The sequence below is a fragment of the Coturnix japonica genome, chromosome 26 (assembly GCF_054131305.1).
Source record: "Coturnix japonica strain WE chromosome 26, WE-NBRP24, whole genome shotgun sequence".
In the NCBI taxonomy this organism is placed as follows: domain Eukaryota; kingdom Metazoa; phylum Chordata; class Aves; order Galliformes; family Phasianidae; genus Coturnix; species Coturnix japonica.
Window position 1 is genome coordinate 6,296,699 of NC_140688.1, and position 70,847 is coordinate 6,367,545.

General features: G+C 44.2%; 1 protein-coding gene across 3 annotated transcripts; it reads right to left on the reverse strand.

The window, feature by feature from the left end:
* Positions 1–36,058: 36,058 nt before the first annotated feature.
* On the reverse strand, positions 36,059–59,860 carry LOC146756795 (ankyrin repeat domain-containing protein 26-like). Of its 3 annotated transcripts, XM_085524205.1 has the most exons (18): positions 59,780–59,860; positions 59,615–59,678; positions 59,491–59,526; positions 56,586–56,671; positions 53,358–53,575; positions 51,591–51,774; positions 49,859–50,005; positions 48,318–49,274; positions 47,926–48,078; positions 46,525–46,700; positions 46,263–46,329; positions 43,684–43,796; positions 43,135–43,276; positions 42,083–42,376; positions 41,163–41,395; positions 40,529–40,775; positions 38,562–38,607; positions 36,059–37,050 (listed from the first exon to the last, which is right to left on the reverse strand). In XM_085524205.1, exons 2-18 carry the CDS (start codon positions 59,652–59,654, stop codon positions 36,908–36,910), a joined length of 3,282 nt encoding a protein of 1,093 aa, XP_085380331.1. In that variant the 5' UTR covers positions 59,655–59,678; positions 59,780–59,860; the 3' UTR covers positions 36,059–36,907. The 3 variants fall into 3 exon arrangements, with proteins under 3 accessions (XP_085380331.1, XP_085380332.1, XP_085380333.1); XM_085524206.1 differs by lacking the exon at positions 59,491–59,526; XM_085524207.1 differs by lacking the exon at positions 49,859–50,005.
* Positions 59,861–70,847: the final 10,987 nt, after the last annotated feature.

Sequence of the window (70,847 nt, forward strand, 5' to 3'; positions counted from 1 at the left end):
GGGCCAGGCAGCCCAGCATGCTCAGCACCACAGCCAGGTGAGGCTGGCAGTTCAGTTACAGGTGTGTGTGCAGCTGGTCACCACTCAGCCTCCCCCATTGCAGCTCCCCGTGTCCCACAGTTCCCCCATCCCCGTTCTCCCGCTGTCCCATTGTCACCCTGCCACACCACTGCTGTGTGCACTAAACCTTTATTGCCCCCCGAAGAGGTCCTCATTGTACACCACCTGCGCCCGCTTGTCGCGGTGTGAGCCCTTGGCACTGTTCTTTACGGCTGTTGGGGCACAGGATGGGGGCAGGGACTCAGCACTGCTGGCACCCCCACACCGTCCCTGTGCCCCCCCAGTGCCCCCCAGCTCACCCAGGGATCCCCAGAGCCTGGTCAGCTGATTCCATCTTCTTGTAGGTGACAAAGGCACAGCTGTGGGGGGGTGAGGTCAGCACAGCTTCCACCCCATTCAGCACCACCCCACAACAGATTCACCCATACATCACTGAATCACCCACAGCTTTGACCACGCCCCCTGCCCCTCTGCCCATCCTGCTCTCGCCTCCCCCGCTCCTCAGGCTCCGGCTCCTGCTCCCAGTCCAAGTGGCTGTCGCGCTCTCCCCTCTCAGGGGGGTCCCCACGTCCCCCACCAGCTTCAGAATCCCGCAGGTGCTTGCTGGTGCAGACGAAGCTGGTTTGAAAAAATTGCGGGGGTGGAGGGGGGGTGAGCAAAATAAACACAGAGTGAGGGCACAAATATGGGGGAGAGAACAAAATAAAGGGATAGGAACCACAAATAATGAGGTGGGGGCAATTAAGGAATGAGGGGGGTGGGGGATGGCACTCACCCCTCATCGGGGTACCATCCCGTTCTCTGCCATCCACGATGTTGTGGGAAGCTGTGGAGGAACTGCTCAAATGTATTCTCTCTAAGATAGGGGAGCAGGTATCTTCTAAATGCATATCCGAGCTGGTAAAATGGGCTCATATGAATGGACACCTTCAGGAGGTGGCACTGATGTTCACTGTAGCCGAATGTCGAGAAATAGTCGACCATATGTAGGACTTTGTTATCTCCAAAAATAAGGAATACAAAATAAATACACTGAAGAATATGCAAGCCGAGCAGCAGATTACTGCTGCTTTGTTACAAGCTCTATCCGGACCTAGTGCTCAGTCAAGGTCAGAGCTTGACTCCCTGTTACCAGGAGGTTCGTACTCCGTTTGCTCGTCAGCCTCACAAGTCAGGGCTGCCGCAGAAGCCCCGAATAATCCCCCGTCCTCGACCTCTTCAACGTCTCTGGCAGATCCGGTTTTGGCTGGTGAGGAAGGTGCGGTGGGGGGGGGCTGAGGGGTGTGCAGAGCAGCAAGAAGCTCCTGAGAGTGAAAGCGACTCGGATAATGGTGGGAATGAGAAAGCGTTGGAGGAACATAATAAAACATTAACTGAGGAGCTGCAGGACTTAGAACTGCGTACGAAGGAGGCATCAGTCTCTTTGAGCGTTTCACCGATGTCTTTACAGCCCCTGTCTATGCGATTCCCCCCCACACGTAGCGATCCTCCACCTTTGCGTTGGTCTGGAGTCATTAGAGACATGATATTGGAGGGACTGTGTCAAGCTGTGTTTCAGCTCGCTTGCCCGCTGATAGACGATCAGCAGGGAGCTGCTTGGTGGGAAGTGCATCATTGGAAATTGTTACAGCAGGCTGGTAAGACTGTGACTGACTATGGGATACAATCTGAAGCTTCTAAGCAAATCATTCAATGGATTTTCACTGAGGATACTCATATGACACTAGACACTTCTAATCTTGTGCGGTTGTTACTAACACCACCAGAATACGTTGTTGGTCTCATCTCAAGGCAGAAAATAGCATCCAGCCTTTATAGTAACTGTGTTGTGTGTTTCTTTCCTAGTGGAATTGCTTTGTAACTTGCGGTGTTATAAATAATATTAGTAATGGTTTGACATAGTGTGTGATTTTCAGTGTTACCAATGCAGTCTCAAGAATTAGAATTTTAGGCATTATCCATAGATCAAATGTGTGTTAAAGAAAGGATTTGATGTAATCAGTGCTGTAATCTATGGGAATAGCTCTTTTAGTATGTTAGTACTGCTCACTCATGATGTTATTAGCCTATTAATTAGCTTTTCTTAATTTGCAAAGACAAAACCTGGAAAGGAATCCCAGGCAAAGGGATGACCCTGTATTGTAGAATGGATACGTCTCTTACACCCAACTAATTGGGATTTTAAAAATATGACCATGCATCACTTGAGACAAAAGTGCATACTAATAGAAATAAATTTGGTAGTTTATTCTGTTTTCCAGGCAGCTGTTCCACTTGGGCTCTGTATCACGCACTGGCCATGCGGATATGGTGTACAACTGGAAGAAATCCTTCAGACCCTGAATGCAGGAGAGAATCTGTGATGGGTGAGAGAGGAAAGCAGGGAAGGCCCTGCTGGCACTTTGAAGCAGGGAAGGCCCTGCTGGCACCGCCTGTCGCAGCCACCACCAACACGGTTTGCTGTTTCTCAAGGGTCAATAAGTAATAATGCCCCTAGTGATACTCCAGCACATTTGTCCTCTAAAACTGGTTCTATCTGACATGCAACTTCATAAAGTTCAATTATCAATTATTAGCTCAAAGGCATGGTTATGAGCATCCTAAAAGCATTTGTTGCACAATAGTTAGTGGCCATTAAAAATCAACATATCAGAGTATATGAAAGTTGAAGACTTTTCCTAACTAGTGACATGTGAACACAATGGGACCCTCATGGATTTATTTCCAGGTTGCAGAAACTTAGGTTGCAGAGCAAACGAGTTTGTTCTTTTTAGTAGGTTTAACAGTAATGTTGTTATGCTGTGTTTGACTTGTCTCTTTTTTCACTTCTAGAGGATTGTCAATCGAGGTCTTGATTGAGTTATAATGGTTATGTTATTAATATAAGTAGTGTTGTTATTCTATAGGCAGTAGCTTGCTAATTAATAAAAAAGGAAGGGTCGCCGCGCTCCGACCCCGCAGAGCTCCACTCCATGCGGTACTTTGAAATAGGGATGACGGAATCCGGCCCCGAGCAGCCCTGGTTCTTTGAAGTGGGGTACGTGGATGGCGAAATCTTCGTGCACTACAACAGCTCCGGTCGGAGGTACGTGCCCCGCACGGGGACAAGTACCAGTGCTGCGTGGAGCACGCCAGCCTGCCCCAGCCCAGCCTCTACTCATGAGGTGAGTGAGGGGATGTGGGGCTGGGGGGCTCTGGGCTGCCCCTTCCCCTGCTGACAGCCCTGCCTTCCCCCAGAGCAGTCACAGTCCAGCCTGGTGCCCAACGTGGTGGGGGTGGTTGTCGCCGTTGTGGCCATTGCCATCATGGCTGGCGTTGGATTCATCATCTACAGACGCCATGCAGGTAAAGGTGGAGGGGTGTAGGAGGACAGTGGGGGCTGTGGGGGGATTTGAGGCTCCCTCAGGAGCCCTCAGCCTGGCTGTGATGTGAACCTGTGCTGATGCATCTCTCTGTCTGCAGGGAAGAAGGAGAAAGGCTACAACACGGCGCCCAATGAGTGATGAGGGCAGCGCTGTCCCCCACCTCTGCCCAGTGCCAGGGCAGCATTGGGGTCCCCGCTTTCTCCCAGGGTTCCCCTTCCTGGTGCTCAAAGCTGCTCCATGCCCCACAGCAAGAACAGGGCTGGGGGTCATGGCTTTGAGAGTCCTTCCTTGTTTTCTGGCTCCAAGCTTGCTTCCTGAGGTGTTTCTTGTGAGAAGACTCTCAATGATTTATTGAAGTGGCAAGTAATGGGTGCTACCGTGTGACAATCAATATCACTTTTTGGGTATTTGAATATTTGAAAGCACCTTCCTTCAGAGCTGTTTGCCTCCAGAAGAGTGCTCAGGACTGTTTATGAGCGGAAGATCTGGCCCGGGACTAAATAGCTCCAGCTTGGTGTGGGAAATCTGGGTAATGAAGCCATCGTGCCCTGTGAAAAACAGGATGCGGATGGGTATCCCTGCTCCCTCTTATCTGCTGGCAAGGCTCAGAAGATGGGAACAAAGGAATTTCTGCTAAGATCCCAGAGCCAGAAGCTTCCATTCCAAGGAGTGCTGACTCAACTACTTTGGATTCGAGCTGTCACTCCAAAGAGAGCTGACTTGACCACTTTGGACATATAAATAAGTTGGTGCTACCATTGGAAATTGTCATCGTGGTCACCATTAACAGAACAACGCCTGACGACCCACCACGACTGAAGACCAATGACTGAACTACAAACCTCGATGGATCCATGGTGGTGAATATCTCCCTCTTGCTTCCTACAGAGACTCCTTGCTTCTATTTCATATTTTTACTGCATTCCCTTCCCCATCACCCTACACCATAATAGCGTCCGTCCTCCCCTTCCCCATCTCCCTGATAAAGTCTTGTAATAAACTGGTCGGACCAATGTTTGAACCGTTGTTTCTTACTCCCGCACCAGGTATATGTATATCAAAGAACCTTGCCTCCCTCCTACAAACTGGGCTGAGACAATGGCTCTTCTTACCTTACAGGCCAGGAAGGTGGAACCAGCAACTCAAGCACAGCTGCGGTGTGGGGCTGGGGGTTGGAAGGGGTCCCTGTGCTCCTTGTGCTCCTTGTGGTGCTGCACCAGGGCTGGGCTGGGACTCTGCAGGGAGCTGAGGGTTGGGATGTGAACGTGGCCCTATGGGACACCATCTCTTCTTCTTCACACAGGAAGTAACCAAACCGTCTGAGTGCTGTGCTTCAGCCTGCAAGGGGCCAACTGGCCACACGAGCATTTGGGGCCGGTGATGAACACAGCCCCATCCCCTCTACCTCTCACATCTCCCTCTGCTTCCTATGCTGTTATGCTTTTCCTGTGCTGCTTCTTGTGAAATAAAGTGTTGGGCTGTTCTGTGCTCAGCCTGCCTGCATTCTGCTCTGTGCCGTGCTCAGGGTTGGGGTGGATGAGGGGACCTCTCCTCATCCCTCCTCCCCCCACCCCACACTCTTTGCCCATTGCTCCATTTCACACTGCTGCTCTCCTCCTCCCCCTTGCACTCCCTGTGCTATCTGCACCGCTTTGGCATGAAGACATGACTGGAAAGTTCATCTAGTATTGGGCTGAGCTGTGCTTCCCCCCCATAACCCACAGTGCTGCCACAGCCACATTCTGAGGGCAGACACCCAGCTTCCATAACCAACCATGCACTGAGGCTGAGCTGCCCACACCCCACATCCCAACCTGCTCCTCTACAAAACATCTCCGCTTTATTCCATACAAATCCCAGAGCATCCCACTCTTCCCATCCTGCAGCGGGGAGCGGAGACAGCCACAGCTCCCCATGTCCCATCGCATCCCACTCCAGCTGCCCTGTGGTCCTCAGTGCTGCAGCAGCCGGCTGTAGGGTTGTCTCGCTTCAATTTAGGAGTGAGGCAAAGGTTCTTTTGATATGTTATGCCCGGGTGAGATTAAGAAGAAGAACATTCAAATGTTGATCCGTTTATTGGAAATAAATTCCAGTTTATTGGAAATAATAGACAGTTGATTCCAGTTTATTGGAAATAATAGACAGTTGAGGAGATGGGGAAGGGAGAGGGACAAATGCCAAAATTAGGGTGATGGGGAAGGGAAAGTAGGCGATAGAAAAAGGTAGAAAAGAGCAAGAATTACGTTAAAGCAGGGAATAGTCACCTCCTGAATGCAGCAGCGTCCCATAGCACGTTGTTAACGTTGGTCCAGGGCAAAATAAGTGTAGGGGAGAGCAGCAGCGAAGTAGCAGGCCACAGATCGATGAAACGCAGAGAAGATGGTCAGAATAGCGAGGTCTCAGGAAGTGGAGTCTTGGGCAGCGAGGTCCCTCAGAGCAGAGTCTCGAGCAGCAATCCCAGAAGAGATAATAGGCAGCAGTAGGACAACGGTGGAGGAATCTGAGGTCAGATACCTAGATGCCCACAAAGGTCCTTCAGCATGCAGGCATCTTCTTCAGCATGCAGGCGCTCGCGTAGAGAGGCATCTGATGACAGAAAACATCCTTGTTTCCATAGTGAGGCATCTGGTGTCAAAAAACCTCAAATTTGGGGTTTGTCCGTGCCCTTTTTATCCTTCTTTCCAGCCTTCGAGACATTTCGGGACCGCTCAGGTCAGAGTCCTGTGATTTCCTCAGAGTTGTCAATCTTCCTTGAGATGGGCCAACATGGAAGACCACTTGAGGGACATTAGTCCTCAGAGATGGCCATCTTCCTTGAGATAGGCCAACACAAAAGACCACTTAAGGGCCATTAATCAGTATCTTATCTCCCTTTGGTAGCTCCCCGACTTGTCCATCTCCTAAACAAAGGGATTTCTCGAACCTTGGTTCCTGTGTGTCTCAGTCCTGGAACCTTGGTCAGGACTTGCCTGAACTTGTCCATTTCAGCAAACTTTGAGACAGTAATGTAAAAAGCATGGCCTCTTACAAGGGTCCATTGCGGGTCCTCAGTTCGGTGGGTGTCCCCATCTCAGCCATGGTGTAATGCTCCGGCACCACAACATGGTCTGCCTTCTCCAGCATCTGGGGTTGATGGCTGATGAGCAGCATTGACTGGTCCCCCCTGTTGGGTATTGGGTAGGTTTGTGGCGTGGCATTAAACTGGAACATTCGGTGTTACACACTGTGTGTGAGTCCCGTCTGTTCCCATGTGCGGAGGCACGGTACTTTCACACAGCAGCCTTGATTTGTCGCCGGATCGGGAGACGACAGCCTTCATGTCAGAAATGTGGACAAATGCTTCTGTTGTCTGAACCGTCTCTTGGCCCTCAGCACAATGATGCGCTGCCTTTCCAACCCTTCACAGCACTGCTAGGTGCCAAGTGCTGTGCTTTAAGTCTGTTGTACGATGAGTGGCAGCAGAGACTTTCCAAGTGAAATGCTTCATGCTGTAGATAAACAACAACAACAAATACAGCTGGGTTAATGTGGTTGTCTTCCTGTGGCATATTAGTTGAAGCAAAAAAGAAAATCCCCATCCCTTCTTGCTGAAGCTCTTGGCCACCCCCAGGAAGGGCTGAAAACCACTTCCAGGTCCTTTCCTTAGAGCCTTTGATGCAGAGGATCCCCACAGATTCCATTCCAAGATCTCCCTAAGCCTCCCTGTTTCCTACAGCTGTAGGCACTGATCCTAAAACAGCTGGGCTCTGTTTCCAGCCTGTGGGACCCCAGGAGTTCCTCACACCATCTTCTGCAAAGCCAGAGCTGCCCACAGTCCCCCACAGCCACTCTTCCCACTACATACGTCAGGGTGCAGATGCAGTGCGCTGAGTCCCGGATATCCCACACTTTGATGTACGACGTGGACACGGTGAACACCAACCCCGTGTGGCTGCAGTACTTGATGGAAACGACATTATTTGGGTGACCCTTGAGGGAAGCAATTTCCTGACCCGTCACCAAGTTCCACATCTTACAGCTCCGGTCTGTAGGAAGAAGAACGTGCCTGAGAGAGTTGGGCTGGGGAGTTCCTCCGTGGCGTGGAGGCACCGACTCCTTCCCAAGCGCTGCCTCCCACCACCCACAGCTCCACTCCAGGGCAATGGAGCCAGCCTGCTCCAGCACCTGGACATCAGAAGGCAGGGACAGGGGAGCAGCCCAGAAGGAGCCATCCCTGCCATGCACCCCAATTCCCCATGCCAGCCTGGGGAGATCTATGAGAATAGCACATAAAAAGCCAGCAGCCCCCACACCTGTTCTGTCCAACAAATACCTTTTTAGGCAGTGAAAAGCAGTTCATCAGTGGCATCCAGGCAGAGCACAGGCTTGGTGTGTCCTTCTGCCACAGAGACGCACTGCAGTGGGGCTGTCCGGGCATTCTTGGTGCCACCCACTGGATTAATGATGCCCCCTGCATGGGTAAGAAAGAAGGTGGGGTAGGTATGTGGAAAGGCACAGCACTGTAAGGTCCTACAGGCATGGGAAAGCACGAGCTGCCTCAACCCCAAGCATCTTCCACTTCCTGGTAGGGCAATGGGCCCCTCCATCTGAACTCAGGCATATCTGAGCAATCATCTTCATGGAAATTTTGGCATCTCCCCACTGGCAGCCCCTGCCTAACGGCTCTGCCCAGGTGACACAGACTGTGAGACGTGATGCTCACGGCCTCTGCTCTGAGCCAGGAAACTCAGCTCATTGGACCTCAGCTCAGTTGAGTACAGACTGCACTTTCTCCATCCTGAAGCTCTGCCAGGAACGCTTCATTAGACCAATTTCATGGCAGTTCCTTCAAGCTGCCAGCCAGCCCGTGGTTGGCAATGTTTGGAAACGGAGCTGTACTCCTTTTAAAACCAACAGGATGACAGGGGGCAGCACCGGCATTTGCACCCAGCACCCTGTCCCCGATGCTGGCTCAGAGGATCCATCCTCACCAAACCTTCTTCCAAGGGATGCCCTGCAGGCACCTCATCCCTCCGGCCACAGCATCTGCCAATCACTTCCACATCAGAGTGTTCAGAACACTGAGGTCCAGCAGCCCCACTGCTGCAGTCCTGAGCTATGTGGACACCAGCAGCTCTTTCCTGCTGGCATTCCAAGCGCCGCCTGGGGCTCTGAGCTGTGCTAAATCTTTTCCTATGAGTAGGCAAAACAAGGCAGGAGGCTGGAGAAGGGCAGGCCCAGGGCTGCATGAGGTCTGCATTAGTCAGGAGGGTGAAGGTAAGCTCATTAATTCGGGTTTCGAATTCACACGCGTGCGATCTCCTTCTCAATTAGCAGCTTTGCTCACACATTCAGCAGCTCTCCTCTGACCCCTAGTGTTGCTACTGGTCTCGAAGTGACACCGAGACCAAAGGGAAATCCCGGCTCCCCAGGGTGAGATGCGATCAGAGCAAACAGCTCAAGGCGACAAAGCACACACGCGTCTGGCGCCGTGTATCCAGTGGTTGCTGAGAGCTGAGCACCCATCAGCACCAGAGGTGCTCCTAAAGGGCAATGAGAAGGTTGTCCTTGCACTGGGACAAACTCAGGAGCACATTCACCCCGAGGCTGAGCTCTGCACAGCAGTGACTTGGCTTCTGGGGCAGAGAGCTCTGCTCACACAGGACCCAGCACTGCAGAGATACAGCCAAGAGTGGGGAACGCCTGCACGTATTTCCCTGGAAGATGCTTGCAAGAAAAACACACTGACAGTGCCCAGTGTTGCTCACCCCAGCATTACAGTCCTGCTGGAGAGCCAGGGATGGGACAGGACATGCTGACAAGAAATGACACAGAGTGTGTGATGAGGACCTCAATCTGCTTATTATGTGGATAATGTGGAGAGGTCTGGCTGACGGAGCTTCTCACTGTGTGAGTTGGTCAGCATTAGAGAAAGCCAGCATGGAGTTCTGTGAGCTTTTGCAGGGGACGAAGAGGCGCAGAAGCTGCTACCCACCCTTGGTGCTCTTAGAAAGTTAACTGAATCGGCCAAGGAGGAGCGGGAGTTATGGCTAACCTGTTTCCTGCAGGGGCGAACCCCAGAGGTTTGAGACCAAATGAGGTTTGGCAGATGAATGTCACAGACTTCCCAGAGTTTGGGTGTTTCCGTCACTTGCATGTCACAACTGACACATGCAGTGGTTTTCTCTGGGCTGTGGCACAATCTAGACAGACCGCCATGCATTACATAAAAGCGTTGTGCATGGCCAACGCTGTCATGGGTGCACCTCATGAGTCAAAGACTGACAATGACCCAGCATATAGAAATGCATGTTTTGGACGTTGGTGCACAGCTTGGGGCATTAAGCATATCTTCAGCATTCCCGGCAGCAGCACCTGCCAGGCTATTATGGAGTGTGCACATCAGACCTTGAAGGGGCGTCTTTGTGCGCTTAAAGAGGGGGGAGGGCTGGAGGGGCCTGAGCTGTGCCCACACGCTCTCCTCCTGCGTAAGAGAATCGGATGGGAGACCATCAGCTGACCGAATGGACACCAATAGGTCAGGTCCTGATCAGACCCGACGGAGGGCCATGGCTCCCAGACCCTATGCCACTCCTTGTCAAGGGCAGGAAACACGTCTGTGTCAGGACCCCAAGTGGGCCCTGCTGGCTGCCGGCACATTGGGTTAAGCCGGCACCAAATGACGAGCCATCCTGTGCACCGTGAGTATCTGAACATCTCAGCACCAGTTTTGGTCAACAACTCCTTGGTTAATGTCTCCAGTGCAGCCAGTGATTTGACGTCAGCACTGGGCAGCGGCTGCTGGTAACGGCACATGAGACAGCGTTGCTCCCAATGTGCCTGAAGGTCCGAACTGGGAATCCAGCCTTCATGCCGGACTGATAGTTCGTGAGCAGGGGAGACCTTGTTCCTGGATAGTCCCCCAGTGGTGGACATTCAGAATGATTCTGAACAGCCAATATGGTTTTGTCTTCTTATTTGGTTATGGAGTGTGACATTATAATGCACACTGGACAGTACTGGATTGCCATGAAGATTCTGTACAATAGTGTTACATTGAACTTGGAGAAGTTGTAACTCCATTGTGTACTGTGCTGTTATCTTGAACTTGAATGCTCCGTTCTCTACAAGTTGACTAAGTGTTGCCATACAGCATTTCACAATTTTTAGGCAGATTGCTGTTGTGTGCTTTCAGGTTTGTAGTCACTGCAGCTGCATCTCTTTGGTATGTTATTATGACAGTTTAATTGTTTTTCGCATATGTTTAATGATTGATTCATTTGCGGAATAGCCTTAAATGTGCAAATCACCTTTGGGGAAACAGGGAGTATGCAGGGGAACCTTTACAGGGGCTGGAGATGATAAAGAGGGGGGAGATGTTGGGTATTGGGCAGGTGGTGCCTGCGTGCACCAGGGCTGGAGTCATGGAGGTCACGGGTATCTGATAGGGGCGGTCACCTGCACCATTAAATAGGGTTTGTGGCATGGCATTAAACTGGTACTTTCGGTGTTACACACTGTGTGTTCTGGTTAGCATTTGGGCTGCTGTGCTAACAGATGTGTCTGGGGTTATCTTGTTTTAAAATGGAAGGGCTCGTAAGGAGCAGAGGGATGTGAGGTATTTCTAGTCCGCTTCATGCTCCCGATTCCAGAACCCTTCCAATTGTGAGGAAACAGAAGTGCTGAGCTGTGTGCGTGTTCCATGGTGCAGAGTCCAGTGACAGTTGGTGCCCGGCGTCTGTGCAGGGCAGCACCGAGGTTGTTAGAAGCATAGGAATCTGCCAGAGAGGAATCTGATGTGAAGGTACTAAAGGTAAAAGGCAGCATTTCTATCAGTACCGGAGGAGGGAAGGGAACTTTGTCCTTAAGTGCTGTTTTTGTTCCCTTTGTCATGCAGTCAATCCAGCAACTAACTTGAGAACCCGACTTCTCCTCTCTTTAGTTTAGATTTGGGGAAATTCCCTGAAAAAAAAAAAAAAAAAAAAAAAAAAATTCCTCGAAAATTCACTAGTGTCTGTGTGAGTAAAAGGTTCCAACCTTTATTGACTATAAGAAATGCTTAGCTCAGAAATGTGCAGCACTTTAATGAAAGAGTTCTGAATCACTTGAATTTGATCTTCTGTCTGGCCTGGTTGCAGGTTTTACTGCATTTGGTACCTTAAAAAATACAACAACAAAACAAATCTAAAATATCAAAATATTTGATTTTTACATCAGAAAAGAAAAAAAAAAATGAACCAACCCAAACCCTTGTTGTGGCTGAGCAGATCGTGCTGCAGCTCCATGCAGTGCTGAGTTACAGTTTACAGGCACATGTGTGTGGATTTGTGTATTGATACGCACTGTCATGCTTTTGCTGTACAGGTAATAAAGACGGAGGATGGTTTTTGTGGATTCTGCAAAGGTGAAGAATCCTTGAAGACCAGAAATTCCAACTTACAGAATTTGACATAGGCAAAGTGAGGAGGAAAATTCTTCCTAACCTGTTATAATTAATTAATTCACGGATTCAGTGTTGGTTCGGCCTACAGGAGAAGTGAACTGCAAAGCTTTGAAGATCACTGTCTTTGCTGAGGTTGTCCAGGTGGTTGAGCTTGAAGACCTGCAGCGGTCAGACAAATGTGTTGGGGTTACTCACTGCTGTCACTCGTGGTGTTGAAGGAGGGGCTCCATTGGAGGGCTTGCAGCCGTGCAGCCCAGGGACTCCGTGCTGAGTCAGGGTGATGTTACTAGAGTTTGACCAGTGTTGAGGAGGGCAATGTTTTGAAACAACTGCTCCTGAGAGACTGATTGAATGAAGAGAACAAAGCTGGGAAGACGGGTGGGCATTCCTCATTCTTTTCTGCTTGTCGGTGTTTTGCTTAGGGTTCCTTTTCAAAAGAAGATTTCACTGATCAAGACTGTAGAAGACTTTCAGTCCAAGGAAGCACGAGCCAGCTCTTTGAGAAGCACAGGAAGAGCTGCACAGAGATCCCCGAGACCAGAACTGCTTCTGTGCGCTCGTCCAGCATGTCGATTAAAGGAAATGATTGCTATTTCTACTTCTATTCCACTTGTAAAAAGGTCTGCTTGGGTTTTTTCCTTCATTTTTTCTTTCTTTCAGTTCTGAAGTTAAGAGGAATGGGTAGAATAAGTAGAAGTATTACTGGTCTTCAGCAAACTTCATAACTAATTGCATTGTACAATAGAGCAACTCGCTAAAAATGAGCTCAAAGCATGGCCAGTTCTCAGGCTGTACTATTTCATTTTCCTCTCTTGGTTTCCATTGGGTTACAGGGAGACAACTGTCCCTTCAGGCACTGTGAAGCCGCTTTGGGCAATGAAACCATCTGCACGCTGTGGAAGGAGGGCCGCTGCTTCAGGAATGTCTGCAGGTTCAGGCACATGGAGATCAGTGTGAGTGTTGGCTCCTCAGAGTTTATCACCAAACCCACTTCTCATTTCTTTAGGTGGGCTGAATGTGCTTTTGCAGATTAGGTTCATTTTCTTTGAAATGATGATGGTTCCTACGGTTAAGAATAGGGGAGGAAGCAGAGGGAAAAGAGCTCAATGGCATTGGTATATCATAGCAGAATATTCTTGTAGTTGATACCAACAGTGTTCTATCAACAGATACTAAAGAACCACATCAATCAGACAAGCATTCTGCAAGGTGTGTTAGTTTAACCCCTTCTAAACTGGTGTCCTCACCCACAGAATGCTAGGAAAGCTCAGTGAGCCTGGTGCTCCCAGCCTGCGCACTCTTCAGAGTGGTGTTTGAGTGCTGCTTTGTGGCAGTCTGCTCACTGGCACCATCTGGAGCTCAGTCTCCCTTTGCAGATCTTAGGTCCACGTTATCATCAGCTCTTCTTCCTTTCTGTCTTCAGAAAAAACGCAGCATGATTTCCTGCTACTGGGAGAACCAGCCAGGAGGCTGCCAGAAATCCAACTGTGCCTTCCATCACACCAAGGGACGTTACCTCAATGGGGTTTTCTTTCCACCAAGCCAAAGTGAGTTTGTCTTTTTTAGGTACGAAAGATTAACTCTATTACTCACAGGTGGGTATAGTGTCATAAAAAACCCCAAGTAACGTTCACTTGTGAGCTGATAGATAGGTTCAGAGCTGAACTTTGTGTGCTTCTGATACCTCAGTTTTATCTTGCATGCTCAGCTTCTCTCTGCTCCTGTGGCCTTTGCCTTGCAGGTTGTTCTCCTGCATTTAAGCTTTTTCTGGGTGTCAGAGAGATGAATGTTGTGTAGGGGGGGATTTCTTTGTTCACAGAGAAGCCATTTGGATGGGCAAGTGGAGACTCAGCATTTATCTGTGTGGGTTTTCAGCCTTGCCTGCCATCTTTGTGCAGTGGATAATCTGATTGAATTCCTACCGCATAACTGAAGAGACTGATTTTTTCTTTGCTTGTACAGACCAGCTTTCTAAGGAGGGAGAAGAAACAAAAACACCTGTCCAGCAATCAGCTGAAGAAAACCATCATGGATTGCAGATAATTTCCACTACAAAATCTGATGCTGATACAAAACAAGGTATTCCAGGATTAATCAGAAGCACTTGCCAATTAACTCCAAAGCAATTCATTGTACAAACACAACAGAACATAGGGTTGCTGAATGGAATCAGCTATTTCCATGATCTTGTTCCTACCTTGTAACTTCATGTGCCTTTCAGATTAGGAAGGTAAACTCCTTTGTTTACATCATTAGAGCAAGACGAGGCCACAGCATGGAGTTTAAGTGCCTGTATGTGCATCTTTTCAACCAGTGGTGAAAGCCACATTTGCTGATAGAGGAATCTAATGTCATATGGATGGGATAAAGTAAGGGATAAAGCCTACTTTTAATATCCAGAAGGATGAAAGGAGGGCAGCAGACAGACATCAGGTCCATGGTGCTCTTAGCTGTGGGGAGAGCTGACAGGGTTTGTTCTGCATGCTTCTGAGCAGGAGGCAGTTTGCAGAGCTGTGGTCCTCAGCGTGTGCCTCTGTCCCTCAGTCTCATTTACTGCTCTGTGTTCCCAGATGACAGTTTGAATGCTGGAATAAAAACACTTGGATCAGAAGGACCTTCAGGAGCTCCTGCTCATCGGCTCAAATCTCAGATTGTTCGTGTGCCTAAGAAGGAGAATGTGCGGACACTGGTCAGCACTGTGATGCTGCCTGCAAAGCAGGGTAATGATGAGTACCTTTGCTTCCATTTGGTGGCTCCTAAGTGGAATGGATAAATTACAATTGGGACTTACCCTGAGTGCCTTACAGTTGCAATATTATTTTGTGTCAGGGCTGTCAAAGTGGTGTCTTTTGGTTGTATTTGTTTTGGGTGGGAAATGGGCTCACAAGACAGTAATTCTGTTGGTTTCTGTCAAATAAGCACTTTGTTTTTCTTTGTTTTAGGGGAGGTGCCTGTGAGTCAACCGAATACTGCTGATAAACCTGGAAAACGGAAATCCTCTGTAGGTAAGGGCTGCTTGTGAGCTGCTGTTTGGCTGCCTCCACGTAAATGGGAGGGCACTGCTGAAGCAGGAGGGAGGAAAGTGTGTCGTGGGTCTGTGATGACTCCAAGTGGCACACAAGTGTAGCAGCTGAAAGGTGAATTTGAGAACATACACTTGGAGAAACCAAAGTTTGTGGTTGACTTGTAAAAATCTTTCTCCAAAGGAATTATCTTAGGAATGTTGTTGTTTTCTCTCTGTAGCTGATGTCAGTGGCCTTCCGCTGAAGCGCAGCCTCGTAGAAAGGCTGGGGAAGAAGATCGAGGTTGACAGAGCACCAAGGAGAGGTAAATGGTCATTGGTGTTTGCTGCACAGATTCTCTAGGCTTTCTGCTTATTCTTTCTCAGGAGCGTTGTTGTTGGGAACACGTATATTCTGTAATATTATGACAAATCTGGAAACTTGAGCTCTCGTTGTAATTTCTTGTAATCCTTATGCTTCTCCTTTCTTGATGATGACAGAGAAGGGTGCCAAGCCAGCAGGGGAGATCTGGAAGAAGAGACGACTGGAAGAAGAGAAGCAAAAAGTAGAAGAGGTTCTTACTGAGAAGAGATATAAGGATAAGCGCAAGAAGAAGAGAATTTTCCCTCCACCTGAGCCTGGTAACGTGAAACTGGAAGAGCCACCGCGTAAAATCAAGCGATTGGAAGAAATGCATATTAAAAGCTTAGAAGAAATCAGGCAGGAGAAAGCCCTGCGGATGCAGCAGATCGCAAAGCCAGCAGGTAACGAGGTGTTTCACTGTCTGCTCTGCTGAAGTGCTTCCCCTGTCAAGCAAATGGAGTTTGCTTAGAATTGCCTGGGCTGTTTCTTACCAAATGCAAAGGCAGGAAGTGCCAGGATGTCCATCCATGTGTTTTTCCATTGAATCCGTGGTGTCTGCCTGCTTCATTCTGGAGAATTCATTCGCTGTGAGGTTTTGTAATTCAGTTTCTCCTGTACTTTCTTTCTGCCATGTTTTTGGTGTGGCATGTTCTGTGTGTTGACACCAAGGTTATCTTCATCTTTGGCGTGTTGCTTGTTTTAATATGTAAATGTGTTTGTAAAGCATGGATTGAGTTTTTAACATGGGGGCCAACCTCTGTCAGAAAGGTCAGGGGGGTGAGTTATTCACTGGGGAGGTGAGAGAGGCTTCGTGAAGAGACAGCATGTGAAGGAGGGAAGAGCTTGGATACTGTATGGACTGCGAGATGTCGCCTCTCTCGTGTTCTTTGTTATTGAATGTGAGGAAATAAGCACATGGAGGAAACGCTGGCACTCAGGTTTCTTTCTATGCTTGCTGTTGACCAAGTGATTTTCTTTTTCCTTGTTTTAAAGCACCTGGAAGAGAAGAGGAAAAGACTGTGGAATGGAGCAGGGCTGCTCCCAAAGCTGTCTCTGCACCCGCAGAGGTGAGTCCCTTCTGTAGATGGACACAGTGACACAATTTCTTCACATGTTCTTGTGTCTCACTGCTCACCATGTGCCACCATTATGTGTGCATTCCTACCTTCCTGCCTTTGGTGAAGAGCTGCAGCCATGTTTCACAATCCTGATACTTTCAATGGCTTTCCCAGACAGCTTTGCACTCCTCAAACTCAGAATTGATCTGATTGTATCTGGCAGTGAGGCAGTAACCCTGCTGGCACCAGGTACAACTTGTGAGGTTAACGTGGGAGCACTGGATACAAAAAGGTCACGATGGCTTCGTGTTCAATGAAATCAGACTGTGGGTGGATGTTGTGTAGGGGAACAGGAATGACTTTCTGTTGCTCAAATAGAATGTGGTATGTAACAGCTCTAGCACTGTGCTGATTTAAACGAGCACTGAAGAAGAGGAGCCTCCAGCTAAAAAAGCAGCTTTGGTAAGGAGGGGAAGAAGTGTCAGTGCTGTCCTGGTCAGGCTGATACTGAGATACAACTGCTGCAGAAAGTGTGGAGAACTGAAATGTTCTGCAGGTTTCCTTTCAAAGTAGTCACTGTGTGCAGGATGCTGGATGAATGGCAGTGTGTGCACAATGCTCTGCAGCCCTGTGATCCCTCTGTAGTGTGAAGGAATTTTTCCATTACTGCTGCATTGTTAAAAAGACCTGAGGTGCTCTGCAGCCTTCACGTGGTTGTTAACATCCTTCAGGAGCCCCTTAGCCCCCGTGTTGGGTTCAGGATCAGCAGTGCTGAAGGAGAAGCACTGCAGAGGAAGGATCTCCTGAGCAATCTTTGTCTTTCTTTGACTTTGTCTTCCTTTCTTTGACTTTGTCTTCCTTCTTCCCAGACTGCTGCTCCAGCCCTGCCGGAGGTCAGCCTGCTCACCAAGGCTGTAGAAGATGACACTGAAAAGTTCATCTCGGAAATCTCAGGAGGGGAAATGGAAGCAGAAATTGACTTGGACCTGGAGAAGGATGAGGATGATTTCCTTCGTGAACTTTCTGAGATGACTGACTGTTGAACTGCGTAGTAGTTATTATAGTATGTTAAAAAAAAAAAAACCAAAAAACACAAACAAACAAACAAAAAACCAAAAAAACAACAAAACAACAACAACAAAAAAAAACCCCTTTAATTTAATAAAAACCTTTTCTTTTTGGTTGGATACCCCAGGGTGATACTTTACTAAAGGAGGCTTCACAATAATGAGTCTTAAAGCACAGCTGAACTGGTAAAAGATTGGCAGACTGCATTTCATTGTCCTGAGTTTTCCTGCTGGTCAGAGTTGAGGCCCTGTGCATCCATTCCCTGATCCTGGTTGGCTCCTTTCAGCAGCAAGAGGACAAAGCAGTTCTGTGACAGCCCAGAAGGACGTCCATCTGTGTGCTGCAGTGCCTGGCAATTGATCTCCTGATTCAGTGACGCTCTGAAGGCTTCAACCTCAAGCTCCTTCCTTCCCCCTCCCTTGGCCATGCTCAGCGTTGGGTGCAGCTGGAAGCTTCTTCGGTGCTCCCATTTCTCGGGCAGTCCCCATGTCTAGCCTGGAGTTCTGCCAGCTCTTGAGTTTTTTTGGTGTATGCTTTTGTTTATGACTCGAATCCTTTAAGGCAACTTAATGACAATGTGGGGGTGGGAGGGAGCAGAATTATTCTGGTGTTTTGGACCAAATGTGCCACCAAGGCGGGGGGGTGCTCCCTGCCTTCCAGTTATCAGCAGTGATGCAGCAGCAGTGTGAGAAGCGGGAGCTGCACGCCGCAGCTGCGTTATTCCCCCCTTTCCCTTTTGCTGGATTTCCAGTGCTGTTTGCTGGCAGAGCTTGATGCTGTGCTGATGATTTCTGGAAGCCAACACGTGTGCGCTTCGCTTGTATCAGTTCAGAGTGCAGCCATCCCAGCCCTGCTGTGGGCACAGTGCAACCCTGGCCCTGCTGGAGGACGCCGTGGTGACTCTGTGCTTCAGCAGGGTATTGAGTGGTTTTCTGCTGACTCTGGGTGGGACTGTGCCCATGTCGTGTCTGCCACTGTTACTGTAAATATTTTATCTTTTCCTTTTGTATTTGCCTTCTATTTAAGATATTGTATGAACGTAGTCAGGCTCCTCTGTTTATGCCGGCGGCTCTCAGCTGTGTTTTGAAATAAACCTTGCACAGGACAGCAGTGCTGTACGTCTGCCTGCAGCTCTTGGAGGGAGCAGGAGGGGAGCCAGGAGTGCTGCTCCAACAACATCCTGGTGCTGCTGCCACCAGGGTTACTGCTGTGCTGCTGTTATGAGCTCCATGGAAGAGATGAGCTCCAGCACGGCCACCTCTCACTTATTTGGCTCTGAAGCCTTCAGTTGCTATTGGCCGTGGCACATTCCATGCAGTGTGAATCTCTCTAACAGACATAACTGTATCAGTGGAATTGTGGGTGCTGGGAGGGAGGACACAGTGCTGCTGAGAGCAGGGCCAGGCAGCCCAGCATGCTCAGCACCACAGCCAGGTGAGGCTGGCAGTTCAGTTACAGGTGTGTGTGCAGCTGGTCACCACTCAGCCTCCCCCATTGCAGCTCCCCGTGTCCCACAGTTCCCCCATCCCCGTTCTCCCGCTGTCCCATTGTCACCCTGCCACACCACTGCTGTGTGCACTAAACCTTTATTGCCCCCCGAAGAGGTCCTCATTGTACACCACCTGCGCCCGCTTGTCGCGGTTTCAGAAGAGGGGAAGGGAGATTGCGATTAGGTCTAACAAAAAATGAGGGAGAAAAAAGGTGATCTGAGAACGAACGGCAGTTTAATAACCCAATAATGCTAAACAACAACAAGAGAGTTTCAACAAAGAGAATACCAAGTCCCCAATGTCACCGATGGAGCTGTGGAAGGCAGGAAACTCTGACCACGTTGTCTCCTTGCAGTGAGCCGGGCCAGCAACCCCTTGTCCCCTTTACTCCCATTATGAGGCATGGTGTTCTGATGTGGAATACCAACACCAACCAAATTGCAAAACCATAACATTCCACCCCTTATTACACATCATCAAATCATGCCTAACTTTTATCAACATATAAACAGAACAGTAGTTAACATGCTTTACATATGTACATACATATATATATATATATACACACATGGAATCACAGGCTGCACTCCCCCAGCATCAAATTTCCCTGTGGCACACACTGAACATCCCCATCCTTCTGCATCACCCACCAGGTGCACCCAGGTCCCTGTGCAAAGACAGTTCCACAGAGGGGCCTCCCCTTTCCAGAGGCTGGGAGGACCCAAACCACTTTTCCCAGCATATTCTTTACATGCACCACAGGAACCTTGTCTCCCTCCACGGTACGCAGGGAGTTGGACTGTGTAGCGCCGTCTCGGTTGGCTGATCCTCGGGTGTTTACCAGCCAGGTGGCTTCTGCTAGATGTTTCTCCAAGTTCTTAAATGTTCCACCACCCATCGCTTTCAGCGTGGTTTTCAGCAAACCATTGTGGCGCTCGATCTTACCAGCGGCTCGTGCGTGATAGGGGATGTGATAGATCCACTCGATGCCATGTTCTTTGGCCCAAGTGCTCACCAGTGAATTTTTGAAATGAGTCCCATTGTCTGATTCGATCCTCTCTGGGGTGCCATGTTGACACAGGATTTGTGTCTCTAGGCCTAATATGGTGTTTCTGGCAGTGGCATGGGGCACCGCATATGTCTCCAGTGCTGGGTCCTGTGTGAGCAGAGCTCTCTGCCCCAGAAGCCAAGTCACTGCTGTGCAGAGCTCAGCCTCGGGGTGAATGTGCTCCTGAGTTTGTCCCAGTGCAAGGACAACCTTCTCATTGCCCTTTAGGAGCACCTCTGGTGCTGATGGGTGCTCTGCTCTCAGCAACCACTGGATACACGGCTCCAGGCGCGTGTGTGCTTTGTCACCTTGAGCTGTTTGCTCTGATCGCATCTCACCCTGGGGAGCCGGGATTTCCCTTTGGTCTCGGTGTCACTTCGAGACCAGTAGCAACACTAGGGGTCAGAGGAGAGCTGCTGAATGTGTGAGCAAAGCTGCTAATTGAGAAGGAGATCGCACGCGGGTGACTTCGAAACCCGAATTAATGAGCTTACCTTCACCCTCCTGACTAATGCAGACCTCATGCAGCCCTGGGCCTGCCCTTCTCCAGCCTCCTGCCTTGTTTTGCCTACTCATAGGAAAAGATTTAGCACAGCTCAGAGCCCCAGGCGGCGCTTGGAATGCCAGCAGGAAAGAGCTGCTGGTGTCCACATAGCTCAGGACTGCAGCAGTGGGGCTGCTGGACCTCAGTGTTCTGAACACTCTGATGTGGAAGTGATTGGCAGATGCTGTGGCCGGAGGGATGAGGTGCCTGCAGGGCGTCCTTTGGAAGAAGGTTTGGGGAGGATGGATCCTCTGAGCCAGCATCGGGCACAGGGTGCTGGGTGCAAATGCCAGTGCTTCCCTCTGTCATCCTGTTGGTTTTAAAAGGAGTACAGCTCCGTTTCCAAATGTTGCCAACCACAGGCTGGCTGGCAGCTTGAAGGAACTGCCATTAAATAGGTCTAATGAAACGTTCCTGGCAGAGCTTCAGGATGGAGAAATTGCAGTTTGTCCTCAACTGAGCTGGGTTCCAATGAGCTGAGTTTCCTGGCTCAGAGCAGAGGCCATGAGCATCACGTCTCACAGTCTGTGTCACCTGGGCAGAGCCGTTAGGCAGGGGCTGCTAGTGGGGAGATGCCAAGGTTTTCCATGAAGATGATTGCTCAGATATGCCCGAGTTCAGATGGAGGGGCCCATTGCCCTACCAGGAAGTGGAAGATGCTTGGGGATGAGGCAGCTCGTGCTTTCCCATGCCTGTAGGACCTTACAGTGCTGTGCCTTTCCACATACCTACCCCACCTTCTTTCTTTCCCATGCAAGGGGGATCATTAATCCAGTGGGTGGCACCAAGAATGCCCGGACAGCCCCACTGCAGTGCGTCTCTGTGGCAGAAGGACACACCAAGCCTGTGCTCTGCCTGGATGCCACCGATGAACTGCTTTTCACTGCCTAAAAAGGTATTTGTTGGACAGAACAGGTGTGGGGGCTGTTGGCTTTTTATGTGCTATTCTCATAGATCTCCCCAGGCTGGCGTGGGGAATTGGGGTGCATGGCAGGGATGGCTCCTTCTGGGCTGCTCCCCTGTCCCTGCCTTCTGATGTCCAGGTGCTGGAGCAGGCTGGCTCCTTTGCCCTGGAGTGGAGCTGTGGGTGGTGGGAGGCAGCGCTTGGGAAGGAGTCGGTGCCTCCACGCCACGGATGAACTCCCCAGCCCAACTCTCTCAGGCACGTTCTTCTTCCTACAGACCAGAGCTGTAAGATGTGGAACTTGGTGACGGGTCAGGAAATTGCTTCCCTCAAGGGTCACCCAAATAATGTCGTTTCCATCAAGTACTGCAGCCACACGGGGTTGGTGTTCACCGTGTCCACGTTGTACATCAAAGTGTGGGACATCCGGGACTCAGCGCGCTGCATCCGCACCCTGACGTATGTAGTGGGAAGAGTGGCTGTGGGGGACTGTGGGCAGCTCTGGCTTTGCAGAAGATGGTGTGAGGAACTCCTGGGGTCCCACAGGCTGGAAACAGAGCCCAGCTGTTTTAGGATCAGTGCCTACAGCTGTAGGAAACAGGGAGGCTTAGGGAGATCTTGGAATGGAATCTGTGGGGACCCTCTGCAGCAAAGGCTCTAAGGAAAGGACCTGGAAGTGGTTTTCAGCCCTTCCTGGGGGTGGCCAAGAGCACCAGCAAGAAGGGATGGGGATTTTCTTTTTTGCTTCAACTAATATGCCACAGGAAGACAACCACATTAACCCAGCTGTATTTGTTGTTGTTGTTTATCTACAGCATGAAGCATTTCACTTGGAAAGTCTCTGCTGCCACTCATCGTACAACAGACTTAAAGCACAGCACTTGGCACCTAGCAGTGCTGTGAAGGGTTGGAAAGGCAGCGCATCATTGTGCTGAGGGCCAAGAGACGGTTCAGACAACAGAAGCATTTGTCCACATTTCTGACATGAAGGCTGTCGCCTCCCGATCCGGCGACAAATCAAGGCTGCTGTGTGAAAGTACCGTGCCTCCGCACACGGGAACAGACGGGACTCACACACAGCGTGTAACACCGAATGTACCAGCTTAATGCCACGCCACAAACCTACCCAATGCCCAACAGGGGGGACCAGTCAATGCTGCTCATCAGCCATCAACCCCAGATGCTGGAGAAGGCAGACCGTGTTGTGGTGCTGGAGCATGACACCATGGCTGAGATGGGGACACCCACCGAACTGAGGACCCGCGGTGGACCCTACAGCCGGCTGCTGCAGCACTGAGGACCACAGGGCAGCTGGAGTGGGATGCGATGGGACATGGGGAGCTGTGGCTGTCTCCGCTCCCCGCTGCAGGATGGGAAGAGTGGGATGCTCTGGGATTTGTATGGAATAAAGTGGAGATGTTTTGTAGAGGAGCAGGTTGGGATGTGGGGTGTGGGCAGCTCAGCCTCAGTGCATGGTTGGTTATGGAAGCTGGGTGTCTGCCCTCAGAATGTGGCTGTGGCAGCACTGTGGGTTATTGGGGGGAAGCACAGCTCAGCTCAATACTGGATGAACTTTCCAGTCATGTCTTCATGCCAAAGCGGTGCAGATAGCACAGGGAGTGCAAAGACTGTAACTGAACTGCCAGCCTCACCTGGCTGTGGTGCTGAGCATGCTGGGCTGCCTGGCCCTGCTCTCAGCAGCACTGTGTCCTCCCTCCCAGCCCTCACAATTCCACTGATACAGTTATGTCTGTTAGAGAGATTCACACTGCATGGAATGTGCCACGGCCAATAGCAACTGAAGGCTTCAGAGCCAAATAAGTGTGAGGAGGCCGTGCTGGAGCTCATCTCTTCCATGGAGCTCATAACAGCAGCACAGCAGTAACCCTGGTGGCAGCAGCACCAGGATGTTGCTGGAGCAGCACTCCTGGCTCCCCTCCTGCTCCCTCCAAGAGCTGCAGGCAGACGTACAGCACTGCTGTCCTGTGCCAGGTTTATTTAAAAACACAGCTGAGAGACGCTGGCACAAACAGAGGAGCCTGACTATGTTCATACAATATCTTAAATAGAAGGCAAATACAAAAGGAAAGGATAAAATATTTACAGTAACAATGGCAGACACGACATGGGCACAGTCCCACCCAGAGTCAGCAGAAAACCACTCAATACCCTGCTGAAGCACAGAGTCACCACAGCATCCTCCAGCAGGGCCAGGGCTGCACTGTGCCCACAGCAGGGCTGGGATGGCTGCACTCTGAACTGAGACAAGCGAAGCGCACACGTGTTGGCTTCCAGAAATCATCAGCACAGCATCGCGCTCTGCCAGCAAACAGCACTGGAAATCCAGAAAAAGGGAAAGGAGGTAATAACGCAGCAGTGGCGTGCAGCTCCCGCTTCTCACACTGCTGCTGCATCACTGCTGATAACTGGAAGGCAGGGAGCACCCCCCCGCCTTGGTGGCACATTTGGTCCAAAACACCAGAATAATTCTGCTCCCTCCCACCCCCACACTGTCGTTAAGTTGCCTTAAAGGATTCGAGTCATAAACAAAGGCATACACCAAAAAAACTCAAGAGCTGGCAGAACTCCAGGCTAGACATGGGGACTGCCCGAGAAATGGGAGCACCGAAGAAGCTTCCAGCTGCACCCAACGCTGAGCATGGCCAAGGGAGGGGGAAGGAAGGAGCTTGAGATCGAAGCCTTCAAAGCGTCACTGAATCAGAAGATCAATTGCCAGGCACTGCAGCACACAGATGGACGTCCTTCTGGGCTGTCACAGAACTGCTTTGTCCTCTTGCTGCTGAAAGGAGCCAACCTAGATCAGGGAATGGATGCACAGGGCCTCAACTCTGACCAGCAGGAAAACTCAGGACAATGGAATGCAGTCTGCCAATCTTTTACCATTTCAGCTGTGCTTTAAGACTCATTATTGTGAAGCCTCCTTTAGTAAAGTATCACCCTGGGGTATCCAACCAAAAAGAAAAGGTTTTTATTAAATTAAAGGTTTTTTTTTGTTGTTGTTGTTTTGTTGGTTTTTTTTGGTTTTTTGTTTGTTTGTGTATTTTTTTTTTTTTCTTTTCTTTAACATACTATAATAACTACTACGCAGTTCAACAGTCAGTCATCTCAGAAAGTTCACGAAGGAGATCATCCTCATCATCCTTCTCCAGGTCCAAGTCAATTTCTGCTTCCATTTCCCCTCCTGAGATTTCCGAGATGAACTTTTCAGTGTCATCTTCTACAGCCTTGGTGAGCAGGCTGACCTCCGGCAGGGCTGGAGCAGCAGTCTGGGAAGAAGGAAGACAAAGTCAATGATTGCTCAGGAGATCCTTCCTCTGCAGTGCTTCTCCTTCAGCACTGCTGATCCTGAACCCAACACAGGGGCTAAGGGGCTCCTGAAGGATGTTAACAACCACATGAAGGCTGCAGAGCACCTCAGGTCTTTTTAACAATGCAGCATTAATGGACAAATTCCTTCACACTACAGAGGAATCACAGGGCTGCAGAGCATTGTGCACACACTGTCATTCATCCAGCATCCTGCACACAGTGACTACTTTGAAAGGAAACCTGCAGAACATTTCAGTACTCCACACTTTCTACAGGAGTTGTATCTCAGTATCAGCCTGACCAGGACAGCACTGACACTTCTTCCCCTCCTTACCAAAGCTGCTTTTTTAGCTGGAGGCTCCTCTTCTTCAGTGCTCGTTTAAATCAGTACAGTGCTAGAGCTGTTACATACCACATTCTATTTGAGCAACAGAAAGTCATTCCTGTTCCCCTACACAACATCCACCCACAGTCTGATTTCATTGAACACGAAGCCATCGTGACCTTTTTGTATCCAGCGCTCCCACGTTAACCTCACAAGTTGCACCTGGTGCCAGCAGGGTTACTGCCTCACTGCCAGATACAATCAGATCAATTCTGAGTTTGAGGAGTGCAAAGCTGTCTGGGAAAGCCATTGAAAGTATCAGGATTGTGAAATATGGCTGCAGCTCTTCACCAAAGGCAGGAAGGTAGGAATGCACTCATGATGGTGGCACATGGTGAGCAGTGAGACACAAGAACATGTGAAGAAATTGAGTTACTGTGTCCATCTTCAGAAGGGACTCACCTCTGCGGGTGCAGAGACAGCTTTGGGAGCAGCCCTGCTCCATTCCACAGTCTTTTCCTCTTCACTTCCAGGTGCTTTAAAACAAGGAAAAAGAAAATCACTTGGTCAACTGCAAGCATAGAAAGAAACCTGAGTGCCAGTGTTTCCTCCATGTGCTTATTTCCTCACATTCAATAACAAAGAACACGAGAGAGGCGACATCTCGCAGTCCATACAGTATCCAAGCTCTTCCCTCCTTCACATGCTGTCTCTTCACAAAGCCTCTCTCACCTGCCCAATGAATAACTCACCCCCCTGACCTTTGTGACAGAGGTTGGCCCCCATGTTAAGGACTCAATCCATGCTTTACAAACACATTTACATATTAAAACAAGCAACACGCCAAAGATGAAGATAACCTTGGCGTCAACACACAGAACATGCCACACCAAAAACATGGCAGAAAGAAAGTACAGGAGAAACTGAATTACAAAACCTCACAGCGAATGAATTCTCCAGAATGAAGCAGGCAGACACCACGGATTCAATGGAAAAACACATGGATGGACATCCTGGCACTTCCTGCCTTTGCATTTGGTAAGAAACAGCCCAGGCAATTCTAAGCAAACTCCATTTGCTTGACAGGGGAAGCACTTCAGCAGAGCAGACAGTGAAACACCTCGTTACCTGCTGGCTTTGCGATCTGCTGCATCCGCAGGGCTTTCTCCTGCTTGATTTCTTCTAAGCTTTTAATATGCATTTCTTCCAATCGCTTGATTTTACGCGGTGGCTCTTCCAGTTTCACGTTACCAGGCTCAGGTGGAGGGAAAATTCTCTTCTTCTTGCGCTTATCCTTAGATCTCTTCTCAGTAAGAACCTCTTCTACTTTTTGCTTCTCTTCTTCCAGTCGTCTCTTCTTCCAGATCTCCCCTGCTGGCTTGGCACCCTTCTCTGTCATCATCAAGAAAGGAGAAGCATAAGGATTACAAGAAATTACAACGAGAGCTCAAGTTTCCAGATTTGTCATAATATTACAGAATATACGTGTTCCCAACAACAACGCTCCTGAGAAAGAATAAGCAGAAAGCCTAGAGAATCTGTGCAGCAAACACCGATGACCATTTACCTCTCCTTGGTGCTCTGTCAACCTCGATCTTCTTCCCCAGCCTTTCTACGAGGCTGCGCTTCAGCGGAAGGCCACTGACATCAGCTACAGAGAGAAAACAACAACATTCCTAAGATAATTCCTTTGGAGAAAGATTTTTACAAGTCAACCACAAACTTTGGTTTCTCCAAGTGTATGTTCTCAAATTCACCTTTCAGCTGCTACACTTGTGTGCCACTTGGAGTCATCACAGACCCACGACACACTTTCCTCCCTCCTGCTTCAGCAGTGCCCTCCCATTTACGTGGAGGCAGCCAAACAGCAGCTCACAAGCAGCCCTTACCTACAGAGGATTTCCGTTTTCCAGGTTTATCAGCAGTATTCGGTTGACTCACAGGCACCTCCCCTAAAACAAAGAAAAACAAAGTGCTTATTTGACAGAAACCAACAGAATTACTGTCTTGTGAGCCCATTTCCCACCCAAAACAAATACAACCAAAAGACACCACTTTGACAGCCCTGACACAAAATAATATTGCAACTGTAATGCACTCAGGGTAAGTCCCAATTGTAATTTATCCATTCCACTTAGGAGCCACCAAATGGAAGCAAAGGTACTCATCATTACCCTGCTTTGCAGGCAGCATCACAGTGCTGACCAGTGTCCGCACATTCTCCTTCTTAGGCACACGAACAATCTGAGATTTGAGCCGATGAGCAGGAGCTCCTGAAGGTCCTTCTGATCCAAGTGTTTTTATTCCAGCATTCAAACTGTCATCTGGGAACACAGAGCAGTAAATGAGACTGAGGGACAGAGGCACACGCTGAGGACCACAGCTCTGCAAACTGCCTCCTGCTCAGAAGCATGCAGAACAAACCCTGTCAGCTCTCCCCACAGCTAAGAGCACCATGGACCTGATGTCTGTCTGCTGCCCTCCTTTCATCCTTCTGGATATTAAAAGTAGGCTTTATCCCTTACTTTATCCCATCCATATGACATTAGATTCCTCTATCAGCAAATGTGGCTTTCACCAGTGGTTGAAAAGATGCACATACAGGCACTTAAACTCCATGCTGTGGCCTCGTCTTGCTCTAATGATGTAAACAAAGGAGTTTACCTTCCTAATCTGAAAGGCACATGAAGTTACAAGGTAGGAACAAGATCATGGAAATAGCTGATTCCATTCAGCAACCCTATGTTCTGTTGTGTTTGTACAATGAATTGCTTTGGAGTTAATTGGCAAGTGCTTCTGATTAATCCTGGAATACCTTGTTTTGTATCAGCATCAGATTTTGTAGTGGAAATTATCTGCAATCCAAGATGGTTTTCTTCAGCTGATTGCTGGACAGGTGTTTTTGTTTCTTCTCCCTCCTTAGAAAGCTGGTCTGTACAAGCAAAGAAAAAATCAGTCTCTTCAGTTATGCGGTAGGAATTCAATCAGATTATCCACTGCACAAAGATGGCAGGCAAGGCTGAAAACCCACACAGATAAATGCTGTCTCCACTTGCCCATCCAAATGGCTTCTCTGTGAACAAAGATATCCCCCCCTACACAACATTCATCTCCCTGACACCCAGAAAAAGCTTAAATGCAGGAGAACAACCTGCAAGGCAATGGCCACAGGAGCAGAGAGAAGCTGAGCATGCAAGATAAAACTGAGGTATCAGAAGCACACAAAGTTCAGCTCTGAACCTATCTATCAGCTCACAAGTGAACGTTACCTGGCGTTCTTTATGACACTATACCCACCTGTGAGTAATAGAGCTAATCTTTCGTACCTAAAAAAGACAAACTCACTTTGGCTTGGTGGAAAGAAAACCCCATTGAGGTAACGTCCCTTGGTGTGATGGAAGGCACAGTTGGATTTCTGGCAGCCTCCTGGCTGGTTCTCCCAGTAGCAGGAAATCATGCTGCGTTTTTTCTGAAGACAGAAAGGAAGAAGAGCTGATGATAACGTGGACCTAAGATCTGCAAAGGGAGACTGAGCTCCAGATGGTGCCAGTGAGCAGACTGCCACAAAGCAGCACTCAAACACCACTCTGAAGCGTGCGCAGGCTGGGAGCACCAGGCTCACTGAGCTTTCCTAGCATTCTGTGGGTGAGGACACCAGTTTAGAAGGGGTTAAACTAACACACCTTGCAGAATGCTTGTCTGATTGATGTGGTTCTTTAGTATCTGTTGATAGAACACTGTTGGTATCAACTACAAGAATATTCTGCTATGATATACCAATGCCATTGAGCTCTTTTCCCTCTGCTTCCTCCCCTATTCTTAACCGTAGGAACCATCATCATTTCAAAGCAAATGAACCTAATCTGCAAAAGCACATTCAGCCCACCTAAAGAAATGAGAAGTGGGTTTGGTGATAAACTCTGAGGAGCCAACACTCACACTGATCTCCATGTGCCTGAACCTGCAGACATTCCTGAAGCAGCGGCCCTCCTTCCACAGCGTGCAGATGGTTTCACTGCCCAAAGCGGCTTCACAGTGCCTGAAGGGACAGTTGTCTCCCTGTAACCCAATGGAAACCAAGAGAGGAAAATGAAATAGTACAGCCTGAGAACTGGCCATGCTTTGAGCTCATTTTTAGCGAGTTGCTCTATTGTACAATGCAATTAGTTATGAAGTTTGCTGAAGACCAGTAATACTTCTACTTATTCTACCCATTCCTCTTAACTTCAGAACTGAAAGAAAGAAAAAATGAAGGAAAAAACCCAAGCAGACCTTTTTACAAGTGGAATAGAAGTAGAAATAGCAATCATTTCCTTTAATCGACATGCTGGACGAGCGCACAGAAGCAGTTCTGGTCTCGGGGATCTCTGTGCAGCTCTTCCTGTGCTTCTCAAAGAGCTGGCTCGTGCTTCCTTGGACTGAAAGTCTTCTACAGTCTTGATCAGTGAAATCTTCTTTTGAAAAGGAACCCTAAGCAAAACACCAAAAAGCAGAAAAGGATGAGGAATGCCCACCCGTCTTCCCAGCTTTGTTCTCTTCATTCAATCAGTCTCTCAGGAGCAGTTGTTTCAAAACATTGCCCTCCTCAACACTGGTCAAACTCTAGTAACATCACCCTGACTCAGCACGGAGTCCCTGGGCTGCACGGCTGCAAGCCCTCCAATGGAGCCCCTCCTTCAACACCACGAGTGACAGCAGTGAGTAACCCCAACACATTTGTCTGACCGCTGCAGGTCTTCAAGCTCAACCACCTGGACAACCTCAGCAAAGACAGTGATCTTCAAAGCTTTGCAGTTCACTTCTCCTGTAGGCCGAACCAACACTGAATCCGTGAATTAATTAATTATAACAGGTTAGGAAGAATTTTCCTCCTCACTTTGCCTATGTCAAATTCTGTAAGTTGGAATTTCTGGTCTTCAAGGATTCTTCACCTTTGCAGAATCCACAAAAACCATCCTCCGTCTTTATTACCTGTACAGCAAAAGCATGACAGTGCGTATCAATACACAAATCCACACACATGTGCCTGTATACTGTAACTCAGCACTGCATGGAGCTGCAGCACGTTCTGCTCAGCCACAACAAGGGTTTGGGTTGGTTCATTTTTTTTTTTTTCTTTTCTGATGTAAAAATCAAATATATTGATATTTTAGATTTGTTTTGTTGTTGTATTTTTTAAGGTACCAAATGCAGTAAAACCTGCAACCAGGCCAGACAGAAGATCAAATTCAAGTGATTCAGAACTCTTTCATTAAAGTGCTGCACATTTCTGAGCTAAGCATTTCCGATAGTCAATAAAGGTTGGAACCTTTTACTCACACAGACACTAGTGAATTTTCGAGGAATTTTTTTTTTTTTTTTTTTTTTTTTTTCCCAGGGAATTTCCCCAAATCTAAACTAAAGAGAGGAGAAGTCGGGTTCTCAAGTTAGTTGCTGAATTGACTGCATGACAAAGGGAACAAAAACAGCACTTAAGGACAAAGTTTCCTACCCTCCTCCAGTACTGATAGAAATGCTGCCTTTTACCTTTAGTACCTTCACATCAGATTCCTCTCTGGCAGATTCCTATGCTTCTAACAACCTCGGTGCTGCCCTGCACAGACGCCGGGCACCAACTGTCACTGGACTCTGCACCATGGAACACGCACACAGCTCGGCACTTCTGTTTCCTCACAATTGGAAGGGTTCTGGAATCGGGAGCATGAAGCGGACTAGAAATACCTCACATCCCTCTGCTCCTTACAAGCCCTTCCATTTTAAAACAAGATAACCCCAGACACATCTGTTAGCACAGCAGCCCAAATGCTAACCAGAACACACAGTGCGTAACACCGAAAGTACCAGTTTAATGCCATGCCACAAACGCTATATAGTGGTACAGGTGACCACCCCTATCAGATACCCATGACCTCCATGACTCCACTGCTGGTGCATGCAGGCACCACTTGCCCAATACCCAACATCTCCCCCCTCTTTATTATCTGCAGCCCCTGTAAAGGTTCCCCTGCATACTCCCTGTTACCCCAAAGGTGATTTGCACATTTAAGGCTATTCCGCAAATGAATCAATCATTAAACATATGCGAAAAACAATGAAACTGTCATAATAACATACCAAAGAGATGCAGCTGCAGTGACTACAAACCTGAAAGCACACAACAGCAATCTGCCTAAAAATTGTGAAATGCTGTATGGCAACACTTAGTCAACTTGTAGAGAACAGTGCATTCAAGTTCAAGATAACAGCACAGTACTCAATGGAGTTACAACTTCTCCAAGTTCAATGTAACACTATTGTACAGAATCTTCATGGCAATCCAGTTCTGTCCAGTGTGCATTATAATGTCACACTCCATAACCAAATAAGAAGACAAAACCATATTGGCTGTGCAGAATCGTTCTGAATGTCCACCACTGGGGGATTATCCAGGAACAAGGTCTCCCCCGCTCACGAACTATCAGTCCGGCATGAAGGCTGGATTCCCAGTTCGGACCTTCAGGCACATTGGGAGCAACGCAGTCTCATGTGCCGTTACCAGCAGCCGCTGCCCAGTGCTGATGTCAAATCACTGGCTGCACTGGAGACATTAACCAAGGAGTTGTTGACCAAAACTGGTGCTGAGATGTTCGGATCCTCACGGTGCACAGGATGGCTCGTCATTTGGTGCCGGCTTAACCCAATGTGCCGGCAGCCAGCAGGGCCCACTTGGGGTCCCGACACAGACGTGTTTCCTGCCCTTGACAAGGAGTGGCATAGGGTCTGGGAGCCATGGCCCTCCGTCGGGTCTGATCAGGACCTGACCTATTGGTGTCCATTTGGTCAGCTGATGGTCTCCCTTCCAATTCTCTCAGTTAACTTTCTAAGAGCACCAAAGGTGGGTAGCAGCTTCTGCGCCTCTTCGTCCCCTGCAAAAGCTCACAGAACTCCATGCTGGCTTTCTCTAATGCTGACCGACTCACACAGTGAGAAGCTCCGTCAGCCAGACCTCTCCGCATTATCCACATAATAAGCAGATTGAGGTCCTCATCACACACTCTGTGTCATTTCTTGTCAGCATGTCCTGTCGCATCCCTGGCTCTCCAGCAGGACTGTAATGCTGGGGTGAGCAACACTAGGCACTGTCAGTGTGTTTTTCTTGCAAGCATCTTCCAGGGAAATACGTGCAGGCGTTCCCCACTCTTGGCTGTGTCTCTGCAGTGCTGGGTCCTGTGTGAGCAGAGCTCTCTGCCCCAGAAGCCAAGTCACTGCTGTGCAGAGCTCAGCCTCGGGCTGAATGTGCTCCTGAGTTTGTCCCAGTGCAAGGACAACCTTCTCATTGCCCTTTAGGAGCACCTCTGGTGCTGATGGGTGCTCTGCTCTCAGCAACCACTGGATACACGGCTCCAGGCGCGTGTGTGCTTTGTCACCTTGAGCTGTTTGCTCTGATCGCATCTCACCCTGTGGAGCCGGGATTTCCCTTTGGTCTCCGTGTCACTTCGAGACCAGTAGCAACACTAGGGGTCAGAGGAGAGCTGCTGAATGTGTGAGCAAAGCTGCTAATTGAGAAGGAGATCGCACGCGGGTGACTTCAAAACCCGAATTAATGAGCTTACCTTCACCCTCCTGACTAATGCAGACCTCATGCAGCCCTGGGCCTGCCCTTCTCCAGCCTCCTGCCTTGTTTTGCCTACTCATAGGAAAAGATTTAGCATAGCTCAGAGCCCCAGGCGGCGCTTGGAATGCCAGCAGGAAAGAGCTGCTGGTGTCCACAAAGCTCAGGACTGCAGCACTGGGGCTGCTGGACCTCACTGTTCTGAACACTCTGATGTGGAAGTGATTGGCAGATGCTGTGGCTGGAGGGATGAGGTGCCTGCAGGGCGTCCTTTGGAAGAAGGTTTGGTGAGGATGGATCCTCTGAGCCAGCATCGGGGACAGGGTGCTGGGTGCAAATGCCAGTGCTGCCCCCTGTCATCCTTTTGGTTTTAAAAGGAGTACAGCTCCGTTTCCAAACTTTGCCAACCACGGGCTGGCTGGCAGCTTGAAGGAACTGCCATGAAATTGGTCTAATGAAGCGTTCCTGGCAGAGCTTCAGAATGGAGAAAGTGCAGTTTGTACTCAACTGAGCTGAGGTCCAATGAGCTGAGTTTCCTGGCTCAGAGCAGAGGCCGTGAGCATCATGTTTCACAGTCTGTGTCACCTGGGCAGAGCCGTTAGGCAGGGGCTGCTAGTGGGGAGATGCCAAGGTTTTCCATGAAGATGATTGCTCAGATATGCCTGAGTTCAGATGGAGGGGCCCATTGCCCTACCAGGAAGTGGAAGATGCTTGGGGGTGAGGCAGCTCGTGCTTTCCCATGCCCGTAGGACCTTACAGTGCTGTGCCTTTCCACATACCTACCCCACCTTCTTTCTTTCCCATGCAGGGGTCATCATTAATCCAGTGGGTGGCACCAAGAATGCCCGGACAGCCCCACTGCAGTGCATCTCTGTGGCAGAAGGACACACCAAGCCTGTGCTCTGCCTGGATGCCACCGATGAACTGCTTTTCACTGCCTAAAAAGGTATAGGTTGGACAGAACAGGTGTGGGGGCTGCTGGCTTTTTATGCGCTATTCTCATAGATCTCCCCAGGCTGGCGTGGGGAATTGGGGTGCATGGCAGGGATGGCTCCTTCTGGGCTGCTCCCCTGTCCCTGCCTTCTGATGTCCAGGTGCTGGAGCAGGCTGGCTCCATTGCCCTGGAGAGGAGCTGTGGGTGGTGGGAGGCAGCGCTTGGGAAGGAGTCGGTGCCTCCACGCCACGGATGAACTCCCCAGCCCAACTCTCTCAGGCACGTTCTTCTTCCTGCAGACCGGAGCTGTAAGATGTGGAACTTGGTGACGGGTCAGGAAATTGCTTCCCTCAAGGGTCACCCAAATAATGTCGTTTCCATCAAGTACTGCAGCCACACGGGGTTGGTGTTCACCGTGTGTCATGGTTTTGTAATTTTGTAATTTTGCTATCAGTATTCCACATCATAACATCATGTAAAGTATGGATACTTCTATTGAATGTGCAGTCCACAGAAGAAGACTACGTTACCCCTGTTGTTCTCTGGGATATGATAAGTCACGGGACCAGGACACTGTATAATCTCGTTCCCAGGCTGGAGTGCCCTCCTCCTTCTCTCGGACTTCTCGGAGAGTGGGAAGCGTTCCAGCCGTGTCGCATAGAGTTCACAGTAGGCCTCTCTGTTTTCGGGGACTCTCTCTCTCTCTGTTTGTTCGATTTGTTAGCCTCAATTATATTATATTGTGTTATCTTGTATTTCGATATCATATCCGCAGGCACCGAACCCCAAGGGGCCGCACACGCTCCGCCTCACTGCTCCGGCAGCCCAACTCTAACTCGGTCCGGTCCCGGGCTCGGCGCAGCTGCTAGTCCGATGGCAATGGAAATTATAATAATTGATCACAGTCCGTTACAGATTTCTTTGTTCTTTCTCCACACCCACTGCTGCATTTGACTAGTCTTTAAAAAATCTGTCATGGGTTACTTAGATTTACCTATGCCCGTGACAGGGGAAGCCACCCCGTGGGCCCCCCCAGGGGCCCAGAAAGGAGGGGGAAAAAGGGGAATGGGATAAAAACAGCGGCAATCTAAGGAGGAAAAACTTATTTTACTAAATATGATATCGAAATACAAGACTCCTCACAAATTGAGGATTTCCCCTGCAGTTTCCTTAAATGACAGCATTCCCTGTCCCTTCTCTATCACAAGGAACTATCCACTCCCTGCACTGAATCTAGTTTAAAGTGCTGGTAATCAATCCAACCAGCTTGCTCCCCAGCATGCTTTTGCCCCACCTGCTCTGTCACATTCTGTCTGATGTCCACATACCTGGTCTCTCAAAGGCCTGCCCAAGATCACAGTAACCAAAACCTTGATCTGACACCATTACCTGAGCCAGTAATTTACCTGGCCCATTCTCCCTCTTCATTTCTCAGCCCCCAGTCAGCAGTACAGAGAAGACTACTTGTGTTCCTGCTCCCTTTAACATCTTCCCAAGGGATTCAAAGTCCCTTTTAATGTTCTGTAATTTCCTTTTTTGCAGCCTCCTGGGACCCTACTTGAATGAGACCTTGAGTGGGTAGTAGCCTTCTATTTTATCAGAGGCAGTAGAGTCTTCTTAACATCTGTGACATGTGCCCCCAGATAACAGCAAACTGCTCTGGAGAGGTTATTTTTGGTGGCAAATTCGGGGCCTCAGTGCCTCCCAGCAAGGAGTTTCAATTACCAAGGCTCGTCAGCTGTTTTTGGTGGCACTAGTTTTAATAGGACTCCTTGGTTGGCCCTGCCCCGCATGCTTGTTGTATGCAGTGGAAGCAGGGACAGGTAGCTGGGAAGGGGCCAGGTATGCTGTCTGGACATGCATGGGATCAGGAAGGCTGAGGCACAGATGGAACTGAACTTGGCGAGGGATGTAAAAATAACCAGAAGGGAGCCTACAGGTGCACTGGGCAGAAGTGACAGACCTGGGAGAGTGCACTCCCTCTGACAAATGAGGAGGGAGAACTGGCTTTAACCAACATGGAGAAGCGCAAGGTACTCTATGAGTGCTTTGCTGTCTGGATTCTGCTGGAGATATTCTTCCACCTGGCTCCTGGCTTGTACCAGCTGGAGAGAGCACAAAGGGCCACCAGAAGTTATCTCATAAAGGAATGGCCAACCTGCAGAAAAGGCTCCAAAGAACCCCCTCCCAAGCATGGCCAGGTTTACAACAGAGACTTTACCCTCGGCTTCCTGTTAATGAATCACCACCGAAGACCTGAAAGTGGTTCAGCACACCCATTAAAATCACAACCCTCCACACTTGTTTCAAGCATATACCCCTTAATTTCTATGATGACAAACCTTATGACATATAGTAGCTGTTTGCCCCACTGCTTCAAGTACCCAGGAGGAAAAGAACACAAATGCATGCTGGCCACTTGTCTGATCTCAGGGCAGACTGAAGGCACCAGAAGGAGAGATGGAAGTGAGCAGAGGAGGACTGTAGCAAGTCATAGAGGCAAGGAATGAGGTGGAAAGCAAGTCAAGAAGGCCAACAGAATAAAACAAAGATGTACCAGATATGAAAGTTTATTAAATACCAAGTTGGAACATAAATATCTGGAATTAAATATAGCATATTAGTGTCATAAAATACATTCATATAAAAAGGTGCAGTACCAATTAGACAGAAGGTTGAAACATTAATTTTCCTTCTTCCCACTATGAACCGCTTCAGGTTCATCATGTGTTCATCTACCAACTGTGAATGTCTTAAGATGGGTCAAATTCTAATGCAAAATCCAACAAGGATATCAAGTCAGAAATATCAAAAAGGTCACATTAAAGCTTTCTTGGCACTGCTACACACGCACAGTATTTTTAAACCCTAGGTGCGTGAAAGTGACAGCAATGTAAAGTGCATTCTTCTCCAGCTTAATCACTGCTAAAACTTCCACTTAACCAGCAGAAATATTCACAGCATCAGGACGGAAACAGCTGGCAGGAATCCAATCAAAATCTCCTATGCGTTAAAATAACACTGGAGACTCTACCACAAACAGTGGAAGGGTTAAATAGAACCAAAGGAATGCTTCTGGTAAAACCTTTAACAAAAAACATGGAGCAAAATAATGTGTCAAAAACATTTTGACAGTTCCGTCAAGTTCAAGAACCAACCTTACTCAGTCTGACAGTAATTAAAAATAGATATGGTTCTTATCCTGAGTGCAAAATAAACTGACTACCCCTCGGTGACCAACAGGTAAGTGCAGAGTGTCAACCTATTTAATATATTTAAAATTTATATTCAAACCGCAGTAAAGATGTTTCCACACTAAGCTGCAGGATGGGAAGTCACAGACCTCCTATGTAAACAAATGATCTCCAGTACTTTTCCCTTTACATTTTAAATAAAAATATATTTAGATCAGGTAATTTTGGTTTAAAACATCCCGGTACTCCTGTACCGCTCTGCAAAGGGGATCCTGGTCAACATTGAGATTTTTTGAAGATCCATAAGTAGATTTCATTAGAGAAGCTCTAGCAGTTTCAAGCTCAGCGGTGGCTGGAAAGAAAAGAAACAAGATTGACGATGTTACTTTTACAGTAGATTGAGTCAAATCAGTCACTGTAAAAACATTACTGATAACTGATCAGGCTACGCTCTACAGAGATATTTAAAAACTTCCAAGGAAAACACAAATCAAAAAGGAAGGCATAAAGAAAGAAACATTTTTTCACATTCAATGATCAGCCAATACAATTTTTAAAGCTAGTTAAAGAAATTCCAGGTTTTAGAAACACAGAATGGTTTGGGCTGGAAGGGACCTTTTAAGATCACCCAGTTCCAATCTCCCTTCTATAGGCAGGGACAGCTCCCTCTAGACCAGGTTCCTCAGAGCCCCATCCGGACTGGCTCTGAATGCCTGCAAGATGGGGGCTATGCACAACATCTCTAAGCAACCTGTTCCAGAGTCTCACCACCCTTACATTAGGAAGTAAAGAGTTTCTTCCTAATATCTAGTCTAAATCTACCTACTTTCAAGTTTACAGCCATTTATCCGCATCCTGTTATTACATGCCCATATATATATATGAAAGTTTTAGCCTTAACTTTAACTGCCAGGGATGTCTTAACTTTCCCTGGCTAAACCCTCTTTCGTTCATGGAAACACATCTTCAATGGAAGCAGAAAAGGATTTTCAGTACTTCCATCCATCAGCCTTTTCCAGACAAGATCCCCAGACCAAGCAAATACTACGGCTCCTACTACACATGTAATTATGTTTGAATATGCAAATGAGCACATGGCAATGGGTTTCTGTCTATTCAGGGAAATTGGAAGAGCTGTGAAGCAACAGCTGGATTCTCAAGGGCTCCCTGCTTCAAAATAACTCTAGTGACAGCAGCAGTGACTCTGGCAGAATGCTAATTGTGAAACAGTATGAATTCTTCTCTGAAGACCTGGCCTTTTATTATAGAACAGGCTTTACACTGCATATTAAAAGCAATCAGTTCATGCTGTGTTTGCCTATATATTGCTGAATGATTTTTACCTAAAGAAAGGCTATCTTTTCCACTGATTCTTCTTTATCCAAAGACAAGTATGACAACATGTCAGGTGCAAAAAAAAGCAATGAAAAAGAGCGAGCAAAAATTAAGAACACCAGAAAATGTATATGGTATATTTGAAGTGCTGAATGCAATGAATGTATGCAGAAAGAGAAGTAGTGACAGAAGTCCATAAAAATCTTATTTCTGGGCTTTTTTTTTTTTTTTTTACATTTGATGTTTGTGCCTGAGGATGAAAGGTGACTTGAACTTAAGCCAAGTGTATCTGTGCGGGGGAGATGGTTTGCTCTCCATGCTTTTTCTCAAAAGCAGCTGCAGAACATTCTGAAGAGTATATTGGTTAGCAGGAAGTTTTCCATTAAAACTCTCTAAGTTAGAGTTAAAAACAGCCCCACACTGTGCTTCAAACAGCACAAATCTTGACAACTTTTGAAAATAATTACATAGAAGTTACGAACAGTCATCACCTTCCTTAAAAACACTGATATCAGAGTAGCATATTACCTTGCTGAAGTTCCTTATTGATTTCTTCCTCCAATTCCTTCTGTACCTAGAATTATAAATAACACATGCATTATAAATAACACTGCACATTTTATTAAGTAACAGAAACCAGCTTGGATCGCTAGAAAGGAGCATTTGCCCCTCGCTCTCCCAGGAGATGTTTATTTACTGTCATTTATTCTGAATGCAAAGTTTTCATAAGGAGAAATTAGACTTTTTAAAGGGCCACAGTCCAAACACCGTATGCGATCATTTACATTTGAAGATATTTGCGACTCCTGTGTTATTTTCCATCAGGTCTTTAACGCATAGAAGTAATTGTCAAAACAGACAGCATATAGCTTCCAGACTCATGTCATTAGCAAATACAGTTAAGTGCTTGGAGCATGTGGCTTACGCGGAGAGGCTGAGAGCATCAGGACTGTTAAGCCTGGAGAACAGAAGGCTTGTGGTCTCACCTACAGGTGTAATTATCTGACTGTGGGATGCAGCATAAAGAAGACAGAGCAAGACATTTCTCGGTGGTGCCAAGTAAAAGAACAAGAGGAACAGGCAGAAGTCAAAAGAGTGGAAATTTATAAGACTGCTAAAAATCAGGAGTGCAGACAGGAAATAAAATCAGAAAGGAAACAGAAACTGAGAGACGGAATGGGAAGTAGGTGTTCCCTTTCTTATGCTACCAGTAGGAAAACTGGTTTCATGAATCCATGCACTCACACTGGTTGCAGCTAGCAGAAGTCACTATTATTTCCTGCACCCACTTTTCAGAGCTGCATTTCTTTCTCTTGTTTGTAATCAGTGCAATTTGTTTTTTCAAACAGTTGCATGGACAAAGTAATTGATACCAGCATTTTGAATAACAGCGGCGTAAAGTATTTTCAGCTTCTTATCCTTGAAGCTTTATCAAAGCTTTTGCAAAATCAAAGCCAAAATCTACACGAGCTTCCTCATCCCAGGAAATGCTCACACTCTACTTCAGATAACCTCCCTTACTTTGAAAAACACCAAATGTGCACTGAGAGCTTTACATAAAAACAAAAGTACAAGATGACTACACGAGGCAAACTCCAATTTAAGTTCCTTAGTTTCCAGTTATTATGAACTTTACTGTCAGGAGAACTTGTAATCTCCTCCATCCAAGAAGGCAGCACTTAGTTTGAATTTAATGGCAATACAGAGGTGGTTTTTTTTGTTGTTTTTTTTTTTCCCAATAGAAGGAAACAGATTACTGGAAAAATCTGAGGTATAACTGCAGCAAAGACAAGGCTCAGAGTCAGGTAAACTCTTGTCTTTTTAAGTAGCCTGGTGAACAGGCCAAGTACTAAGCAGCACAACTGGCAAAGTACTTCAAAGCTATTGCAGAAGTTGCAATCATGTATAAATTGCTGCAAAATATTATAAAGCTGTGAAGACTTGAAGAGTAGGTTGTTGTTTTCTCAGGTAATAATACATAGCAGGAAGCACAAAAAGAAATGTTTACTAGGCACAGCATGCATCCCACAGCAGACTGTATAGGAAGAAGCAAAGCAATCATACTCACATCATCCTAGTTTTAAAGGATGTCTTTGTTAGTATTAATGTACTAAAAGAAACTAAAAATGAAGATCAGTAAGGAAAAAAACAACGTGGCTTGACCAGAGATGTCTGATGGGCTGAGCAAAGATGTCAAAGTTATCCATTTCAAGTATGTCATACACTTATGCACATTCTATACAGTAAAGTTTAATAAATAGCTTAGCTGGGAACTTCCAATGCCACAGCAGCTGCTTATTAAATTTTCTCTAGTTGAAAAAAAAGAAAAAAAAAACAATACAAAAACCTTACATAAGTACATAGTTATGTGTATATACAGTTAGATAGTTCATCATTTAGATGTCAGTATTTTTGGTGTCTGAGCACTCTAGGAATTCTGTACAATCTTAATGACCTAAAGTCTTCATCACTGAAGAGTATTTCACAATGCTTACCTTATCCATGTACACTTCAACTTTTTTTCTTGCCAATAATGCAGTCCCAGCAGCATCTAGGAAGCATTCCCCTTGGCTGAAGCTTCTGTTCAGTGTGGAATTGTTTCTGAGATTTCCCAGTTCAGCTGAATATTTTCCTGGACTTGCAGTAGGACCTCCACTGACAGTGCTGCTCGCAATTAAAGATTTGTTTCTTTGGCGTTCCTCAAAGAGCTTACAATTGGCTTCTGCAAGTCTCTTGGTTGTTCTGAAATATTTAAAAACACACAAAGAATTATCTTTGATAATATTTTTGCAGAGTCACTTCTTCCAGGTCTTTGACTACTATTCAGCTTTTGAAAAGAGAAGGCATTAGAAGTCCAAAATGAGAGGGGCCCAAAGGCCATGTGTTAAAATGCTATCAACTTCAAACATGGGCCAGTGATGCCATAACTAGTGGTGTGACTGCTAGAACACTGAAGTGAAATGATGGTGGTTCCAAAAATAAAGGGGAAAGGTTTTAGAGGGTTACGCTTACATCCATAGTGCTGACAAGACACAGAAAAAGGATTTTAGGAGGAAACAGTACAAGGTTTTTCATGCAAGCTACTGCTACTTCACGTCTTGTTACCACTCCAAAAAAGCACGCACTTACCTTTCCAGCTTATTTGCTAGCCTTATTCTCATTTTCATTTCTTCACGATGCAGCTCTTTGTATTTTCCCAGTTCCGCAAGCATAGATTCGTTTTGAAAAATACTGTCTTTGGTATTTTTTATTTTGTCCAACTCACATTCAACCTCTTTTATTCTGCACTTCAGCTGGTCTCTCAGCGAGGCATGATGATTTTCTCTGATTTGTTCTATCTTGTCTTGTGAGGCTGCCTGGACCTGAAGCAGATAATACAATTTCAACCATTGCAAAGAAAAAGTGAACTGCATCTCCCTATACGGTTGCCCATAACCAATTTAAAGGGCCCAGTTTTACTCAACTGAGTCAACTGGACCTTTTCACTACTATCAGCAATCAAGGCAAAACCCTGGAACCAACACGTTAAATAACTGTTTTCATCCAGACAGATCTGCTCTTAGCAATATTACTTATGGGAGCAGCTACTAAAAGAATGCTATGGCTGAAGGACAGGGCACACAAAAAGGATTCTACAAAGAAATTATGAGAATCCCATCCCCACTCTTTCTGCCCCACGGTAACTTCAGTGACTTCTTCCCTGAGCATTTTATCCTGTACAATGATAAAACATAACCTGTACGTATGGCCAAGCCATCTCTAAGTTATAGCATTCATGTGATGAACAGCAATAACAAGATGACCAGATGGCCATAGCTTCTTCTAAGAACTGCAAAACAGAAGTCTGTCAAGGGACGGCTATTAGCTTGGGGACCTGCAGGCAAATTACACACACAAAAGCACTTTCGCCAAACAATTTTCCATTCTTCCACTTCCCTTCAGGAAATATAGAAGTATGGCACTAACACAAAAAACCAAAGTACGAACAAGAAATGGCAAAAAGAAGTTACATAATAAAAACTACAGACATACACAACAAATTCACTTACCTGCAAAAACAAATTGACTTCTTGAAGTTTTTGATTTATTTCTTGTGCAGCTCGCTCTTCCACTTCTTTCTTGTATCGTTCGATTTGGTTGTAAGTCATCATGTGCACATTGTGGACAGCCTCCAGATGTTGTCTCAGGTTTGCCACCTCTTCTTTCAGCTGGCATCTGGTCTTCTCTAGTTTTTCATGTTTTTTCATGTTTAGAGCCAGCAGTTCTTGCAAATAATGGTTTTGTCCTTGTAGTTGGACGCATTTCTTACACTCTAAATCCAGCTGATGAGAAAGTTCAGTAACCTACAGACAGTAATAAAATGAACTTAGAGGGGTGTAAAATTATTCTCTGAAAATTTATGAAGGGGAAGACCATCAAGTCTGTAACTGTCATCTGCTGACTCAGTACCCGAGTCAAAGGAAAGACAAGATCATCTTTTAAGGGAAGAACAACTTTTAAGTTCTTGCCAATAGGGTTCCTTGACTTACAACCTTCCTCAGTTCTGCAGCAAGTAAAAGATCAACAAGTAGCAAACTAGCAGAATTTCACTTACGGGAGTGTGCTGAAAGGCACTAGGGCCATTCTTTTGTGCACTGCTCTACTGCTCGATGGAAATCAAACCACTCTACCCAGACAGCAGAAAGAATGCCTATCATGCTTCAGGGGGAATGTTCCAGTACAGAGTTAACTGGGCACAGGAAACAAGTACTCCTCCTGCCATTGCTCTTGAAAGCTTTGTAAACAGTGCTTCAAAAAGCAGCTTCCACAGCAGTGGTAAAGGAAGGTATTTTCTCTCTAGGTCAAATCCAGTGTCTGGTTGCAAGAATATGTACAAAATATGAGATGTTTCAGTAGTTTCCAAGGTCAACTGTGAAGCCAATTTTCTCTCCCAGAAATATAACTTTTCCATACCTACTGAAAAGAATATTACAAGTCTCTAGAAATTAACATGACCCAAACAAAACAACAACAACAACAACAAACAAACAAACAAACAACAACAAAAACAACAACAACAAAAAAACACCAAAAAAACCAAAAAGAAACAACAAGAACTTGCCTTTGTTCTTGATTTTTCAACTTCATTCACCATTTCAGAATACCTGTTCTTCATTTCTCCCTGGAAATTGAACTGGGAGTCTCTTTCTTTGGCTTCATGCATCTTTAGTTTTTTCACAGCTTTCTTCAAAAGGCTCTTGAACCTGCACAACAAATCAGTCAAGAAAATAAGCAAAAGAACTAGGTATCTATTTGTCACGCTTGTACAAGAAAAGCATAGCTATGGCTTGCTTCATTTTTAACATGCTCAACGGGCCAAAAGTTAATAAGAAAAACCAGCATTTCAATGCAATAGATCACCTGGAGGGTCCAAATTTCACCTCAACAGAGGAAAAAAAGACTTCCCTCCCAGAAGTGCAAGGCAGCCTACATTTGCTCTTCTTATGGCAGCTACAGAAAATCATAGGCTCATGTACCAGAACTGTCTTGCAAGAACTGATGTGAGATCTGAATTTGCTCAGAGTTAAACACACCTGCTTTTACATGCAAGTTCCTTAAAGCCTGACTTCTAACCTACATGAGCTCTCTTTCAAGTACTAGTGAACCATACCTGTCACATTCCTTCTGCAGTTCAGTATTTCTTTCCCTTTCCTGGTCAAGACATGCTTCAAGTGGTCGTTTCAATTCTATCGGCTTCTTCACATTCTTTCTTTCATTCTCACACTTTCAAAAAACAAACAAACAAAAATACATGATACACTCAGCACAGGACAGTACACATAGCAACTGCAGATAGCACATATCCATCCTTTTGCCACATTCAGCAGAACACTGAGGCACAGGATTCTTGTAAACATTTAAATCACTTCAGGCTTCACACAAGCGGGCCAAGACCTAGGGATACCAATTAACGCCCCTGCTGAAGCAAATGCTCCTCTGCCCCCTTATTGGGCTTCGTCCCAAAAAGCTGGAAAAAAGATGCTAGAGAACAGCTTCCGCAGTTCCTCTGCTAATAGGTCAGCTTGCACAGGTAGCCACAGCCCTGGAGAACACTGCACACTCTACAGCATTCATTCCAATGACCAGCAGGCTCTTGTGGAAGAGTCTGCTTTTCTGGAATTCACCAGTGTCTTCTCAGTCATTACTTCCATATCTTATTTGTGGGTGTTTACTAATTTAGTTGCTGTTCCTCATGGTGTTTTTTCAGACAAACTACAGGAGAACTGGCAACTAGTTCTGTAGTTTGCATTTGCACCTTATTTATTCTGCAAGGGTTTTAAGCTCCTGTTATTCTGAAAACATGCAGCAGTTCCTCCGTACACTGCACTGAAAATAAGGGGTGTTTTAATCCTGCTTGGAAATCAAGGGGTCAGACAATAACCAGAAGGAATTCAAATAAAGAACACAGGAACTGCTGCCTTGCTCCATGTGCTCAACTGGTATCAAACCACACCGTCTTTCTGACAGCACAACTCCGAGATATTCTCTTGGCTTTTATTCAATTCCTTCATGACACCCAAATCACAATAGTACTCAGGGCCTGAGTAGCAGGGATATAAAATCAGAGTATGTAAGAACTCAAGAAAATGTCAGCATTGCTCTGGGTATTGGCGAGGTGTTAGGGACTGTTTTCTGGGCTCACTTCTTCTAAAAGCTCAGCATTTTCCCTACTCAGTTTAGCAATATGGTCTTCAAGGTGGGCTCTCGACTTTCGATCTTCCTCGCACATCATGCATGAGCCTCTGGATGTCATAGCCAACATATTCTGATTTTGTATCTATGGAAACAACAATGACAAAGGGAATGCCAAGATAACCAGAGAGACAACACTGCACATAAACTGCATTATAAACTGTTAACTCAAATGGAGGCAGGGCTAAGCTCTCACAACTAAGGATCTATAGTGAATGTTACACTGAGTTTATAAAAGATGGCTTGAGAAGCACCATCAAGAATAGCACTTAATGCTAGTGGAAAAAGTGAATGCTCTCTATACGATAAAATGAGGTTACATCATTTGGAGATAAGAAGACACACATGCAACATTAACTCACAGTTTTCTTAAAATTCCCTACACTTACTGACTGAGGAGATCTGCAGATCTCCTCAGAGCAAGAAAATGTTTTCAGAACAGCAATGTTACTTATCCTTTTACACAAAGGAGCAAAGATTTGCATCACAGATGCATTTGTGTGTAAACAAGTTTGCTTATTCAGTTCCCTTTGTAAAGAATGAAAGTTGTCTACATGCTTTGAATAGCACATTTTAAGAAAAAGAGAGACATCCCTGACGTACAGAAGGACATAAAAACCTGAGCTTAAAGGCTTATATGACAAACTCATAAAACTTCCTCATGTGTCTTTACAGGATATGTTAAATGTCGGTTCTCCCTATGTGACAATGTATGGGTAAAATACAGAAGTGTTAAAAATGCTAAAAACCTTCTAATTGGTATATCACCAAAAGAAGATGACAGGAAAGGAACCTGGAAAAGAACTCAGACTTTTCTGGTGCAGATAATCAACAGCTTTTCCCTTCCACTAGATCCTTCTTATTCTCCCTATAGCAGCTTAATTTTCCAACAGCAAACTAATTAAAGAATATTCCAAGGTTACACAAGATGCTAAGCCATGCATGCGCACCAGCTACTTCCCAGCTGCCTGCCACTGACTGCACAGCATTACTTCACCTAGTTGTTCTTTCCTTACCTCAGCCCCCTGCGGGGCAGTAAAGTACCAACACATATTCACAAATGGAAAAAGAACCTAATGAGCTCAGGTGGAAACTATGACAAAGCTCTGAAGATAAAATAGATTTCTCACATCCAGGTTTCCCCTCCCAGATCTCAACCACACATCTCCCTCCTGCTGACACTGTCCGTCCTATCCATCAAAAGAATCATGCTGATTAACACAAACATTTTCATACTACTGCAAAGACAGAAATGGCAGCAGTGAAAGGTGGAGATTTACAACCTTTACCTTATGGGAAAACTCTCAAAACTGGAGAATAGACCATCAGGATTTTCAGAGTACCCTACAGTCACACCACAGCTCAGATGACTCAGCTCCCCTATGATCCCCAGGAAAACCACATAACTTCCCCACGAAAAATATCTTAATAGGCTCAGAAGCTCACATAAAAAAATAAAAAATAAATAAATAAAAGGGAAGTTTATGACTGGCTTACTGAGGCTTCAGTTCTCTTGTCCTGGTGTTGCGCAGCAGCTTCCACCCTGGCATTTTCCATTTCAAGCCTTAAAGAGAAGCACAGATCTTATTAGACAAATCCATAATAGCGCACACTGCAAAAGAATGGTGTGAAAGAATGCTATTTAAAGCAAGAGCTTCTTTTAAAATCATGTTTTACCCTGATGATGCAACAAGGCAATTCTGACGTTTTCAGAGAATCCCAGAAAGCAAAACCTTGCTTCACTCTGTTATTTTCTTACCGTTGGACATGTTCTTCCAGCTGCTTTATTGTAGAACTGCTTCTGGAAGCTGCTAACAGAAGGTCTTTCATTTTTTGGTTAGAAGCTGATATTTGTCTTTCCTTATTATCTAGGTCAGTCTTCAAATCTTGAATGCAACGCTCATATTGAATACGCTGTTTTTCAGAGTCATGTAACTGTAAAGTAGCAATGAGAATCCTCAGCAGCCCGGTTAGGTTCAGTATAGAGAGCTCAGTGAGCACTGAAGAATTTGGATATTGCATGTATCTACATACACCCCCTACCCAAAGTACTGGAATCGTTTCCAATTCATTCAAGCCTTCATTTCTCTTAGCAAATGAACAATAACAGATGATATTTCATCATCTGTGACACTGGCATTGACACTGCCAATCCTACCTTCTCAGTGGCTTGTGACATCCTGAAATTACTTGTTTGCTATTCTATCGAAAATATTAACCAAAAAAACCTCATCCTTTTCCTAAAGTGATTTCACAGCTCATTAGTATGTTATTATGGTAGATGTTTCAGAAAAAACCCACAACTCTCACAGAGAGCAAAAAAGAAAAACTCAAATTCAGCTGTCCAGTATTTCTACTTTTTCTCAGAAATCAGACACCAAACTTGGCCAAACCAAAAGCGATAACCTGCTGAGACACCAGGTCATTTTGCAAAGCAGCTTATCAAATACAGATCTTCTCCAGTTAAAGACATAATGACTTCGTGTCGAAGACCACCCAGTCATGGACACCAAGTGCACAGAACAATGCAGTTCATATACTTGTCTTTAAATCTATACCCCTGAATTTATTTCTAGGATAGGAGGACATTTGCTTATACTTTGAACTCTCTGCTCTGATTTGGCACAGGCATGACTGTGATCACAGATGACAAGGGGCAAGTTGAGAAGACTAAGGGGATAAAGACCACCTTATAGTGTTTACAACCAACCTTATAAGACACAGAAAAACAATTTGTAAATTCAGAGCACCTGTGTAATGTTGCTTCAGATAGTTGGTAGTTTGTACACATCCCATCCACAAATAAATTCTTAATTGTGTTTGACACCAGGAGAGGGAAGTAAGTTGGGAAAAGAAAGAACACTGCTACAACACCCTGGAGCCACAAGAAGAACTTTAGCCGTGGGGCTGAAGAACGGCTCCTACTTGCAAAAGAAACTAGTTGGCTTTTTGATGATTCTAGTAACACTTATCTTTCACTACAGAGGAGGAGGCCAGCTGGCAAAGATTTCACCAGCTTCATGAATTATGACAGGGTATCACTGCTAACCTCCTTAGCTCTCTCTGGTACTTGCTCTCAGAACATTATTTTTCTCTTCTTCACCAGAAACAGGGAAAAATCACCCTCAGATTTTATGTGTAAGTTACAGCCTCTCTGTACCTTAGCTTTAATCCTGTCCAGTTCCTTCTGCAAGTGCAATTTGTCTTCCTCAAGGTCACTGCGGTAGCATGTAGTAACTACAAGGGAAGCTTCTGACATAGACTGCTTTTTAAGAGCATCAGCAAGCTCCTGCTGCAGCTGTCTGACCAAACCCTAAGGAAACAGATAAACATGAGGAAAAACATGAAACTTGACTTTACTCCTTTAAACTGACTATATTATACAGTTCAGTCATTTACCGGTCCTCCTTAATTCTAAGAGAAAAAACAATGAACCACAACAAAACAACACAATTTGGTCCTATGTGTAAAACTTACACCTGATGCATTTTAGAAATACAAAATCATTTTATGAATTGAAACATTTTAATTTATTCTAATTGTATAGCTTACCTCTCTTTCTACTTTGTCAGTCTCATATTTAAAGACTTGTTCCTTTAAATCAGTACACTTGGTATTTAATTCCTTGTTTCTCTCTTCCATGAGGTAAACCTGCTTTTCACTGTCAGCTCTGAGTTTGTTGAACATATCATGAAATCTGTCCTGGACATCATTCACAACCTTTTCTTTGATGATCTCCTTGTTCCGCAAATCTTCCAGCTGCTGACGGAGTAAAAGGTTTTCACTTTGGAGCTGGGCCAATTGTTCCTGCATAGATTCATGCTTTATCATAAATTTACTGACTTGATCTTTCTCAAGTTGCCACGCATGCTCATTTTCTTTTGCTTGACACTGGGCTTGATTTAAGTCTTTTTGTGTCATTTCTAAAAGCAGTGTTTTTTCTCGAAGTGTTTGTTCCAACTGGTGAAGCTCGTTTTCTAGACTATTAACTTTGCTTTCCGTTTTACTCAGCTGCTGAGACAAGCTCTTGTTGCTCTCTCGCACCTCAGAGAGCTCACGATGGAGCTTGTCTTGTAAACGAAGCCATTCATCACGTTCTCTCTGAAATGTTCGTTCGGCATCACTTTTCAATGACTGATGATGTTCGAGATCTTGAACCACTGCATTCAAGCGGGAACAGAATGATTCAATCTCTGTTTCCAGTCTGTCTTTGCTTTCTTTTTTCTGTTCAAGCTTGGAAGTTAGCATTGCAGATTCCGTCTTGAGTAAATTCAGCTGTCCATTGTACTGAAATACTGTCTGTGTTAAGGTTTCCTCACTCAGTTTAAGTTCCTTCTGAAGAGAATCATTCTTTTCTTTCAAAGACTCATTTTCCTCTAAGTATTTTCCTTCATCCTCCTGGTGCTTAAGTTTTACTTGATCGAGTTCTAGTCTTAGCATAGCAATCTCTTCTTGCAGTAACTGATTTCTGTGTAGCAGATCCTTTTCTCTGTCATTAGTGTCAGATTTCTGTGTGATAAAGGACAATAATGAATAGTTAGTTGGGAAATAAATTCAGGTTTAACCCATCAGACAGCTAGGCACCACACTCTCATCACTAAGTGGGATGAGGGAGAGAACAGGAAACAAAACAGAACTCATGGGCTGTGATAAAAATAATTTATTAAGCAAAAAGATGAAGGACATGGAAACAAGAAAGTGATGACAGTATAATAACGAATTCAAAAGCCAAGTAATAGGATCACAAACAGCCTCAGCCAGCTTCTTTCCTAGTGAATCTCCAGATATCTGGACATTTCACGGGTAGAAACCTTAGAAATGATTGTAACAACTATACAGTGAAGAACAGCAGGCAGTTTAAGAGACTGGGAACACAATGTCTTATTTTCCAGTGGCTTCCTACTTCCACATGCAATTCAGGTCTATGTGGGATTGATGATGCTATTCAGAGTTTTTAGACAACAGTAACAAAATTTGGTTATATTGATAAACTGTAGATAATCCACGAAAAGGCACAAAAGGTTATTTTTCTTAAGGTTTTAGAATGAGCACAGTGAAGTATAACCAAATTAATTAGGAATGGAACTGCTTACCTCTGAATTTTTCCTAATAGTTTTTCTTGTCTCTTCTTCCAGCTCCTTCTGTCTCCACAGGTGGTTGCTCAAAATTCCTTCTTGCAGAGCTCTAGCACTCCTTTCATTAGAGAGCTGTCTCTGTGTTTCATCACGCTCTTCTTCAACCTACAGTAATATAGTTGAACTTGTGAATCTTGAACAAAATCAGAATTAGCAATACCTTCCTATTTCATTCTTTTTATTCTTACATTCTATTAATTCTATTAAGAGTCATTTATCATAAAATCATAGAATGACCTGCATATCAATTTTCCATGTTTGCAAACAAACATCTTTAGATTTATCTGAATTGAAAGTTATAAGGATAGTGTGAGTCCTTTGCACAAATCAGCATCATAGAAGTTTTATACTTAATGAATCTCCCTCTATAACACAAGAAAAAAACAAACAAACTAGAACTACTATTCTTGGAAACATACAGAGTTTAAGTAGAAACCCAAGTTATCTTTCTAACAAACTACATATACATACTAAAACCAGAGATGGACACTCATATGCTTACAGTCAAAGATTTAAAAACATCTATTCATCAATATGAGCACTAACACTAAGAACTGCACAAAACAAATGACTAAGATTTCCAAAAGCACAATAACTACACTTACTTTACCCCACTGCAAGGTCTTAAGTCTACATCTCTTCTACTAATATTTAGAAATGCTTCAGAAAATGTGCCAATCCATTTTCAGTTTACCAAAATCTAGCAATACTGCTGGATAAATTGAGTTGTATGAGATTTCCAAAGGCTATTAATGAAGTGAGACACAGAAGAGGACTGACCAGCTGAACAGCAGACCAGGAGGTAAACTAATGCCAATGATGTCCCTGTTAAATCCAGGCAGACTGAAAGAGGTGATGCTAACTACTTACTGCTTCTGCCAGAGCAACGTGGCCACTGAGGATCCTTAATGACCACTTTCACATGTTCTTAATATGTTTGCAAATACAAGTTCTGAAAATTTGAGGCTTACTATTTATGGGGAAAAATACAACACAACAGACCGAATTTCCGAGGTATATTTCAAACTGCGTAGAACCATGACAGGAATGCTGAAAAGTAGGTAAAGGCCAGTGAAAAGACCCTCAAAACTGTATGTAAGAACTGAAGAATTCATGCAGGTTGTGTACAGTGAGAACATCATCATCTCAATTGCATTAAATAAGCCACTAAACTTGTAATAAAAATAAAGGTGAGAGTTTTTCTGGATTCAGTCTTGATTGTAAGCAACTGAGGCAATTTACAGATTATCAGGTAAACAGTAACATTTAGGCCTAAATTTAAATTCATGTAAGTATACTTGAAAGAATACTACAAACAGTAACTGTAATTTCCTTCTGAAGAAAAAAAACAATAATAATAAAAACATTTTATATATATATATATACACATATAATATATATATAGATATATAGATATAGACATACATATACACACACGCGCACAGAGTTCTGTAGTAATTAGGAAAAATAACTCAAAGAGAAGCTTTGCCTGAAGCACAAACCAAAGTATAATTCTGAAAAATGTGAAAAGGTATCATGAACTTGTTTGTTCACGCTGGTTTCATGACAATGGTCCTCAAAATGCACCAAGATAATTGCCTAATGTCTCTTTCACCAACAAGTTGAACATACTAGCATAAAATATCAGTTTGAAAGAAACAGAAAAACAGAAGATATATATTTAATATACCTGTTTCTTGAGCTGTTTCAGCGTTATTAACTCTGTTTCTAAATTCCTTACACGAAACTCAAGTTGTTGTTTTTCCTCTGTCTCTCTAGAATATTGATCCTTTTCCCTCTTTAGTTGCTTTCTTGTTTTTTCATATCGCATTTCAGCTCTATGTCTCTTTTCCTCTTCTTGTTTCACAAAAAATCTGGGATTTAAAAGAGAGTATTTGAGGAATTAAAGCACTGACAAAAAAGTAAATATGCCACATCATGAACCAGGAGAAACAACTTAAAACTGTAGAAATGTCACACCTTTTCAAATATAGAAGTTTTTCTGCAATTTTAAACTTTTAACATCACTCTAATTTCATTCCATTAGTGGTGGAAGACACGTTATACATGAGCTGCACAAGACTGACAAATAAGCCCTTAAGTGATGTACAAAATTCATCATGTATTTCCATGTCGACATAGGTAAACATGAACAGTAAACCACGAACTTTTACTAACAAAAATACACTGTTTTTAATAAGTTGATCATCACCTATATAGTACAGATTCATAATGACTGCAAGTAATACCGATAAAACATCACATCACTTATCTAAGACAAATCAAAAACTTTTAAGAAGCCTTCCCTAAGACTATAACAACTGCTTACCATGTGCGGATGAACCTTTTCATTTCTTTTAATAAATTAAAGGATAAGGATAGTGTTCAAAAAAAGATTTGAATATCAGCAACCACTAACAAGTAGTTCAAAACATTGGCTGTAACATCAGTATTGAAGCAGCTTATTCTAAAGGAGAAAGATTTACATGTAGTCTTTAGCTTCCCAAAAAGTACAGCTTTTATCATGTATAGCTAATACTGTTTTGAGATTTTACATAGAAGAAAAATTAATTCCTTCTATTTACAGATGTTTGGGAATTCTGAAAAATGTTTAGAATCAAATCCAGGCCAAATCAGGAACGGCTTTGTCTTACTTACAATCCCCTTCCACGTACTGGGAGACTGCAGGCACATCCTGAAGTTTATTTCCCTCAGCTTATTCTCACAGAGTTTCATGCTCTGTGATCAGCCTGGAAAGCCTCTACTGAACTCACACATGTTGACTACGATCTCTTGAAGGCCATAAAAAGAAATGCACACAAGTACTTGGAGGCCAAAAGTTGGACCCAGTGCTCCAGACACAGACCAACTAGATGCTAAGTAGGGATGGACTCCTCCCTTCAGCTTCTTGACTCTGCAACCCAGGATGCTGCTGGCCTTCTCAGCTGCAAGATCATTCTGACTCATGTTGCACTTAATCTCTGCCAAAGCCCCCAGAGGCTTCTCAGCGAATCAGCTCACCAGCCAGAGCATTTCACTGTGTACACAAGGGCTTCCTCCATCCCACGTGCAAGGGCTTTGAATTCGTTCTTGATTAATTTATTAGGCATAGGAGGTAAGATTCTAAAGACACGATTAGAGTCAGTGTTAAGGAAGAAATTCTCTGGGAAGCCTGGTCTGGTGGTTGGTGACCCTGCACATAGCAGGGGGGTTGAAACTAGATGATCATTGTGGTCCTTTTGAACCTGGGCCATTCTATGATTCTGTGATTAAGACCTCTATCACCTCCAGCTAAATTAATCTGAACCTCCACTGTGCATTTAGTTCTTTGAAAAATATACTTTTAAAACAGTTTGGGGAGCAGGGGACTACTCAGCATAGCTTTCAATACCGAGGAAAGTGCTTCAATTACAAGATTTAAAACAATCTAATTCTACGGATTATTTTATTAGCTTACCCTTTTACTGGCATTTCAAGTAATTTTGGTCTCTCCTCAGATGAAGAATTCTTTGTGTGTTTTTCTTCTATCATTTTTTCATTCTTCCTTAGAGCAAGCTTTTCTTTTACTGGTTGATGGGTAATATTGCCCACTGGTGTATTTGATTTATCAAGACTTTCCTGTTTCTCCACTGCTTGCATTTTGAAATGTTTCTGCTTCCTTTTTTCCTTCTCAACCTATGAAGAGAAAATTAAGCTTCATATATTTTTCTGATTCTAAAGGAGATCCAAGACCAAATAATCTAAGCTTGACTTTTAAAATAATGTAAAATAAAAAAGATTTTCCCCAAAATTACTCTACAAAATGTACCAAGTCTACAAATATACTCTGAATTCACTCTTGATTTGAAGTATAACAATCAAACAAAAACAAAAAAGCAAAGCAGCCCTAAGGAAACAAACAATAGAAGCATTACTGATGGATAAGAAATCAGATGGACTACACAACAGTAGTTGTAGAAACACAAAGTATGAGTGGATGTATGATGTCATACTTCCTTAATGATGAGGAAAAAAGCAAACTGAACTCAAAAGCAGAAACAGCTTCACAGCAATCAGGAATTTTAGTGAGAGGCAATGAAGGCACACCATGCACAAACCACAGCAAATGAAGAGATAAATCAAGACCCTGTTCAGAAGCTATTTTCATTCCTTGATCGACAGTCAAAACTGGTGTACTTGTATGAATTTCTTTTTATGGTAATGAGGTGATAACTACTTACACTGGAAATGACTGCCACCTATTGTCAAACTGAAACAATACACTTTGCTTTCTCAAAACCTTCTGATTACATTATGGGGAAAAGCACAGTTCTCCACTGCTTTCCTTATTTATGAGTAACGCTCTTCTCTTAAGACAAAAAAACCAATTTGCACAAAGCACCTTCTTTTAATGATCAATAGCTAACATGAACAGGACCACCGATACTGAGAAAGACTAAAGAATAAGGAAAAGCAGGTGAACTTCTACCTCTTTTTGTAGCTCTACCTTCTCTTTTTCCAAAGCCAGGAATACCATTTGCAGCATTCCTACCTTACTCTTAAATCTTTCCATATCTTGTTTTAGTTCTTCATCCAGATTCCTTTTCAGCATGCCACAAGGTTGCTGAGCATGCGGGAAAAGATTTTCGATTTCTGTTTCTCCTATTTCCTTGTTTTTGATAAGGCAGTCTCTGGGAACACTGTCACTAAGACAGATGTCCTTGCCAATTTTCTTCTCACTTATAAAGCCAAGTGTACTTTCACCATTTGTGGAAACAGGTCTTATATTAGGAAGATTATTAGAAATGTCATCCCAAATATTTGTTTTTAAACAATGTCTCAGGGAATACTCAGGACTTCCCTCTACATCTCTACTAATCCCATTCTCATTCTCTTCCATTTCCTCTGCTTTTGATAGATGTACTTTTGTATTATCTGTGTAATTAGTGCAGCCTTCTTCATCTGGTATTCTCCAGGTATTTTCCATGCTCGCATTTAAGTTATTGTGATCAGGAAGGACACAGAGACTCGGAATAACTATTTCAGGTTTGGGTTCTTTTAGGTCTACATTACGTTTCACATCTCCAAATTCACCTTTACTTTCTAACTTATCACTTGATTCTGTCACACAAGGCGAAACACAAAGACTCTTCAATTCTTCAATGAGGTCATCTTCTGACACTTCTGCCACAAGGGATGGAGCTTTCTCAGATTCATTAATTTCACCAAACAGCTGCTTCAGCTCTGCTGTAATGTTTGTAAAATTTCTTTTCAACTCCCTTTTCTCTTTTTCAATCCACATTTTTTGTATCTTTCTTCCCACAGCTTTAGACTTAACTGCTTGTCAGCACTGTGGGATTCCTCATTTTCTGCTAGGGCTTCCTGATGAGAAATTTCTGCTTTGTCAGTCTGCTTTTCATGTGTGTATTTTCTATCAAGTTTCTAAAACATATTTATCCTTAAGTAAGCAGGTAAAGACAGAAAAATTACCAAGAAAAATGAAATTACCGTTAAGCCATATAATTTACATTGCAAACTCATCCCATCATACAACAACAACAAAACAAAGATACCTTATTTATTTTTTCCTCAAAACAGAAGGATCTAGTTTAGAAACATAAACCAATCAAACAGATCAAAACCAATCAGTAGCAACAGAAAACACAACTGCCCAAATTTTCCCATACTCAACTTTCTACTGACTGTCCCTTTAAACCCCCTGCTGGTTAGCATTCATAAAAAGCGTGAGTGATCATAACAAGCTTTTTTACTAACCACAACAAGGGACTGGCTACATTACAATCACTTATGCTCCTCAGAGTCAGAATTATTAAATTCTATTCCAAGCTCCCAAGACAAATATTTACAAGGAATACCTGTTCATTCCTGCCCTCAGCCCAAAATCAAGAACTGAGACATCTATCCAAACGGTACCATGCCTCAAGCTCACTGACCAGCTCCTCTCTCCAGCCTTCTCACTATCTCTGACTTCACAGTCCCTGCAAAGTTGCCCTTGGTTTGTGTTCCCTTCTGAACAAGGTCTGCAGCCTTGGCATCCCAAGGAACCACAACTATTGTCCTTCTTACTCTGGTTATAGAGGCCCTTTTCTCCTTCCACATCGTAACTCCACAAAAATCTTTCACAATGGAGAGCATCTCAGTCACCACCTGCCTCAGCCACTTCATTTCCAAGCTCCATTCACTTTGCACATCTGCTACCACCTTCCAATACTTAAGTTCCGCTCTCTACCTGCTGAAATGAATCACATCCCTCTTCCACAGTGCCTTGGATGTATGATGATATTACTTCCTCCACTTCCCTTGAGGTAGTACAGAAGACTCCAGACACTCAATGAAGATCCCTACCCAGTCCTGTATGCTCAATACAAACAGGACGCCTAGCCTATATTCCTCCATAATGACCTTCAAAAAATATTTTCGAACACTTACTAACTTGATCAGATAAGAAGATATTTTGCAGAGGCAGAGAAAGCACTGACAGATCATATTTCAGGTTTTTACTTAATCTTTCTAATACACAGAGGAAAATCTGGCGTGTTTTGTCAAAGAAATAATCACATGATTTAAAATTTTGCTCCCAAATGAGTATGTATTTTGCATAGGAAAAAACAAAAAACCCACCACATGACTGCACTGTTTCTCAGAATTGCACGCAAGGAAAAACACAATATTTGGTTTCACATACCTGCCTCCCAAAGTTTTCAGTGGCATCCTTGACCATCTCTTTTTTAGCTGATGACGACACATGAACGGTAGATTCTGAGCGCTCACCTACAGTGAAAAAATTACATCTTTATAACGAACATGACTTATTACAAATTAATTATACCTAGAGTACATCCTGAATCATTGCATTTGTGAGAAAATAGCACAAACTAACACAGCCTCTCAAGCGTATGATTATTTACGATTTGAACATAATATTACAAAACAGTTTGAAGATGCCTCTGTGCGAACTAATCCCTCTCAGGGCATTTTCCCTTTCATTCCTAAGGGAAATTTGATGAAAATCAGTCAGAAATACACCTTTAAGAATCTCAAATGGTTTACATGTAGAACTGTATTTATACATACATGACACACTGTATGCTAGACAGCAATCGGCTAGATTCCTCTAGCTACTTTCATTTCTCCTTGTTTTGTGCCACAAAGGGTCTCGTTTAACCCTTTTAGAGTTAGAAATACTTGTACCATAGGAATTATAACACTCTGCAGAAGAAATACAGCTTGCTGAAACCCAAACATAGGAGTCTGAGACAAACTTTCACATATATTTCTTAATACCTGATCTTTGAGCAAATACATGGATTATAGAAAAAAAACAGACACGAGGAAGGATGAACAGAAAATACATGAAATGATGACATAAAATGAGCTATGAAAAGACTGTTTTTCCTATCTAACTTTGCCACGTCCCACACCATCACTGGACTACATTTCACATGACTACATAAAACAGACAAAACAAGAACTCACAGAATCACAGAAACACAAAGGATGGAAAAGACCTCCAAGATCATGGGTAAATTAGGTTGCTAAGTCACTATCCACCATATTTAAAGAGTTGTGGCAGTCAGGTAAAACCCTTAGTGACAGGAGAAAGGGAAACATCACACTTGTTTTTAAAGAGTTTAAGAAAGGAGGTACTTTCCAAGGCCCAGACAACCTTCTATTATGGAGTGACTAGAGTGGAGGATAAAGAAATAGCAACTGATGTTAGCTACCTAGAGAGCTCATCTCTCTAAATTGGAGAAATATCATGGATGGATTCTTTGGTAGACAGGGAAGTGCTGCCAAGTGGTGTATCTGATATGTTAGTGAAAAGAGATCGCATTCAGACAGATACTGACAGCCTACAGAAGCAGGTCTTATGATGTTCAGCAAGGCCAAGCGCAAGATCCTGCACCTGGGTTGGGAAGTCATCAGCTTCAGCACAGGCTGGACAATGAACAGACTGAGAGCAGTCCTGTGGAAAAGGACTTGGGGATAATGCTGGATGAAGAATTACATATAAGCTGAGAATGCATGCTTGCAGTCCAAAAAGCCAATTGCACCCTGGGCCACAAAAAAAGAAGCACTGCATGGCCAGCAGGCCAAGAGAGGTGGTGTCCCCTTCTACTCCACTCTTTCAAAACCCTACCAGGAGCACCGAGTTCATCTCCGGGGCCCCCAGCACAAAAAATCTCTGGCTAGAGCAGGTCCAGGGAAGGGTCTCAAAAAACAATTTGAGGACTGGAACACTTTTCCTATGAGGAAAGCTGACAGAGTTGGGGAATATAAGAGTTTGCAGAGACCATATGATGGCCTTTCAATAATTAATGGGGGCTTACACGAAAGACTTTTAACTATGGCCTGTAGTGACAGAGCAAAGGGTAACAGTTTTAAACTAAAAGATCGTTCAGATTAGATATAAGGAATAAATTCTTGATGAGGGTGATGAGGCACTGCAACAGGTTACCCACAGCTGGGAAGTTTCAATTAGGTGATTTTTAAAGGTCCTTTCCAGCCCAATTCTATAATTCAATGATTCTAACCACCTTTTGTGCATCTTACAGAAACAATATCACTGCAGTAGAGAATCTCCTTTTCTTTATGCAAACACACGTACATTTTTTTTCTAGAAAGAAGTTTAACCTCTATTGTCATCAAAAGAAACAGTACCTTTTTTCCCAAGACATGGATGTCAAACAGCTTGGAGCAATTTCCATTCCATACTTAGAAGTTGCAATAGTTTTCTGAACTCTTATCTAATCATCTACTTCATATGCTTGCTTATATAGGTTTTCACCTGATTTGTAATTTTCAGGGCTCGTTGTAGAAATTCTAAGACCTTAATAGGGAACTGTTTTGTATCTCGCTAACAAATACTTAAATTCACATATATCAGAATTAAGAAACTAAGAACCCATTGAGGTTAGATATACTCTCTCCCATGTATAACAAATGATCTAGCTGCTTCACTTTTATTTATCTTTCCCAACCAAAAGGAATACCTGCCAACATACTTCCACTCACTACCTCCCACCTACACTCTCTTTCCCATGTCCTTCCACTAGCTCTAAACTCAGTGGCCAGTTTAAACAAAACATAAGAGGATGGCTTTGGAAGAGCATATGTAATACATGTTTTCATACAACTGCCAGAGAGGCAAAGAAAAAGCCAGGTAAATAATCAATCATGCTAATGAAGCATAAGCCTGTGAATCACCCATTCTGTCCCACCTGCAGCTCCTGGACAGCTCCATCTGCAGACCCTAGCCAGGAATCAGACACAGGACATGACCCCTATTGCTCCTCTGCAGATTGGTATATTTGGCAATGAGAAGGAAATGAGTAAATGTGGACTGCCTGACAAGGGGTGATGATAGCAGGTATGCTGGAGGAACCTTACACTGTAGAAGGATGTTTAGAAATGTTGAATGGAGCTGTAGTGGAGAAAACACCCAAAGATAGAGCCATATTTCATTAAATCTGCTGCTGAAATAACATCTTGCTAGCAAAACATTAATTTAATATGAAGAATTTACAACTACAATGTATCTGCCCACAAAGGGACATGACAAAAAAAAACCAACAACTATTTATAAATACCTTCAATATCATCTACACTCAATTTCTCCTGTGGATCTGCAAAACAAATGAATCAAATGCTTAATTAAATATGCTTATCAGAAAGATTTTGAAGCTAAAATCAGAATATAAAAGACATCATTACCTGATTTTTGCTTTTCTGTTTTTGAAGATGTTTCATTCATCTCTAAAACTGCAGAAACCTTTAACTATGAAAGACAAACCAATGAAAAATAAACACCCATACATTCAAAGTAACCACATATTCATTAATGAGCAGGACAAGTAGATTTCAATGAAAAGCATTTACCTGCAAATTACTGGGTTTCTCTGAAAAGCCTGGAGATGAAAAATGAAAGCGTTATTTTATTTAATTGAAGATATCTTTTATTCTTTACAACATTAGTAGGCTCTGTAATTGTTTCTTGCACAAATTACTTCATTGAGAGTGAAATAGCTAATATCCAATTATCTTATCACACAGAACTTGTAGTAGTATATAAGAAATACAGAGTAATTCCCATCATCCAACTTTTATTAAAAAAAAAAAAAAGAATCAAATCACAGAATGACAACAATTCATGTGAAGCATTAAGTCATGTCTATTAAGAGAACAAGATTAAAATATTTTGTTCCTTTTGGAAGCTGAATTCTGCTTTCTGGAAAAATTAATTAGAGCAGATAGCTTTGGCTTCTTAATGACCAATCAAGAAAGAACCCAGCAGAACTATGACTACTTCTATTCTAGCAGTGCATAATGTTGAGGCTACTTTCTCATTAACAGCTTATGGAGAGCAACGGTACAGACACAGCAACCTCATACAAACATCATTCAATGAGGTAAAAACAATCTGGTTCTCAACTGACCTCTCTGGAACAGTTTGCAAGGAAATAAATGATACAAACATTGCTTGGTTGTAATGCACAACATGTGCGTTATTCCAAATCTTTTTCAAGTTTAGTGTCAAATCTTATTTCCTAACTCACACAACCTACTGCCCTGTGCTGCAGTCATCTTATACTTTACGACTCCATTCATGAAACAAGCATACAAAATGCTTCTACGAATTGTTCCACAAAATAATTTTTAGATTTAAATAAATACTAAAAACAAATCATCAAGACTTGATTTTCGAACACTAGGTGGTCAAGTAACATGGAAATACATTAGAAAGACTACCACAGTCACCTCTTCACCCCTCCCACACTGATTTCAAGCTTAGCAGAATCATATGAAGCAGACATTAAAGACAATTGGTAAGTTGATTTATGGATTCCGGAAGCTTGCTAAGATTTGGTGTCTGCTTACAAAAATAAAATTGGACTTGCCTTTTAGGCTATGTCATTGAATCCATATTATAAGCCACATTGCCAAAGCACTCTCAAAAAGATAAAAGATTTATTCCAATAGCAAAACTTTCCAGCACACTTATGATCAATCAGGATGGTCATAAAGCAAATGCCATGAGCTGCAGGTGGAAACCCGCAGCAACATAACAAGAATTTGCCCACATATTTTAGTTCTTAAAGAAAAACAGGAAACTAAAAAAAATTAAATAAACAAACAAAAAGATTAACCAAATGATATTTTTCTTCTGCTGATTATCCAGAAATATCCAAATCCTCAGACAGATAAATCTTAAACCAGATACCACTCTCACCACTTTAAGCAACCACTTAAAGCAAAGAAAAACACCCGAACAAACACATATCCAAAAAGTATACATAATGAACGCAAGAACCGCCTGGACTAATCAAGCAGGCCAGCAAGTTCAGTGTTCACTGCTGTTAATTAACATCAGCCAAGCACTTCATTGCTACAGCACATACTCACTGAACAACAGGACTAACAAGGAAAACAAAAGAAAAAGTTCACTTGTCTATAAACACAGACAAATCCAATCTATGAGATAGTTACCCTTGTTGTGCTCCCCTGAAACACTCTGCAAGCGTACTCCATGTTCAACTGCAGGTGGGAGAAACACAGGAGGAGATGCTTTCCTCGAACCTTCAGAACACGGCTGTACAATACAGTACATACGCGTAAGAATTTGTACAAAACAATTTTTTTAAAATAAAATCTAACAAAGGCTTTTGCATTTTAAATAAAAGGGCAAAAAAATCCTCACAATTCATCTAAACTATTCCATAATGTTGATTAAGGCTGGCAAATCACAGAGCCACACAAGAAATTAACACAGGAAATCAAGATGTTGATTGTGAACAAGAAGCTGCAGCTCTGTGTTGATTGAACATTGGCATCAAATTTGCACCTGGCATTCAAATATCAGCCTACATTGCTGGGGCACATGTCCCACAATGTTGAGTGAGTGCATCACTACGTTGCAAAAGCAAGATTTGATTTGCTTAAAGGCCAAAAAGGCAAAGCTGATAGCGATTAAGCTATCTAGAAAGTCTTGTATTTTTAAGAAAGGAGTGGGGAATTAGTTTTTTTCCCAACAACAAAGGCTAGAGGGGAAGTAGCTACAGACCCTGCTCACTCTCATCTTGAGAATTATCAGACAGAAAGGATAAACACAGCCAGCACACTTGGTGTCTGCTGAACATGATTTTCAAAATCGGATTAAGTCTATCTAGAGAAGACAGAGGTTCTATACAGAAAAATCTAAATGTCTGGGTTGCTCAGTGTATTGGCATCCGTTAAACTCTGACTGGATCAGCAGAATAGATCTGAATAGTAGGAAAAAAAAAAATCCTCACAAAAATATGCCTGAGAAGTTCATAAGTTTAAAAGCAGCAATAAACTGCTGTATTAAAACTGTGCTAGAAAATCAACTCCAAAGCCTGCAGCCAGGAGGCCAACGTAAGTAGTCTGACATAACTTTGTTCCAGTACTATCTCAACAGAGAACCTACGCTACAGGTATTTCAATGACCCTCAGATACAGGACATCGAGCAGCAGCAACATGGGGTAAATAAGCCTCACCAGGGGCGGGGCTCAACTCAAAGGCAAGCTCTCACGTAGTTCTCATCTGGCTCTCCCACAGACCGGGGAGATGCACATATCACAGAAAGTACCTCAGAATCCCAGGGAGAATCAGACTCTTCCTTTTTCTCTGTTCCTACTGCTGGCAGAGCACCTACAAAAAAATGGACAAAGAGAGACACTGAGAATTTACTGCACTCCACTTTTATACCCCATCAGTCAAACAAAGGATCTGAAAGATGAGTAACAGTACTACAGCAAAGGACAAACCAAGAAATGAGTTACACTCAACGGTAGCTTTACACCCAGTCACATCACAGTATTCTGTTTTCTCCTCTTCATTTCTTTTCCAGCAAAAGATGCATAAGAATGGTGGCTGACATGACAATGTCCCTCGTGTTGGGACAACGTTAAGGAAGAAACTCCAGCATGCTTCAGTCTCAGCATATGGACACCCTGAGTCATCTTCCCTCTTGCCTACACCTCCATCATCCGGCACTTACTATCACATTCCACTCTACAGGACATACCACAAAAGCACGATACAAAACAACCTCACACTAAGAGGAAGCTGCCAACACACACGGCTCCTTGCTTAGTGCTATCAAGGGATACCTCACCTGACCATGATTCATAATCCTGCAACTTCTGACCAGGTACATACATAAGGACTGACATTTAGGAATGAAACAGAAGCTCACAGCTCCAATACAGTCCAGAACACTGCAAGCATTTTAAATCTTATCACTTCAAAGTCTAGTATCTTCTGACCACCAAACTCCCATCTAGAGCAGACCACAGTCAGTTCTCTCTTCTAAGCTACTCCATTATGTAAAACAAACTCAGCATTGACTCACACAGAAACGCAAGGAAAATTTACAGGAATGAGCCAGACAGGAGCAATGGCGTCCACTCTGGAAAACCGTAACTGCTGATTCCAGCCTGAGTGCTGACTATTCATGCTTTTCCAAAATAAACTCTTTGCACATAAAATGCACTAAGAGAAAAGTGAATGCACCGTGAGTGCTGCTTCCACACCTTCTGAGCAGCAACTGACCAATAGCTACACGAGCTCTGAAAACATCTACAGCAACAAGATATCCTCTGGAGACGGACATACTATCTTCTGCTCTGAGACCCTGGGGTGAGTACCTAAGCACCCACCTCTCTCTGAGGTCATGCTCTCAAGCATACAAACGAGTAGCACAGGAGAGATCTCCTACATTTTACAACTGAACAAGGTGAGGCACTGGAAGAGTCTTCTCTGACTTTGAATCAGGTCAGCTCTTGGCTGAAGCCCTGAAAAACCACAGCTTTTCAATCTGATAGTACCCATTAGAAAGGGAATCAATAGTGTCACACACAAGGCACACTAGACTACCTACTTGTTTTGTGCAGATCAAGGAGAACACAGCAACAAAATTAATAAAGAAACTTGCATCATACATAATCATTAGGAACCCAGCACCACCATTTGTGACCTTTAGGAAAGAACGAAAAGCAACAAAAGCTGCAGACCTTCTCTACCACAGCAGGCTAGGGTTCACAGCTAAATCTTAAACCAGATACCACTCCCACCACTTTAAGCAACCACCTAAAGCAAAGAAAAACACCCGAACAAACACATATCCAAAAAGTATACATAATGAACGCAAGAACCGCCTGGACTAATCAAGCAGGCCAGCAAGTTCAGTGTTCACTGCTGTTAATTAACATCAGCCAAGCACTTCATTGCTACAGCACATACTCACTGAACAACAGGACTAACAAGGAAAACAAAAGAAAAAGTTCACTTGTCTATAAACACAGACAAATCCAATCTATGAGATAGTTACCCTTGTTGTGCTCCCCTGAAACACTCTGCAAGCGTACTCCATGTTCAACTGCAGGTGGGAGAAACACAGGAGGAGATGCTTTCCTCGAACCTTCAGAACACGGCTGTACAATACAGTACATACGCGTAAGAATTTGTACAAAACAATTTTTTTAAAATAAAATCTAACAAAGGCTTTTGCATTTTAAATAAAAGGGCAAAAAAATCCTCACAATTCATCTAAACTATTCCATAATGTTGATTAAGGCTGGCAAATCACAGAGCCACACAAGAAATTAACACAGGAAATCAAGATGTTGATTGTGAACAAGAAGCTGCAGCTCTGTGTTGATTGAACATTGGCATCAAATTTGCACCTGGCATTCAAATATCAGCCTACATTGCTGGGGCACATGTCCCACAATGTTGAGTGAGTGCATCACTACGTTGCAAAAGCAAGATTTGATTTGCTTAAAGGCCAAAAAGGCAAAGCTGATAGCGATTAAGCTATCTAGAAAGTCTTGTATTTTTAAGAAAGGAGTGGGGAATTAGTTTTTTTCCCAACAACAAAGGCTAGAGGGGAAGTAGCTACAGACCCTGCTCACTCTCATCTTGAGAATTATCAGACAGAAAGGATAAACACAGCCAGCACACTTGGTGTCTGCTGAACATGATTTTCAAAATCGGATTAAGTCTATCTAGAGAAGACAGAGGTTCTATACAGAAAAATCTAAATGTCTGGGTTGCTCAGTGTATTGGCATCCGTTAAACTCTGACTGGATCAGCAGAATAGATCTGAATAGTAGGAAAAAAAAAAATCCTCACAAAAATATGCCTGAGAAGTTCATAAGTTTAAAAGCAGCAATAAACTGCTGTATTAAAACTGTGCTAGAAAATCAACTCCAAAGCCTGCAGCCAGGAGGCCAACGTAAGTAGTCTGACATAACTTTGTCCCAGTACTATCTCAACAGAGAACCTACGCTACAGGTATTTCAATGACCCTCAGATACAGGACATCGAGCAGCAGCAACATGGGGTAAATAAGCCTCACCAGGGGCGGGGCTCAACGCAAAGGCAAGCTCTCACGTAGTTCTCATCTGGCTCTCCCACAGACCGGGGAGATGCACATATCACAGAAAGTACCTCAGAATCCCAGGGAGAATCAGACTCTTCCTTTTTCTCTGTTCCTACTGCTGGCAGAGCACCTACAAAAAAATGGACAAAGAGAGACACTGAGAATTTACTGCACTCCACTTTTATACCCCATCAGTCAAACAAAGGATCTGAAAGATGAGTAACAGTACTACAGCAAAGGACAAACCAAGAAATGAGTTACACTCAACGGTAGCTTTACACCCAGTCACATCACAGTATTCTGTTTTCTCCTCTTCATTTCTTTTCCAGCAAAAGATGCATAAGAATGGTGGCTGACATGACAATGTCCCTCGTGTTGGGACAACGTTAAGGAAGAAACTCCAGCATGCTTCAGTCTCAGCATATGGACACCCTGAGTCATCTTCCCTCTTGCCTACACCTCCATCATCTGGCACTTACTATCACATTCCACTCTACAGGACATATCACAAAAGCACGATACAAAACAACCTCACACTAAGAGGAAGCTGCCAACACACACGGCTCCTTGCTTAGTGCTATCAAGGGATACCTCACCTGACCATGATTCATAATCCTGCAACTTCTGACCAGGTACATACATAAGGACTGACATTTAGGAATGAAACAGAAGCTCACAGCTCCAATACAGTCCAGAACACTGCAAGCATTTTAAATCTTATCACTTCAAAGTCTAGTATCTTCTGACCACCAAACTCCCATCTAGAGCAGACCACAGTCAGTTCTCTCTTCTAAGCTACTCCATTATGTAAAACAAACTCAGCATTGACTCACACAGAAACGCAAGGAAAATTTACAGGAATGAGCCAGACAGGAGCAATGGCGTCCACTCTGGAAAACCGTAACTGCTGATTCCAGCCTGAGTGCTGACTATTCATGCTTTTCCAAAATAAACTCTTTGCACATAAAATGCACTAAGAGAAAAGTGAATGCACCGTGAGTGCTGCTTCCACACCTTCTGAGCAGCAACTGACCAATAGCTACACGAGCTCTGAAAACATCTACAGCAACAAGATATCCTCTGGAGACGGACATACTATCTTCTGCTCTGAGACCCTGGGGTGAGTACCTAAGCACCCACCTCTCTCTGAGGTCATGCTCTCAAGCATACAAACGAGTAGCACAGGAGAGATCTCCTACATTTTACAACTGAACAAGGTGAGGCACTGGAAGAGTCTTCTCTGACTTTGAATCAGGTCAGCTCTTGGCTGAAGCCCTGAAAAACCACAGCTTTTCAATCTGATAGTACCCATTAGAAAGGGAATCAATAGTGTCACACACAAGGCACACTAGACTACCTACTTGTTTTGTGCAGATCAAGGAGAACACAGCAACAAAATTAATAAAGAAACTTGCATCATACATAATCATTAGGAACCCAGCACCACCATTTGTGACCTTTAGGAAAGAACGAAAAGCAACAAAAGCTGCAGACCTTCTCTACCACAGCAGGCTAGGGTTCACAGCTAAATCTTAAACCAGATACCACTCCCACCACTTTAAGCAACCACCTAAAGCAAAGAAAAACACCCGAACAAACACATATCCAAAAAGTATACATAATGAACGCAAGAACCGCCTGGACTAATCAAGCAGGCCAGCAAGTTCAGTGTTCACTGCTGTTAATTAACATCAGCCAAGCACTTCATTGCTACAGCACATACTCACTGAACAACAGGACTAACAAGGAAAACAAAAGAAAAAGTTCACTTGTCTGTAAACACAGACAAATCCAATCTATGAGATAGTTACCCTTGTTGTGCTCCCCTGAAACACTCTGCAAGCGTACTCCATGTTCAACTGCAGGTGGGAGAAACACAGGAGGAGATGCTTTCCTCGAACCTTCAGAACACGGCTGTACAATACAGTACATACGCGTAAGAATTTGTACAAAACAATTTTTTTAAAATAAAATCTAACAAAGGCTTTTGCATTTTAAATAAAAGGGCAAAAAAATCCTCACAATTCATCTAAACTATTCCATAATGTTGATTAAGGCTGGCAAATCACAGAGCCACACAAGAAATTAACACAGGAAATCAAGATGTTGATTGTGAACAAGAAGCTGCAGCTCTGTGTTGATTGAACATTGGCATCAAATTTGCACCTGGCATTCAAATATCAGCCTACATTGCTGGGGCACATGTCCCACAATGTTGAGTGAGTGCATCACTACGTTGCAAAAGCAAGATTTGATTTGCTTAAAGGCCAAAAAGGCAAAGCTGATAGTGATTAAGCTATCTAGAAAGTCTTGTATTTTTAAGAAAGGAGTGGGGAATTAGTTTTTTTCCCAACAACAAAGGCTAGAGGGGAAGTAGCTACAGACCCTGCTCACTCTCATCTTGAGAATTATCAGACAGAAAGGATAAACACAGCCAGCACACTTGGTGTCTGCTGAACATGATTTTCAAAATCGGATTAAGTCTATCTAGAGAAGACAGAGGTTCTATACAGAAAAATCTAAATGTCTGGGTTGCTCAGTGTATTGGCATCCGTTAAACTCTGACTGGATCAGCAGAATAGATCTGAATAGTAGGAAAAAAAAAAAATCCTCACAAAAATATGCCTGAGAAGTTCATAAGTTTAAAAGCAGCAATAAACTGCTGTATTAAAACTGTGCTAGAAAATCAACTCCAAAGCCTGCAGCCAGGAGGCCAACGTAAGTAGTCTGACATAACTTTGTCCCAGTACTATCTCAACAGAGAACCTACGCTACAGGTATTTCAATGACCCTCAGATACAGGACATCGAGCAGCAGCAACATGGGGTAAATAAGCCTCACCAGGGGCGGGGCTCAACGCAAAGGCAAGCTCTCACGTAGTTCTCATCTGGCTCTCCCACAGACCGGGGAGATGCACATATCACAGAAAGTACCTCAGAATCCCAGGGAGAATCAGACTCTTCCTTTTTCTCTGTTCCTACTGCTGGCAGAGCACCTACAAAAAAATGGACAAAGAGAGACACTGAGAATTTACTGCACTCCACTTTTATACCCCATCAGTCAAACAAAGGATCTGAAAGATGAGTAACAGTACTACAGCAAAGGACAAACCAAGAAATGAGTTACACTCAACGGTAGCTTTACACCCAGTCACATCACAGTATTCTGTTTTCTCCTCTTCATTTCTTTTCCAGCAAAAGATGCATAAGAATGGTGGCTGACATGACAATGTCCCTCGTGTTGGGACAACGTTAAGGAAGAAACTCCAGCATGCTTCAGTCTCAGCATATGGACACCCTGAGTCATCTTCCCTCTTGCCTACACCTCCATCATCTGGCACTTACTATCACATTCCACTCTACAGGACATATCACAAAAGCACGATACAAAACAACCTCACACTAAGAGGAAGCTGCCAACACACACGGCTCCTTGCTTAGTGCTATCAAGGGATACCTCACCTGACCATGATTCATAATCCTGCAACTTCTGACCAGGTACATACATAAGGACTGACATTTAGGAATGAAACAGAAGCTCACAGCTCCAATACAGTCCAGAACACTGCAAGCATTTTAAATCTTATCACTTCAAAGTCTAGTATCTTCTGACCACCAAACTCCCATCTAGAGCAGACCACAGTCAGTTCTCTCTTCTAAGCTACTCCATTATGTAAAACAAACTCAGCATTGACTCACACAGAAACGCAAGGAAAATTTACAGGAATGAGCCAGACAGGAGCAATGGCGTCCACTCTGGAAAACCGTAACTGCTGATTCCAGCCTGAGTGCTGACTATTCATGCTTTTCCAAAATAAACTCTTTGCACATAAAATGCACTAAGAGAAAAGTGAATGCACCGTGAGTGCTGCTTCCACACCTTCTGAGCAGCAACTGACCAATAGCTACACGAGCTCTGAAAACATCTACAGCAACAAGATATCCTCTGGAGACGGACATACTATCTTCTGCTCTGAGACCCTGGGGTGAGTACCTAAGCACCCACCTCTCTCTGAGGTCATGCTCTCAAGCATACAAACGAGTAGCACAGGAGAGATCTCCTACATTTTACAACTGAACAAGGTGAGGCACTGGAAGAGTCTTCTCTGACTTTGAATCAGGTCAGCTCTTGGCTGAAGCCCTGAAAAACCACAGCTTTTCAATCTGATAGTACCCATTAGAAAGGGAATCAATAGTGTCACACACAAGGCACACTAGACTACCTACTTGTTTTGTGCAGATCAAGGAGAACACAGCAACAAAATTAATAAAGAAACTTGCATCATACATAATCATTAGGAACCCAGCACCACCATTTGTGACCTTTAGGAAAGAACGAAAAGCAACAAAAGCTGCAGACCTTCTCTACCACAGCAGGCTAGGGTTCACAGCTAAATCTTAAACCAGATACCACTCCCACCACTTTAAGCAACCACCTAAAGCAAAGAAAAACACCCGAACAAACACATATCCAAAAAGTATACATAATGAACGCAAGAACCGCCTGGACTAATCAAGCAGGCCAGCAAGTTCAGTGTTCACTGCTGTTAATTAACATCAGCCAAGCACTTCATTGCTACAGCACATACTCACTGAACAACAGGACTAACAAGGAAAACAAAAGAAAAAGTTCACTTGTCTGTAAACACAGACAAATCCAATCTATGAGATAGTTACCCTTGTTGTGCTCCCCTGAAACACTCTGCAAGCGTACTCCATGTTCAACTGCAGGTGGGAGAAACACAGGAGGAGATGCTTTCCTCGAACCTTCAGAACACGGCTGTACAATACAGTACATACGCGTAAGAATTTGTACAAAACAATTTTTTTAAAATAAAATCTAACAAAGGCTTTTGCATTTTAAATAAAAGGGCAAAAAAATCCTCACAATTCATCTAAACTATTCCATAATGTTGATTAAGGCTGGCAAATCACAGAGCCACACAAGAAATTAACACAGGAAATCAAGATGTTGATTGTGAACAAGAAGCTGCAGCTCTGTGTTGATTGAACATTGGCATCAAATTTGCACCTGGCATTCAAATATCAGCCTACATTGCTGGGGCACATGTCCCACAATGTTGAGTGAGTGCATCACTACGTTGCAAAAGCAAGATTTGATTTGCTTAAAGGCCAAAAAGGCAAAGCTGATAGCGATTAAGCTATCTAGAAAGTCTTGTATTTTTAAGAAAGGAGTGGGGAATTAGTTTTTTTCCCAACAACAAAGGCTAGAGGGGAAGTAGCTACAGACCCTGCTCACTCTCATCTTGAGAATTATCAGACAGAAAGGATAAACACAGCCAGCACACTTGGTGTCTGCTGAACATGATTTTCAAAATCGGATTAAGTCTATCTAGAGAAGACAGAGGTTCTATACAGAAAAATCTAAATGTCTGGGTTGCTCAGTGTATTGGCATCCGTTAAACTCTGACTGGATCAGCAGAATAGATCTGAATAGTAGGAAAAAAAAAAATCCTCACAAAAATATGCCTGAGAAGTTCATAAGTTTAAAAGCAGCAATAAACTGCTGTATTAAAACTGTGC

Excerpts from the sequence above, each read along its gene's own strand:
- LOC146756795 (XM_085524205.1), bottom strand. The coding sequence starts at position 59,654 with ATGAATGAAACATCTTCAAAAACAGAAAAGCAAAAATCAG. Across the intron at positions 53,576-56,585 it reads CTGAAAACTTTGGGAGGCAG|GTTGAGAAGGAAAAAAGGAA; the intron begins GTATGTGAAACC and ends TTCTCTTCATAG. Across the intron at positions 46,701-47,925 it reads TGGACAGGATTAAAGCTAAG|TTACATGACTCTGAAAAACA; the intron begins GTACAGAGAGGC and ends GCTACTTTACAG.